The sequence below is a fragment of the Bos mutus genome, chromosome 23 (assembly GCF_027580195.1).
Source record: "Bos mutus isolate GX-2022 chromosome 23, NWIPB_WYAK_1.1, whole genome shotgun sequence".
Lineage (NCBI taxonomy): Eukaryota > Metazoa > Chordata > Mammalia > Artiodactyla > Bovidae > Bos > Bos mutus.
In genome coordinates, this window is record NC_091639.1 from 695,346 (window position 1) to 766,049 (window position 70,704).

At 55.1% G+C, this 70,704-nt stretch overlaps 1 protein-coding gene across 1 annotated transcript; it reads left to right on the forward strand.

Moving 5' to 3' along the window:
- The first annotated feature begins 15,603 nt into the window (after window positions 1-15,603).
- Window positions 15,604-20,576, forward strand: FOXF2 (forkhead box F2). Its single transcript, XM_070360837.1, is given in 3 exon segments — window positions 15,604-15,774; window positions 15,777-16,919; window positions 19,707-20,576. Coding segments are annotated over 3 exon segments (1,335 nt in total). The 5' UTR covers window positions 15,604-15,749; the 3' UTR covers window positions 19,874-20,576.
- Window positions 20,577-70,704: the final 50,128 nt, after the last annotated feature.

Sequence of the window (70,704 nt, forward strand, 5' to 3'; positions counted from 1 at the left end):
CACAGGAAAAAGATCCCGCATGTCACAGCGAAGACCCAGCACAGCCAAATACATACATTAATTAAACCTTTAAAATAAAGCTTTGTGACCCATTAAGCTATACTATACAAAGTCTGGGGGATTCCCGGTGGTTAGGAATCCGTACTTCCGCCACTGAGGGCCAGCTTTAATCACTGCTCAGGGAGCTCAGATCCTGCAAGACAGACGTGTGGCCACAAAGGGAAGGCTGGTGACGTCATGTGACCTAGGAGAGTAGTGAGTGTTGGTGGGCGGAGGGCTGACAGCCTGAACAAAGGAGAGCCCAGAAGGCAGACTCGATGACCACCCACCAGTGATGCCTCACTCACCCCAAACACCTGGCCCTGGTGGGGGCTCATCAGCCCAGGTGTCCTGATCCTGGGTACCCTCAACACCCCGAGATCGCTTCTCAGGGCCTTGTCTCTGCTGCTCCGTCTGCCCTATCTCCCCACACTGCGTCTCTGGACCATCATGTCCAGGTCAATGACACCCCCAGGTCCTCCACGGCTGACCCCTACCCAGCGTCCGTTTCTCCACTGCATCGCCCTGCTCGTTATCACCTCCAGTACAGAATATGCTACCCCCAGGATGATTTTGATTATCTGAGAAAAGGCAGACACAGGAGAAGCTCTGAAACCCTAGAAGTCCTCCAGAAGGATGAGGGAAGCCTACGTTTGTCGTGTTCCCCTCTGCGCCAGGCAGCCGAGGACTCATAGTCACAGGAGACGCTCATCACCTGAGAAGGTGGGGACTGGCTCTGCAGTGGGGACCACTTCCTTGTCCCCGAGCTCTTCCTGGGGACCCCCACCTCAACCTCTTTCATTTTTAGCTTAAGATGGTGTCCAAGCAGAAGGCTTGGCCATTTCAGGGAGTGACTCTGTTTTCCTGGGTCTCTCCCGTGTATTCAGGACATAGAAAAGTTGTTGAATTTATGTTTGCTTCTCTCTTTTTTTTTCTTTTTCTCTTGTTTAGTCATTCAGTCGTGTCCAACTCTTTGTGACCCCATGAACTGTAGCACGCCAGGCTTCCCTGTCCATACCAACTCCCGGAGCTTGCTCAAATTCATGTCCATTGCGTCGGTGACACCATCCAACCATCTCATCCTCTGTCGTCCCCTTCTCCTCCCGCCTTCAATCTTTCCCAGCATCAAGGTCTTTTCCAATGAATCAGCTCTTCATATCAGGTGGCCAAAATATTGGAGCTTCAGCTTTCTATTGTTAATTTACCTTTTATTACAGGGGGTTCAGCCACAGAACCTGAAAAGGGGAAGCCGTTTCCCCTCTCCTGCGTTACCATCAGGAAGTGTTCACAGTCTGCCTTCACTTTTCTCTTATCTGAAAGGTTGTCTTGTACATAATTGTTTGTCGTCTGTTTCCTTGAACTTAAATTTTAAAAGTGGACACCTTTACTGTCCCCTCCCTGAATGTTCCCCAGCACAGCACCTAGAACTGTGCCTTGCACAGAGTGGTAATTAACAACGGTCTGAGAACCAAGGAATGAAATGAGAGCTCCAGGGTCTGGCCAGCCCCCCCAGCAGTGAGGTCAGCACACAGCTGTCCGGCTCCTCTGCTTCCTCCCGGAGTCCTCGTCTACTGTAAGTGGGCTTCTGTCAAGCAGCTGGGGAGGTGACCAGATGGTCACAGGAGTTCCAAGCAGCATCCTTGTTTATTACCTTTACTGAGCACCCCTGGAAGGGCTCCGGGTGCTGCCCACACCTGCACGGGGCCAACCACAGAGAACAAGTGACTGCCCCAGGCCAGCCCCAAGTGGGAGGGGCGTGAGATGCTGTCACTAGTAGGGAGGAGGGGAGACAAGTCACTGGGCAAACAGAGAAACACATCTAGAAATCTCTCTAGATAACACAAAGGTTTTAAAGCACCTTTTTTTTTTCACCGTTCTCCCATGTTCTGCTCTCTTGAAACTCCCAGTTATTAATGAAGTTGTCAACCTGTTTAACCTCAGGGCTTACTCTTCTTGCAATGATTCCTCTTTCCTTGTTTCAAGCGGTGAAGACGTGTTTGCCTCTCTCCCTCTCTAAAGGATTAATGGGAGGTTAATAGACATGTCCTAAGTTGATGAAAGTGAAAGAGGAGAGTGAAAAAGTTGGCTTAAAAACTCAACATTCAGAAAACGAAGATCATGGCATCTGGTCCCATCACTTCATGGGAAATAGATGGGGACACAGTGGAAACAGTGTCAGACTTTATTTTTCTGGGCTCCAAAATCACTGCAGATGGTGATTGCAGCCATGAAATTAAAAGACGCTTACCCCTTGGAAGGAAAGTTATGACCAACCTAGATAGCATATTCAAAAGCAGAGACATTACTTTGTCAACAAAGGTCCGTCTAGTCAAGGCTATGGTTTTTCCAGTAGTCATGTATGGGTGTGAGAGTTGGACTGTGAAGAAGGCTGAACGCCCAAGAATTGATGCTCTTGAACTGTGGTGTTGGAGAAGACTCTTGAGAGTCCCTTGGACTGCAAGGAGATCCAACCAGTCCATTCTGAAGATCAGTCCTGGATGTTCTTTGTAAGGACTGATGTTGAAGCTGAAACTCCAGTACTTTGGCCACCTCATGCAAAGAGCTGACTCATTGGAAAAGACTCTGATGCTGGGAGGGATTGAGGGCAGGAGGAGAAGGGGACGACAGAGGATGAGATGGCTGGATGGCATCACCGACTCAATGGACGTGAGTTTGAGTGAACTCCGGGAGCTGGTGATGGACAGGGAGGCCTGGCGTGCTGCCATTCATGGGGTCACAAAGAGTCGGACACAACTGAGCGACTGGACTGAACTGAAGTTGTTCACTTTCTCTAGAAAAGACAAACTGAGTTACAAGGAAACACAATGCAAGCTATCACATAAAAGGGAAATTTAGAATCTGTTAAAGTCATTTAAATTTTCAAAATTTAAATCTTTTCTTAAAGGTTTTAACTTTTCATGAAGGTCACTTTGATGCTGTGACTGAGCTTCTCAAAATCAGAAGTCAGAGAAATGACCCCTCAGCTGAGAATCTGAAGGATGCTATTTACATTGCCCAGCTCTGATCCTCACCTCATAATGATAGTCAAGCTCCAGACATCAACTGAATTGTGGCCTCCAAAACAATTTCCTGGTTAGAAAGGGATTGTGAATACATTACAATATAAAATGTAATGAATACATTACAATGAAATCAAGAAACCTCAAATTACCTAATATTTTCACATTACTACAGACACACATTTGCTAATATTGAAAAATAAAAGCAAAAAAAACCACAAACAAACAAAAAACCCCAAACCCTTATTTTCCAGTCATACTTACCTGCTGGATGTATCTACATTCTTTTCCTTTTCCTTAAATCCCTGTGTCCGTAAAACACACAGCAAAGCTTTTCTGGTAACTGACTCACAAATGCAAAGGTCTCCAGGCTCAGCCCTTCCCAGGAGCCCCCACCCCCGCTGTGTTCACAGGTAGAAGCCACAGGAGGGAAAGGCTGCTCTTCCATCCCCCCCACCGGGCCCCACTTGGCCCTTCCCTCTGCCCGCCGCCAGGGCACACCCTCCACCCGGCCAGCAGCCGCAGGGACCACAGGCTGAGCCGCTTCCCCTGGAAAGGGCTCCTCATGGAGGCCGCCAGCCCTGACCCCTCCCGGACACCAGCCAGACCCCCAATGCATTCAGGCCAAGACTCAGAGGGGCTCACTGTCCACCAGACCTGCAGAGGCCCCACCGCCAGCCTCCACCCCAAACCCTGTCTGTCCAGTGCCCCTTGACCGCCGCAGACCCTGGTGCTGGGGGATTTGCCGTGTGTTTTCAGATCCCAGTTTCCTTTCAGCGGGGGTGGGGCCGGCACTCAGAGCCCCTTTTGCTGAATGGAAAGTTGATGAAAGGAAACCACTCACAGTTTTTTAGATCCTCAGCGTATTTTAACTCTGAGACTTGAAGATGGAATGAGAGACTGTGGCTCGTCCAGTGTGTCCCTCTCTTTCAAAGCCAAGCACTTCCCACGTCTGGGTCTCCTCTGCCCGGGGCCTCCAGCCCCCAACCCACTCTCTCTCACTAGCTAAACACCAAACAAGAACGGCGTTTCCTTTTTCCAAAAACGCACTATCCTTCCAAAGGAAAAATAAAATTCTGAATGTATCCCGGGTCTGCATTAATGGGCAAAGTTTGGACTTCCCTGGTGGCTCAGACAATAAAGCGTCTGCCTGCAATGCCGGAGACCGAGATTCGATCCCTGGGTCAGGAAGGTCTCCTGGAGAAGGAAATGGCAAGCCACTCCAGTACTCTTGCCTGGAGAATCCCATGGATGAAGGAGTCTGGTGGGCTACAGTCCATGGGGTCGCAAAGAGTCAGACAGGATTGAGCGACTTCACTTTCATGAGTCGTTCACACATGGCTGAGTGGTGTGAAAACACTTTGCAAAGCCACCGACCTGGAGACGAAACTTCAGCTGCGAAAGCGAGCAATGCAAGGAAGGAACGAAATGCCGCCAGTGAAGAAAAGAGGTTCTGGCATTGCCGGATTGTTTTAGGAGTTTATCTGCGCGATTTATTTCCGTGGCCCTTAAGCTGAGAAGGCGTTTCTACAGGTAAAACGCGCTCTCGGACGAGGTGCCTTCGGTCACCCGCAGAGAAGCCAGACACCCCAGAGGCCAGAGGCTGAAAAGGCCGTTGACGCCTCAGGTGAAGCCGCGTCTCTCCATTTCCCCAACCTTCCGCTTTTCTTTTCTTAAGACACTTAAAGAATCTGCATTTGATGAGGCTCAAGAGGGGACTTCCTCTTCTCCCTTCTGCGCCGCTGGGGCGGAGGTTCCGCGCCGAACCGCCGTCCTGCCCGCGCGGCGGATAGGCCACGCCGGCCCGGCGCGCAGCCGACAACCGAAAAGCGGCCGCGTCCGGTCGTCCTTTCCGGGCAGTATCCGGAGACGGCGCAGCGGATCACCCGACGCGGACACGCGGAAGGCGCGCAAACGAAAACTCTCCATCCCCGGCTGCCACACTCGCCGCCCTCTTTGCCCTGCGGGCGTGTGGCGCTCCCGCCCCAGGGGGCACCTCGCCTCGGGGCCGCCGAGGGCTCTGGCCGCCCGGAGCGGCGGGTGTCGAAGCCGAGGCGGGGACGCGCTGTGCCCCGCGAGCCCGACGCGCCTGCGGCCCTGGATCGCCCGTGGAGCTGGGCCCGCCGCACCTGCTCCGTGCGCCAGGCTCTGGCCTGGCGCCCGCAGATACCGCGCCAGCCTCTCCGTCCTCCGGGCTGCGTTTCCAACTCTTCATTCTGACCCTAAATACGAAAACTAACACGAAGCGCCGGACTTGAGGTGGCATTGGGACGGGCCCGGGAGCCCAGTTGTCCCTAGCCGCCCCCGCACCGCTCCGGGCCTCTACGGGAAAGTCACGGGGCCCGCGCCCACCCCGGCCCGAGGGCAGCGGGTCCGCGCCGCCCAATCCATCCCCGAGGTTTGCTGCGCGCCCTCCGCGCGGCGCGCTGTTGGTTCTAGGAGCTCGACTGTCTGAACTCGTTGCTGTTATTACGACCCCGGTGAGAGAAGTGACAAAACGGAAATCCATAAACATGAGTAACTTGCTCGTAGTCGCAAAACAAGTAATGGCAAGGCGTACGGGCTGGGGATACACGGAAATAAATGAGCTATATAACATGTGCGACCTAGTATATATTTATTAGCTTTTCAAACTGCACGTTACATTTTCCCATCAGAGCTTCGAGAGCCTAGCGGGGTGGCCTGGCGTCACCCGCCGCCCGGGCGCTAGGCTACACCGGACGGGAGGGCTCTCGCCTGCCTCGCCGCCCCCGCAGCACCGCCCAGAGCCCGTGCCTCTCGCAAAGGAGAGATGAGACGGGATGGAGGAAATTCCGCTGCGAGACCGCGAACGTGGGCCGCCGCTTGGTGGGAGACCGCCGCCGGCGAGGACCCCTTGCCCAGGCACAGCGCGCAGCTTCGCTTTCTGTCCGCACTTGCGGGCTTCCCCGGGCACTCACGGTGCAGAGCCGCTGTCGGAGGTTCCACCGGCCCCTGGGCCGCGAGCCCACGCGCCACGCCCGGGCCTCCGGCGCGCCGGGCATCGTACGCGGGCGCTTCGATTTTCTGCGGGCACGCTCTCCTAAGGACGATTGGCTCTCTACCCTCCTCGATCGAGTGGGTTCCTCTGCCAGAGCTCACGCACACGCACACGCACACACACACGCACGCCGCGCCCCGGTGTCCGCCTGCGCCAGCCCCCGGGAACCCACCCACCGAGCTGCAAGGGTGCGCGCCGTCCCGGGTGCTGCGAAAGAGTCAGCTCACTCCAGGAGCCGCGAGATCTGGTCCAGGGAAGCCTCCCGCTACCGGGGAGAATTCGCTCTCGGCGGTGAAGCCACGGAGCTCGAACACACCCGGAGAGCCGGAGACCCCAGCTCGCAGAGGCGGGCTTAAACTTGCAGACAAAGGACCCATCTTTTCCTTATTAAAAACCCAACCAAACGTGTAACGTAAGAGATTGACGAGAGAAGGGGAGCAACCAGAGACCTGAGGCTTCAAAGAACCTTTAACCAAACAGTGCTTTTCTGGGTGGGAACACATTTCGAAATGTTAATTTTTTCACAATGTTTATTTCATCTTTATAGTCACTGTGGGAGGAGACACTTTAAAAATTTTTATTATTCCCATTTTACATACATAGAAAAAGAAAGAAATTGAAGCTCACCGACTTAAAAGAGCTCACCTTCACCGGGAGCAGGTGCAATCGTCAAAGGCCACCTATGACGTCACATCTCTCCCCACCCGCTCTGGCTGCATTAAGGGGGAGGCTGAGAACAAAGATACCAGGTACGGTTAGGGGGACTGGGAGAAAATCAGGCAAATTGACTAACATCAGATACACACTAGCCTTTGGGGATACAGGCCAACTAGGGTCTTCTGGTCTACCCCCTGCCCTTCATGGCCCCCTCACCCCAGCCTCCACAGGCGCTTCTGAACAATGTGAAAAAAATTTTTTTCCCAGCTGGCCACTGTCTGAGTAAACGATTGGAAAGCACTGTATGGTCCACTGGGATAAACACACACATACATTGCACACTTATATAAAGTGAAAGGACACTTTATACATAAGTGATCTTGCAGGAAAATGAATTCTGTATGTATGATCTGGTGCACGTGTAGAAGCAGTGTGGAGTAACTCTGGGGACTGCACAAATGAGTGTCCCCGGGACTCACTGCTAAAGGACACACCAGTGACGGGAAAGGCTGTCACCCCTCACCAGCTGGTAGGCAGGGAAGCCCAGAAACTTGGGGCTGGAAGTCACTGGGGGAGAGGGCAGCAGAAGAGAGCATTGTGCTCTTAAAACACACATCTCAGCCGGTCTCCAAGTCCCCAAAGGAAGGTGCCTGTCTGCACCAAAATGCAATGTTAGGTACAAGAGAGCCAGAGCTGGAGGGCGTGGAGAGGACTAATAAGGGGGATTTTTAAAACACAGTGTTTGTATTTGCTCCAAAATATCTTAGCAAGAAATGGAAATCGAGATGATGGGTGTTGAGGGATGGCTTACGATACACCCTCCACTTCTGGAACTTTTAGTAAGAAAAAATAGAATAAAAACACAACCTCTTCATTTAAATGGGTGTGTTTTATTTTGTGTGTGAAAGTCACTCAGTCGTGTCTGACTTTGTGACTCCACGGACAATACAGTCCACAGAATTCTCTAGACCAGAATACTGGTGTGGATACCCTTTCCCTTCTCCAGAGGATCTTCCCAACCAAGGGCCGGAACGCAGGTCTCCCCGCATTGCAGGCGGATTCTTTACCAGCTGAGCCACAAGGGAAGCCCTTATTTTGTGTAAGGTATACCTGAATAAAGTTAATTTTGAGGAATTTTTAAGTAAAAGTCAGACTAGATGGAGAAAGCCTTCTTATCTCCTAAAATGTGAAGCTCGGCCGCAACCCCCACCCCCCCCCCACGGTGTCACAGACAAGGCCGGTGGTGACAGCTTGACTCCCAAGCCCACCACTGCCCTGCCTGTTACCTCCCACCCCACGTATGCAGCTTGCCCCAAAGGATCCCAAAAACTCCCTTCTGCATTTTGCCAGGACAAATGTAGTAAAAAGAAGAAATAATAAACGCAAACTTCTCTTCCTGTCACATAGGCCTAGACAACAAGAGACGCCTTGCAGTCTCTAGCCGCCATCCAGTGCGCAAAGCGCTTTCCCGGGCGCGGGGACGAAGCTACTGGCTTGTCCAGTGTCCGGCCGGCGCTCTGTTGGTCGCTTGTTTTCTGCTAGACCTCGGAGGCCAGAGCTCCAGGCGGGCCGCCCCGGCCCCTTCCTGGCGGCGGGAAACCAGAGGGGCCAACCCGAAGCCTGACTTTCTTCTGCAGACCAAGCTGGGTCGCAAGGCAGAGCGCGTTTCCACGGAGGGTCCCGAGCGTCTGACGGGCCGTCTTCCGCCTTAACGCGTGACGGGTCTGGAGAGCAGGGTGTGTCCTAAGGTGGCCACCGAGTCCGAGTCCGAGGGGGCGAGCGCCGGACTCAGTCGCCTGGGCCCGGCGGGTCGAGGGCGGCGGGCTGGGGGCGGCGGGTCGGGGGCGGTGGGTCGAGGGCGGCAGGCTGAGCGGGAAGATCGGGGGAGGCGGGTCCGGGGCGGTGGGTCCGGGGCGGCGGGAGCGGCGGGGGCGGCGGGCGGGAATGGCGGTGTCGGGGCGCAGCGGGCCCCGCGATTCCCGAGGGCCTGGCGCCACCCGGCGGAAGCTAGAGGAACTTGCGCGCGCCTGGCGGAGGGGCGGCAGCCCGCGACCCCGAGACCCCCGGAACCCCTCTCTCGGAGGGTAGCACTTAGTGACGGCTCCAGAAAACCGTGCCTGCCCTCTGCCGCCCACCTCTCTCACCAGCAAGGACACCGTGACCGCCAGGCCGGGCTCTCCTTTTGCCCTGAACCCCGAGATGGAAAGCGCTTCCCCTAAAATTCGAACCGCCCCGCGGAGACGCGCGCGCGTGGACGCGCCGCGCGCTGGCCTCGCCGCGCGCTGGCCTCGCGCTGCCCGCACAAGAAGGGTCCACGGTCGGGGTCTGGGACCACCGGGCCGCGTAAATCATCCGGAGGGATGTTTGGCCCGAGTCCCTGTTTCCGAAAGGCTGTGGGAGGGTTTGGACGTTGATTTTCTGGCTGTCCTTTTTCAAGTGCGCGCCCCGCCCCACCGCAGCCCGTCTGGTGTGCGAGGATTGTTTGAAAGGGAGGAAGCATTCTTGAAGTGGCGGGTGATGGATCGTCTAAACCCTTCTGGGGCGTTTCGGGCGGGAGTTTCTAGGCAGCTCATCAATAAAGACCCCCCTGGAGAAGGGGGGCTGGAGAACAGCCCCCATCACGCAGCCCGGAGGCCTCCCGGCCGAGGCGGGGAGGGCCCAGGCAGGTGGAGACGCCTTGCCTGGACCAGCGCCTTCAGGCTGCACCTCATGGGCGCTGCAAGGTGATTTACGGGAGGCGGGGTGTGGTTCGGGGGGGCAGCAGAAAGGTTGGAGGGTTCCCAGCACCGGGGTGTCAGGGACACAGGCTGAGGCAGCCCGCGATGCCCTGCTGTTACCCTCCCAGCACCTACCCAGCGCCCTGCTGCCTGATGCTTTCCTTGGTATAGATTTCACTTGGGAGCCCCAGCCAAAAACCTGACACCTCTCCCAAATCGGGAAGGGGGCAGGTAAGGTTGAAGCGGGTCCAACCATTGGAGGTTGGACGGGCTGGGAACCCCTGGGACCAAGCCTCGGAGAGACCGCAGCCCTCGGAGATGTCTGTCTCCACGCCCTCTGGGCCTGCCTGGAAGAGGCGGCGGCCCTGGGGGTGGGAACCGCGCTGGGGAGCCAGCGGCCGCTCCCTTCTAGGGAAGACTCGAACCTCGAAGGCCAGGTGGGCTTGGGGAGGCGGCCTCGGGGCTTGTCTAGCTCGCAAGGCCTCGGGTGCATTCCCGGGCCCCTGTCCCAGAACCAGCTAGCACTCCCTCCCCCTCCAGCAGGCTTCGCGGGTCACCGAGGTCAGGCCGCCTCCGGAAGGGGACCCTCTGCCAGGCTGGGGCGGGGGAGGGCGGGAATGGGGGGACCGTTGGAGGGAAGGCTCTTGAAAGGCAGCTCCTAGGACCTAGACGGCGTCTGGGTGCCCAGAGGTCCCGAGTCGGCGCTGGGCGCCGAGCACGCTTTATTTATCCGTGCAGAGGATGCTGAAGGACAAAAGAAATATTTGGAAGTCAGAGCTGATTTATATTTTTGGAAGAGCTACGTTTCCTTTTTTGAAGAGAAGTGAGAGCGCCCCATATCCTGAGCGCAGCGGGGAGACAGAAGGGCGGTTTTGATGCTCCAGGAAGTTGGTCCATCGCGAACCAGCACGCGGGGTTCGCCGCCCCGGGAGATATTTATTTACTGGGGGGAAGGGAAGGCAGGAGGGGAGGGCAGGAGGGGAGGGCAGGAGGGGAGGGCAGGAGGGGAGGGCATGAGCCAGACGCGGGAAGAAACCCTGATTCGAGTGGGGCTGGGACCGCCAGGGCGCCCCAGGCTCGCGGCCTTGCCGGTTCGGCCTCTCCCGAGCGGTCTTGCGACCTCCCAGCGCGAACGCCTTTGCTCGCTGCCTCCGCAGTCCTGGGCGCGCACCCTCCTTCTTTCTGGGCCTAGCCCGCCCGCCAGCCCGCCAGCCCGCCCCCCCAGCGTGCCTGCTGCCTCCCCCCGGAGCCTGGGGACGCAGAAGCAGGGTGAGAGGGGCCCAGCAGGGTGGGCTCGGGAAGGGATGTAGGGCGTTCAGGGAGCCCTCGGCCCGCTCCCCGGACACAGCCCGGCTCCAGGTCTTCATCTCATCAGCGGGGCTCCCTCCCAGCCCACGAAGCCGACCCTCAATGATCTTGCAGAGGGGCTCCAGCACCCCACTTGTTCCTCCTGTTTTCTCCCAAGACTGGGAATGCCTGGGACAGGCTTCACCACTGGAAGCCTACTGGAGCCGCCCCCGTAGGAGACGGACACCTAGTGTCTGTTCCAGCACTGCCCTTCCTCTCCTTTGGGCGCGTCAGAGCTCCCACCCCTGGGAGGGATGACCACCCCTGCCACGGGAACACTGCTCAAGCCCTGCCCGCCTCCCCAGTGAACACAGCAGGACGACGGGGAGAGACCCAAGGCTGGTCCACTGTGGGGCTGCAGCAAGCGGGGGCCGGTGGGTGTCTGGGCCAGCTCCCAGAAGCACCCGAGAGATGCGTTTCCCAGCGTAGGGGGGCCTAGAAGCACGGCACCGCAGGGATGGAAGATGCGGGACCCCTGCCCTCCTCCCAGGCACCGCCCATCAGCCAAGAGAGTGACCAAGTCTGCCCCCCACCCACTGCCAGGGCTGGGGATCTGGGGCCCACCCATGGATTCAGGAAGGTGGCTGTAAAAGCGTCCTGCCCGCCGGGACACGAGCTTTGGAGAGCGGAAGAATCTATCTAAATAAACATTGGAAATTGGGTGACTGGCTTTCAAACCTGGAGGTCTGGTGCTCTGGGCCGAGGAAGGCCAGCAGACAGGGGTGTAAAATTCCCGATGTTGCCGCTCAGACCCAGGTGCCCTCTCCAAGCCCAGCCGGCGCCTCCTCCTGGCCTTGGGGCCAGACTTTCTATTGTAAATCAGAGTTTTTAGATGGGCCTCTGGGACGCTTCCTCACACAGGCTCATTCCCTGGGCGGCCCTGCCCTCTGGAGCGGCCACCTTAGCTGTGCATCAAAGCACAGGCTGGGCGGGTGGTCACTTTCCATGGGAATCGGGCACCGGTGACTCCCTAGGCGGGGAAGAGAGGGCAGGCCCAGGGCCAGGGTGCTGGTGATGGAGGTCTCAGAGGGCCGCAAGCAGGGCGGTATGGGTGCGTCTCCGGTGGGTAGCTGGTTTAGTCTAAGCCATCTCATGTAAAACCCACGCAGCTGAGAAGCATGCTAAGAACATAAAACTTAAACCACAATAATGAAGAGATTTCCTAGAATAAAATGCCGATTATAGAACAAAATCAGAGAAACACAGGCTTCCCAAAGTTTACATTCCCCTGCGCTGGGGCAGGGGGTGGGACCTTGGGGTTTGCAGCAGAAAGGAACCCACAGCCCAGATGGAGACAGTCAACCTGAGAGGGGTCAGCTTTGGGGATGCGGAGGGGACCCCGGGCACCCCGCTATTTCTGGTTAACTGAGGAGTGCCTGGTTGGATCTGTACTCATTTTAAGGAACCATACCTTTCCTTCCCCTAAGATAGAAGTCAAGACTTTTGTTGTTTATAAGATGGTGAAAGTCTATCAGGAAGAGCTTGGAAACACGGAAGCCTTCTGAGCAAGGCTATTTCAGAAACAAACACAACTTTCCTTTTCAACCCTCTGCCACACAGAAATTCAGGTATTCCTACCGGGGACAGAGAGTTTGACATAACTGGTATTGCATGATGCGCACCCAGGAGATGTGTATAAAACAGTAATTAAAACAAAGTTCCCAGAGGCTTTGCTGCCCGGCAGTGGCAGCAGTGCTGGGCTGAGACCCCGGACCTGAGCTCCGGCTGGGTCTGTCACTTGTCCACGGGTGACTGATTATCTGACCTCTGGGCCCACAGTTTCCTTATCCCTAAAGGGGAAGGTAGAGGACCACCTGAGGGTCACATGAGATGAATGCAGTGAAACCTACGAGGAACACATGGAACGGCTTCCAAAGGCAGAAGGGAGAGCTCCAGGAAAGAGGTTTGACGAGGAGCCCCTTGCTGCTCAGATAACTACGAGGGGCCCCAACCTCCAGAAGGTCCTGGAGCACAGGGCAGCAATGAGACCCTGGGGAGGGGGCCCAGGTCTGCAGACCTGCTGCCCAAAGCCTCCTGCCTCCCCAGCATCTGCCTGGCCTCCTAGGACTCTCCCCAGGCTGCAGGCGTGTGTGTCTTGCAAGTTCAGAGGGTTTAGGTAAAATGGGAAGCACCATCATTTAGATGGCAAAGCAGTTTTAAAAACTGTTGATGACTTAAGCAGGTAAGTTGGTAGAAGCCAAAAAATGTATAGTATTTTTTTTAATGAGTATCCATGAACCCTCTAAAATCCTGGGCAAATTGAGAATATTTTTTCTGGAAGAAGGCTCCATAGCTTCCATCATATTCTCAAAAAGACTCCCAAACTGAGAACTACGGGTATGCAAGGTTATCACTAACTTTGTCCTGGTTTTAGGGTTGGTGCTTTTTCTTCACTCTCTGGATCCTAAAAGCTTTTAGGACCTGAGATCCAAGGGACCCAGAATTCCAGGTGCAGAAATCAGAGAGGGCTGAGAGCCAGTGACACATCAGCTTACTGAATTTTCCCCAAACCCACTGCCTGCCACTCCCAGCTCCAAAGGAGATGACTGCCTTCCTTGTCCCTGTGCTTCTCAGCTGTGCCAGTTGCCACACACACACACACACACACACACAGGGGAGCTCCTTTCAGATATCCTTTTCTCACTCAGTTCCTACTGTATTTCATTATTTTTCAGACATTTAAAGCATTGATTTAGTAAACACACTATTTATTGAATACTTCCACTTTTACTTGTAATTAAGTTATTCCCTGTAAAATGACAAAAGGGGTAAGAGAAAAAACACCGTGAAATTAATGGGCCCCTATCAAAAAGGGGGGAAAAAAAAGACGCTCACCAGTCACTCAGAAAGGAATTCTTAGAAGTGGAAACAACTGCAAAGCCCCTTCCCCATCTCAACCAAAACATCCCATCCGGAAAAGAGCGGCTTGTTTCTTTTTTCTGTTGGAAATGAGCGGTAAACTGAGTTCATTTGGGCCGTGTTTTCTTAGCTGACTCTCGGCTACAATCAAGCCCTTTTCGGACACATTCCCATGTAGGTACCAGGGGTGCTCTGGAGGAAGCTGTCGACGCCTGTTCAGCTAATTTAGGTTTTCTTTGTCTAATTACAGTGGAGCTTAGGGAAAAGGAGCCGGGCTCAGGGCAGTAAACTGACACTCGGCCTCTGTGTGTGGTATCCAGGCAGGGTTTGATGGAAAAAGCCTGCTTCCACTCAACTTCAGGTCACTGTCTGGGGCCAGCCCAGCCCAGCCCCCAGCCTCCCCTCCCGCCCTCCGTCTCCCCTCTCCAGCCCCACCGGCGCGCTCAGCCGGGAGCAGCCCTGGGCTCAGGGCCGCCCGAAGACCTGGGGTAGACCCAGGGCCCGCCTCATGCCTGTTCCAGCCGGGCGGCTCTGGCCGCCACGTTCTTGGGACCCTGCACCACCTCTCTTTCTCTCCGCCCCGCTGAGCCGTCCCTTCTGAGCAGCCCTGCCTCCCCTGCGGTCCGCGGTCTGCAGCACCCGCTCCGGGCACCCCCATCATCCCTCTGTGGCCCCAACGGCTCCCAGTCCTCCGACCCCGGGCCCCCTTCCAGCCCAGTCCCTGCACGTGTAATCCAGAAACTAACGGTCCAGGCTCACTGGGAGGGCGTCCCGGCCTGCCTCTTGCTTAGCTGGAGAGGACCGGCCACGCTGGGTGGAGCTCTGTCCCTGGGGGGCAGCTTCGAGGGGGCTCGCGGGCCGGCGGGGGCGGCGCGGGGGCCCGGGGTGTCAAGCCGGTGACAGCAGCCTCCCCGCCTCGACACAGACAACAAACCCGGCCACCTCAGTCCTGTCACTCCTCAGGGCCTTCTTCCTGCATTTTGTACAAACTCTCAAGTGGGAACGAAAGGAAGTGGGGACAGAAGCAAACAGGCGTCCTCTCCGACCTGAAAGGAGACTCTCCACGGGCCGGGCCTCGGCCTTGGCCGCCGCTGCGGGGGCTGCAGGGCGGGCCCGAGCGGGGACGGCGCGTTACCTCTGGGCGTCGGGCGCCCGGCGCGCGGCGGGGGCTCGGCAGCCTCTGATCGCGGCGGGCGGACGGCGTCGGCGCGGGCGCAGGGGCAGCGGCTACGGAGGTCCGGCGGCCGCACACTCGGCAGAGGACCGGCCCGGGGGAGGGGGGTAAGCGGGGGGAAGGGGTAGCGGGGGAGGGGGGTGGGGGGAGAGGGGAAAGGGAGGGGAGGGGAGGAGCCGGGTGGGCCGCGCCGCCGGGGGCGCTTGGCTCCGGGATGGGCGACAGGGGTGCTGTCGGGGGCAGAGAGAAAGGAGGTTCCCTAAAGTCTAGGTGGTCGGGTTCTGCGGGGCGGGGAGGGCGGTGTCTTCCAAGGCAAATGTGAGCCGGGGTGCGATCCCTAGGCTTGCAAGGGGGTGGGTGGGGGACAGGGCGAGCGCCCGGCAGAGGCATTAAAAGGCCAAGGGGGACCCCGGAGAGCCAGGAGCGAGATAAGCGAGGGAGCGGCGGCGGCGGGGGGAGGAGTGAGCGCCGGCCCCGCGCGCCCTCCGGGGGGGCGGGGAGGAGGGGGCGGGCGGTGGGGGGACGGGGGAGGCGCGGGAGGAGGAAGTCCGAGAGACAGAGCGAGCCGCGCTCCTGAGGGGAGACGTCGGGCTCGTCCCCGGGGTCCCGGCCGCGGTCGCCGCTCGCCCGCGCAGCCGCCCGGCCGCTCCGGCTCCGCGGCCCGGAGGCCGCCGCGCAGGCCGGGCCCGAGGCCCGGGGAGGGATGCGCCGGGCGCCGCCGGCGGCCCGCGGCCTCGGCCAGAAGCGCCGGCAGGGCTGAGGGAGGCGACGGCGAGGCGCTGGCTCGCAGCGGCTGCGGCTGCAGCCCGGGCGGAGGGCTAGGGCGCTCGCCCGGCCTCTGGGCCGCCCGCGCTCCCGCGCCCCCGCGCCCGGCCCCGGGCCCGCCCCCGCCGCCCGGCCCCGCTCCCGGGCGCCCGATGACCTCCGAGGGCGGGCCGCCGCCACCCCGCCGCGCCCGCCGCCGGCCCCGCTCCGCCGCGCCCGCAGCCCGGGCCCCAGCGCGCTGCAGGCCGCCCTGATGAGCCCGCCGCCCGCCGCCGCCGCCCTGGAGGCCGCCTCGTCGTCCTCGTCCTCGTCCTCGGCCGCCTCCTCGGCCGGCGCGGCCCCGAACGCCTGCAAGAGCGCGGGCGGCGGCGCGGGCGCGGGCGCGGGCGGCGGGGGCGCCAAGAAGGCGAGCGCGGGGCTGCGGCGGCCGGAGAAGCCGCCCTACTCGTACATCGCGCTCATCGTCATGGCCATCCAGAGCTCGCCCGCCAAGCGCCTGACGCTCAGCGAGATCTACCAGTTCCTGCAGGCGCGCTTCCCCTTCTTCCGCGGCGCCTACCAGGGCTGGAAGAACTCCGTGCGCCACAACCTCTCGCTCAACGAGTGCTTCATCAAGCTGCCCAAGGGCCTCGGGCGGCCGGGCAAGGGCCACTACTGGACCATCGACCCGGCCAGCGAGTTCATGTTCGAGGAGGGCTCGTTCCGCCGCCGGCCGCGCGGCTTCAGGCGGAAGTGCCAGGCGCTCAAGCCCATGTACCACCGCGTGGTGAGCGGCCTGGGCTTCGGGGCCTCGCTGCTGCCGCAGGGCTTCGACTTCCAGGCGCCCCCGTCGGCGCCGCTCGGCTGCCACGGGCAGGGCGGCTACGGCGGCCTCGACATGATGTCGGCGGGCTACGACGCGGGCGCCGGCGCCCCGGGCCACGCACACCCGCACCACCACCACCACCACCACCACCACGTCCCGCACATGTCGCCCAACCCGGGCTCCACCTACATGGCCAGCTGCCCGGTGCCCGCCGGGCCCGGGGCCGTCGGCGCGGCTGGCGGCGGCGGCGGCGGCGGCGGCGGGGACTACGGCCCGGACAGCAGCAGCAGCCCCGTGCCCTCGTCCCCGGCCGTGGCGAGCGCCATCGAGTGCCACTCGCCCTACACCAGCCCCGCGGCGCACTGGAGCTCGCCCGGCGCCTCGCCTTACCTCAAGCAGCCGCCCGCCCTGACGCCGGGCAGCACCCCTGCGGCCCCCGCAGGCCTGCACAGCAGCATGTCTTCTTACTCGCTGGAGCAGAGTTACCTGCATCAAAACGCCCGCGAGGACCTCCCAGGTAACGTGCTGCCTAGCCGCGGGCCATTGCCTCTGGCCTCCCGGCTCTGGCGGCCGAGGCCTGGGCAACGCCGGCGCCCTTTTGGAGAGGGTAGGGTGACAGGGCCTCCCCCATACCCTTGGCCCCCGCCGGGCCTCCGGAGTTTCCACCCCTCCAGGAGGGAAGGAAGCGCGGGTGTCCAGAGTCTCCGCGGGCTGCAGGGCTCAGGCCTGGCTTGCCCGAGGGAGAAGGCTCGCGCCTTAGGGGACCTTGGCCAGGGCGCCGTGGCTGCTTTCTTTTGTCTTTTAAAGTCGGTTTTGCTGTGCTTTCACCTGAGAGTAAACGCTGTGTCCCCAGGAGGGCACGGGGTAGGCTGCACTGGGCCTTGCTGAGAGGTGTGCGGAGCAGGGAGGCAGGGCCTCCAGGAACAGAGGGGCCGGGGGACCATCACAGGAGGGACATGTGGCCAGGGAGGAGCGGCGCCCCGGCCTCCCCTCAGTGGGCCCAAGTCGATGACACACGGGTGCGGCCCAGGCCCACAGGCCCCAGGGCCCAGGGGGCTCCCCTGAGAAAGGCCTGCCCTTGGGCCCCACTTGCAGTGTTGCTGGTGTAAACCGTGCTGGTTGCAGATTATGAAAATTTATTGACTTGCCTAAGGCGGTGAGAGGTGGGAGGGGCAGACGGGGTGGAGGAGGGAATTTGAATATTTAGCCAGGTTTATGGGGACCGTGGAGATAAACCTCGTATTAACCCCTCTGCGGCACGCTGGTGTGCAGGGCAAGCGGGGCTGGAGCAGACCCATACCCACCGCACCTGGAAGAGGGTTTCCAGGCTGACACGCCTGCACTGTACGTTCGTGCATCGGCGTGGGAGCAGAGCGTCAGGGAGAGAGGAAGCCCAGAAATGGGCAAAAGATGTTGGATCCCTGGACGGTGAAGTTTCCCGAATAGGCCTTTTAACTGCGGGTCTCAGAGGTTAACTAAACAAAGACCGTCTGGGCGGACCACACCGGAGAGGATTCCAGCCTGACTCAACCCACTGAGAGCGGAGTCTTGTTCAGTTTTATGGGAATTTCAACAAGTAACCAACACAGCCGACCCTCCGCTCTTATTTTCTTTAACCCCCTCGGACTGGCTGTCAATCAGCGCCGGGCGCGCGGCGCGCTCTGCGCTCTCCCGCCCAGCGGTTCGCCTGCGGGCGCCGCGGCCTCTCCTCCCGGGTCCCCGCTCCGGCCGCCCGCTAGGCCACCACCTGCACCCCGAGGCCTCGCTGTTGGCCTGAAACACTTCCTTAAACTTTCCAAATCGCGCAGACAGAGCTTTCTGACCATTCTGAGAGGCCACCCTCGTCCCGCCCCGCACACCAGGCGCGCCCAGGTCCCAGAAGCGCGGAGACCGGCGGGCACAGCCCCTCTAGAGGAGAAGGGACTCCGCCTCCCAAGCCCCAGGGCTCGCGCGCCCTTCGGGCCGAGTCTGCGGCCTGAGGAGTCCCTGGCCAGCCTGGACGCTCTGCTTCGCCCTCCTCACCCCCACCGCCCCTCCAGTGCCCTGACCCCCGCCTCCGCCAACGCTCTTCCCCGCGGCCTGGCGGCCGTCTCCCGGGCCAGGTCCCTCAGGAACCCGGGGCTGCGAGTGGAGCAGGGAGGCCGAGAAAGAGTCCGGAGCGCGCACCCAGCTCGCCCCGGAAGACCCAGGCCGGCGTGCTCGAGGAGGCCCCTCGGCCTCGGCCTCATCGAAGCGCCACAGGGGGCCCCGGATTAGAGCCGCGGGAAGCGGCGCCGCCAGGTGCTTTAGCCTGGGGGCGGGAGCACCTGCGCGGCCGCAGGGACTCGCGTCTGGGCGCGCGGTGGGCCGCAGTCGGCGCCGCCCGACGCCGAACATGGGCCGAGCTTCTGGCCACGGGGCTGCCGGGCGGCTCCGCAAGCGCAGGGCGACCCGGCGAGGCGCCGGGCCGCGGGGTAGGGTGTGCGCGCGGAGAACCGCCCGCCGGGCACCGGTGAGGGCTGCGGATTCCCCAGCGCGGGAGGCTGGAGAGGCCTCAGGGAGCAGGCCTAGCCCAGCGGGGCCTGAGAGGCCTGCCCCTGGACCCCCAGCCAACTGCGCCCCCCCGGGCCGGAGGCGCCGAGAAAGCAAAAGCAAAAGTCGGCGACAGGAGGCCGGCCTCAGGTCCGGGAAGAGGCTGCGGGCCGGCCCGGCGCTCCAGGGGCTCCCGGCGCGGCGGAGGGGCCGCGGCCGAGCCCTTGCCCAAGGGCAGGCCCTGTCCTTGGGCTCTCCCCTGTCTAGAGGCACGACCCCGGGACGGGCGCGTTCTCCCGGCCCCTCTCCCCGCCAGTGTTTTCTGCCCCCTCCGCTCCTCCTGCCACTGCCTGGCGATCAGTTGTTTGGGAAATAATGCGGGGCAGGGGCTGGAAACCAGAAGCGAGGGAGCCCGTGGTGTTTCTGGGCTGGGAGCCCTAGGGCCAGTGCCCAGGGCCCGGGCCGGTGGCTGTTAGAGCCCCTCCGGCCTCCAGGATTAATAGGAACTCAGGAACGAGAGCCTGGCTTCTGGGTAAGCGGCCTGTGCTCCGTGTTTGTGGGCCCCTCAAAACCAAATAGCAAACCGGAATTCCAAGAGTCATCCTGTGGCCAAAGCTTGACACTCAGACATTCTGGGGCTGGGTTTCCTCTCCCAGGTTTTCAGCAATAGAAAGACAGGCCCACCCGCTTGTAGTCAAAGAGATGCATGTTAAAGGACAATTTTAAGAATCACAGGCCGTGCCCTAGTGGAACAAACGTTTCTGAAGAGCGTTTCTCTTCTCTCCCCTTTCAGTGGGGCTCCCTCGATACCAGCACCACTCCACGCCTGTGTGCGACAGGAAAGACTTCGTCCTCAACTTCAACGGCATCTCCTCCTTCCACCCCTCTGCCAGCGGCCCCTACTACCACCACCACCACCATCAGAGCGTCTGCCAGGATATTAAGCCCTGTGTCATGTGAACGCAGGGCGGGGGCCGGCCCAGGCCCCCGCTGCCCCCCGGGCGATGACCGAGGTGGACTCCCAGTGTGGCCACGCCAGTCACTTGGAGACCCCAGGTGAGCGTCACGCATTGATGTTTGTCCACTCTTAGTAGGAGGACAACCCCCGGTGAGGTAATGCCCCAAACACACGGAGGCTCCCAGCGACGGGAGATGGTGAAAACTTACCACGCAGAAAACACAGACGTGGAACTCTGGGATCTTCATTGCCTTCAGTAATCAGGGTCTGAAACAGGCAGACGGGCTGTGTGTGTGTGTGTGTTTTTCTTTGTCTATGGAAAATGTGTGTGCTCTTTTTTTAAAAAAGGCAGTGCCCAGCACAAGATTCCAAGAGAGCCTCATCTTGTTGCCTGGCTCAGTGGGAGAGCTGTATTTTGCCAAACACTACCTTTGGATCCAGGTGCCAAAGAACATTATCAAGAAAGTATTTAGCAATGATGTGTCTAGTTTAAGAAACGTGGTCTCCAGTATTGTGACAATACAACGTTTTTACAAGGCTGTTTTCTACCACCATAGTTTAAAGATATTTTTATGATCTTCGTGTATACTCACACTTTGCTTGTATCTTAAAAGGAGGATATATTTGCACTTATGTATACTTTTACAGTTTGCCAAACTATTTTGATGTACAATTTTTTCAATAAAATGTATATAACAAATAGTTGCCGGGGGGACCTCTCTCCTCCATGGGCATCTGATCGCCAGGATGATGCAACTCTACACTGGGCAGGATTTTTTTCTAAGCTGTGTAATTGGCGTGGTGTGGGGTCTGTGCCTTGAGTAACGCAGGCCAGGTTCTGATTGCGGGTCTTCTCAGGAGAGAAAGGGAAGAAGAAACGTTTTCTGTTATTTCTTTGCTTCACCCTCGCTCTTTCTGGCCAAACCGAAACCAGAAAGTGAAAGGAGCTTAAAGGAAAGCCAGGCGCCCCTGCCCTTCGCTGTCCTTCCCAAGTGCCCGGCCTCTGCACCGTGCTTTCGCTTCCCCACCGGCTGGGCTGGGCTGCCCTCCTCCGGCTGCGAGCAGAGGGCAGGTGCCCAGGACACAGGCCCTGCATCCTTAGGTGGCCGTCAGATCCCTGTGTCTGGAGGGGAAGGTGAGGAGGGTGTGGGCAGTCCTGGCATCAGGGACAGAAGCAGGATGAGGCATGTGTCCACCCCCAGTTCGGGGCACAGAGGTCGGCGCCCACGTGCCGCCCCGGTCTGCCTCTCTGCTCCCATCCGTCCTTCTCCAGGGAGCCGTGGTTTCCCTTGGGATTCCCTCTTGGCCATTTCCTTTCTTGCTTGGTTTCCAGGCCTTCCCAGTCACAGATGCTGAAGGCCGGGCTGAGAACTTCTGGACCAAGAGAGGAGACCAGCCTGGGCAGAGGGCCTGGTGCCGGCCAGCCCTAAGGAGCAGCCTGCAGACCCCTGAGCGAGGCAGAGGTTCTCCAGGTGCTGAGTCCACTTTGAGGACTCACCTTGGATTCCCACTTCCTGCAAGCTGTCCCCCGGTCAGTCACCAGGCCCCCGATACCCCAGGGTGGACATCTCCCACCCTGGGACTTTTGCATGCCGAGTGAGTTTTCAGTCCAAAGACAGTCTCAGTTTAACATCTTGTTTTACAAAGTCCTAACTGTCTGCCTAATCCTGAGGCTTCCTTTCTATATTTTCCAAAATCTCGCTGTGATTTAAACATTTTTTTGTGTCTGCTTTATCATCTTTGCAGTTAAATAGGGATTTTTCCCCCTTTTATTCTGAGCTACTCGGGGGCCTGCTATAAATTATGAAGTCAGTTTCAGAGTCTGCTCCGACCACAGTGCTGTGTTTACATTCCTTGCAAGGCAGCCGGCATGGTCGTAATTTATATCCTAAACACTTGCACATAACTTGTTTATACAGAGAATGACGTGCGAGGAGGGCTGCGGCCGGCCCGGCGAGCCCAGCGTGCCCCCTCGTGGTGAGAGCCGGCCGGCGCCTGGGATGCGGGGTCCGCGGTGCCCCAAGTGGCCGTTTTGGTGCTTTTCCTCCGACTCCTCTGACGTGAGGACGCCGGTCCTGTCGCAGATCCGCCCAGACAGACCTCAGAGATACAGTGGGCTCGGCTTAAACTAAACGCTGCAATACAGTGAGTCACATAAACTTCTAGTTTCCCAGGGCAGGCGAAAGTCATGTGTGCACGCTGCTGGGGCCTGTCAAGAGGCCAGTAGCACTGTGTCCAAAAAGCAGTGTGCAGACCTCAATTTTAAAACATTTTATCACTAACAATGCTCGACCCGGCTCTTCCCTGGTGGTCCAGTGGTTGAGAATCCGCCTGCCGATGCAGGGGACGGGAGTCTGATCCCTGGTCCGGGAGCATCCCATGCGCTGTGGGGCAACCACCAAAGCCACATGCAGCACGGAAGACGCAGCACAACCAGAACCAAGTGCAAACGAATAATTGTTAAAAATGCTGAACCTCATCTGAGCCTTCAGTGAGCCATGGTATCCCAGTGACAGACCACCGTGATACACATAAGAATAATAAATACTAATGCTGAAGTTTCACATAGCATAAGAATCACCAAAATGTGACAAAGACACTAAGTGAGCAAATGTCACTGCGAAAATAACACTTTTGCGTGGCTGTATGCAGGGGTGCCACTTTGAAAAAAAGGCTGACCCTGGGAAGCCCACCACGGTGAAGCCCAGTGACAGCGGTGTCACTGACGAGACTCCTTTGTCTGGCGTTGCAGACGCAGGTGCGGTGGCCACGTCGGTCACTCAGGGCTGATGGAGCACAGGCTGCTGGGCCCACCCCGACTCTGATAAGTCCGAGGAGCCCGCATCCCCAGTCAGCTCCCGGGTGATGCTGGCAGAGTGGGTCCAGGAGCACACTTTGAGACCCACAGGCCCAGCAGTGCAGTCTGAGTTACAGAGATTTTACAGGTTCAGACGGTGGGTGTTAAGGCTTGTACGTTAATTTGTTAGGCAAAGATCTGAGAAGGTTTTTTGAAAGCAGGTTGCACACAGAAATGTCTCTGATGGATCACTGGCCCCTGGGAAATGTAAGGCCTAACTTTGAGCTGAGCCCTGCACAAGGAAGCGGAAACCCCCTTTTTATCCAAAGCCACGATATGCCCTATTCCATTCTAGTCACCTCTGCAGAGAGCTCAGGTGGAAGCACTGAGGCCTCTCTACCTCGGTACCGAGAGTCTGGGTTAGTGACGTCACAGCTCTCCAGACAGACAGCAGTGGTGATTAAAGCAGGCAGGAAAAGGAATTCCTTTGTTGGTGATAAAAATCTTTAGAGGGTGGAACAGAGAGAAGGTAAAGGTCCCCTCAGTGACCCCCAGACACAGATGGGTCAGGCAGTAGCAGTGGCAGGGGTGGGAGAGAGGGAGCAGTCTGCAGAGGGGGCTCTGTCTCGCAGGAGCTCCCGTCCTGACAGGAGCGGAGCAGCCTTGAGGCAGGGCTGTGGTCCTCCGAGCCCATGGCGTCCTGCGGCCACCACAGGCCCCACTGTGAAGCCCACGGTCTTCTGCTTTCCTTGACTTCTGCCAGGATTCTGGGCACGTAAGTGGATTCTCCCGTTGTTCATGCTCAAAGCTTCTCAACTGCTGCAGCAACGGTCAGAGCATTTGGGGAGAATCATCTCGACTTACATTTTAGAAAGTGGAAGTCTGATTTCCAGGAAAATCTTCAGGTATTAGACGGAATTAGCACCTCCTTCCCGAAAGAAAACCTCCCTTGTAGATTCCTATCTACCTAGTCACCTAGTGACTGAGCGAGCATAATGGTGATTAATTCAGAACAGGCAGCAGCTTCTTGAGCATGGAAATGTTTTTTAATATATTTTATCAGAGCGGAAATACATTTTACCAAAACTGCCTCCACGAAATCCTATCTGAGCAAGGAAAACACCCCAGATGCAGCCACCGGGCCAGGCTGGGTCACAGCTCACGGATGCCAAGCTCATTTGGGAGAAAATGAAAGTGCTGGAAGTCCTTTCAGAGTTCAGCCCTGAGTGTGCGGCTACTGACTGGCATGTGTTCAGGGCTCCAGTCCCGAGGGTCTCGGCCTGAGTGTGTGAGAGCGAGGAGGGGGTCTGGGAGTGGGTGCTGAAGGAGGTGCCTCAAGTGTCCCCTCCGGAAGGGCCCCCTTCAGCCCAGGAACTGCTGTCTCACAAGAGAGGTGTGGGGGCCTGACCCCCGACAGCTCAGCACCGCCCGGGACGGGCAGAGCTCCCCAGAGTCACAAGCTGCTCCCACTTTGTTGAGTCTGGGAGCCTCTCTCTGCCATAGCCGTCGTTCGCATGGCTGGGACGTGGCCTGGGACCCCCACTCCATTTCCCATGCTTCTCCCCACCGTGGCCCCAGGCCCATCCTGTCACCCCACATTGTCCACCACAGGGGAGGGAGAGGCAGGGCACAGAGACGGGGGTGGGGGCTTGAGCTGCCACAGGGGGCGTCTCTTCGTTGGGGCTCCCCTCCCCCGTGTGACCACACCACCATGGTCTTCCTTACTCCATCCACCCCAGCACTGACAGGTAGAAAGTGTTAGTTGCTCAGTCGTGTCTGACTCTTTGCGACCCCTTGGACTGCAGCCTACAGGCTCCTCTGTCCTTGGGATTCTCCAGGCAAGAATACTGGAGTGGGTTACCGTTTCCTTCTCCAGGGGATCTTCCCAACCCAGGGATCGAACCTGGGTCTTCTGCACTGGAGGCGGATTCTTTACCATCTGAACCACCAGGAGAATGTGGTGGGGGGGTGAGTGGCTGAACCACAGGACAACCCCCACTAATGGCTGTTCTTCAAGAAGAAGAACCTCCATCAGGAACTGCTTTCCTGGGTTGAAATTCGAAGTGACCAGGCTGGCATTCAGTCCAGGGAGAGCGAGTCAATGGCTGTTACTTGGTGACTTGTCCACCACAGTAGTGGGTGGCCTTGGCTCCTGGTGGGGACCTGGGGAGCTCTGAACGCCATGCATGTCACCCCCAGCCAGGGAAGTCGGCTCCCGGGGGGCCTGGCCCCGGCGGTCCTCAGATGGCCCCCAGCTGCCTCTGCGGCTCGGGTGGGATTGACAACCGCTAATGAACACGATCTTGTTTATGTTTTACAGAAACCCTCTAAGGAAGGCCTTATCGTCGTGGGTTTCAGACGGAGACGGCCATCCAGCTGTGTTTAGCTGGTGTCCACACCGGTGCCATGCCTGGCACACTGCCTGCCCCCCGGCAGCTTTGGGTGGGGGCGTGAAGCACCGGGTGGGGGGATGGGAGGCTCTGGCCCCAGCCCACACCGGGAAGGGGTCACCACCCCGTGGCCACAAGGTGTAACCTCACAGGAATCAGTGATCCTGGTTCCTCCTGAGTAGGAGGGGGGCACCAATGGGGGATTGGAGGGACGCAGGGCCCCCAGGCCCTGTGCGCTGACAATACTCCATCCATCAGGGCCAAGTGGGGGACCCAGCACTGACTGGGAGAGCCTGGTGCCTGGGCCAGTGCCAGAGGCCCTGCTTAAGTGGGCAGACACGCACATGCACATACATGTAGGTGGACAGACAGACATGGTCACCCATACACAGATGCGTCCACAGACACACATGGAGACGTGGACACGCGTTCACACGCCGCCCACAGACACACATGGAGACGTGGACACGCGCTCACACGCCGCCCGCAGACACACACGGAGACGTGGACACGCGCTCACACGCCGCCCGCAGACACACACGGAGACGTGGACACGCGCTCACACGCCGCCTCTTGTTCAGTGGGCTTCCAGCCCAAGAGCTGAAGCCCAGCCTTGCATCACACCTGCTGTCGTTCCAAGTCTCCAAATTGACCACAGCAGTTTAATAACTGCCTTCTGAGGCTTCCTTCTCTAAAGACAGGAATTTCCCCTCCTCTGATTCTAGAAGCAGGAAAACAGCCTCTTTTCAATGTCACTTTTGTTTTCAAAGGCTAAACCGACCTGCTGCCAGAGGCAAGGCCACAGCTTGGAACCAGGGTGGGACCCACAGTTGTCCCAGACACACATGGCACTTGGGGTGGGGGCATGGGCTGCTCCTCCAAGGGCCGAGGTCCCCGTGGGCTCTGCACCCCCCACCTCTGAGCGCTCGGTGCTCCCTGCAGAGGGGAGAGCAGCTCTGGGAGGGGCCTGTCGGGCTGACCCTTCACATCAGGACCCGAGCTCGAGAGGCACGAGGCAGCGGCCTGGATTCCACCCGGGTCGGAACCCGCCCAGCAACACCAGGGAACGTCGCTGCCCAGCCTCGAGGGCACGGTTGGCTGGCCCGCGTGCGGACCGTCCCTCTGCTCCAGGCGACAGGGAGGAGCCCGGTGCCTTTGCTTCCCCAGAAATCGCCTGTGGAGGAAGCTCACCTGCTCAGGAGAACGTGCCCCGGAGGTCTTCAGACAGCTTCTCCTCTCGGCGTCCGTGTGTGCGCCCCGAGCAGAGGCAGGCAGAGAGGGCCGCCGGGCTGAGGCAGCAGCACTGGGGTGGTTGGGTCTCAGTGTCCTAAACAGGCAGCAGGGCACAGGTCCGTGTCCCGGGTTTGGGGGCGGCAGGGTGATTGCAGGGGCTTAGCCGGTTCCCGCACAGGGTGGGCGGGTGGGAGACGGATTCCTGGCCTGGTAGAGCTGCAGGGGGCAGACTGCCCCCGAGGATGCTCGGAGCAGGACACGGGGGCCCAGGTGTGGGGCCCGCAGAGGGCAGGTTAGGAGGCTTCTGCCCTCGTCTGCGGGGGCAGCGGTGACAGAGGGCCACAGATCAGGGGGCCTAAGCGGGAGGCGTTAATTTTCTCAGCGTCCTGGGCCGGGAGCCCTGAAGCCAGGTATTTCCAGGGGCTGATTCCTCCTGAAGCTCCTCCACGTGGGTAGACGCCGCCTCCTCTCTGCGTGTTCACGACCTTGTCCTTTTGTCTGCCTCTGGGCCCAGGCGCCCCAGGGCCTTAGGGATCCCGGTCCTGTTGGATCAGGGCCTCCTCTGGGACCTCCCTGCGACTCTCTGACCTCTGTAGCAACCCCACCTCGCAGTCAGTCATCAAGGGTGAGGATTTTACAGGACAGAATTCATCCCGGAACAACTGTAAACCAAGTTCGAGGCTGAACAGAAGCTTGACTTCCTACAGCCTGCCGCCTGCCGCCCGCCGCCCGCCCGCCTCCAGGTTGGGGCCGAGCGGACAACCCTGGTGCGGCCGGGCTGCCTGTCCACATCCGCCTGTCTGCATCCGCCCCTCGGTGACCAGGAGCCAGGTTCGTGCTCCTTCGGGAGCCCCGGCCCCTCCAGCCCACGCTCCAAGCTAGGACCCCGTAACTCCCTGGGGAGACGGGGAGGGGCGCACTCCTGAGGCTGGAGCATCAAACAGGCCCTGCGTGGAGGAGCCCAGGTCCTGAGAGACCTGAGAAGAGGTCCGGGAAGGGGTCCTTTCCCGGGCTGAACTGGGGAAGAGCGGGAGTTACCCGCACAGTGTCATGAAGGTGGAACACTAAGGAAAGCTGGGCCCAGACAGGTCCACCGGGAGCTGGGAGGGCCAGCCCCCACCCCGGGCGCCCCCAGCTCCACACACTGAAGCAGGCGGTCGGCAAAGAATGTGTGTGGTGGGGGGTCACAGCCTCCAGGGAGGGGGCTCCCCGAAGGGTCTCTGGCCATCCGTGAGGGGCCCACGCGTGTCGTGCTGTGGGTCCAGGAAGTCCAGGGACACAGCCCAGGCTGTGGGGACACCCCATTCTCATTGCGCAGGAGTGGACCCCCAAAGGCTGGCAAAGGCAGGGGCCCCTAGGGCTTCCTCCTGCCTGCTCCTGGTCCCAGGAAATCTGGCGCTCTGCCAGCCCCAAACCTCCCACCCCAGAGAGACAGCTCCCTGGGCTGAGAGCAGAGCAGGTTCCGACCCACCTTCCGGCCAGCTCCTCGCCCAGGTGTCGGCAGGAGCCCAGCCCTGGCATGGGGGTGCGGGTAGCTGGCCGCCCTTCTGGGGTCTGGCCCAGGCTCCCTTGTAAGGACCCAAACTCTGCTCCCTCATTTCCTCTGAGAACTGAAACACCCCCATGGGTTGGGGACAAGGGGGGACCCCTGGGAGGGAGCCAGCCAGTAGCCCCCCAGGACCGAGTCCTCCGCTGCCCATCTTTAACCCAAGCCCCGCGGGCCTCCCAGGACCAGAGCAGAGGCTGAGTCACTGAGGGGTTTAATTTGGAAAACAAGATCACAAAACCAAGAAAGAAACCACAACTCTATTAGCAATTACATGCCGTAGGAGGTCAGAGTCACAACTTTCATTTTTCTTCCCCAGATTCTGTGCTGGCATTAGAGGAACGTTTTCTGAATTCCCAGGGGAAGGGCCGGAGCTTTGTTCTGGGACTTTGCTCCCTGCGCTGGCGGAGCCCAGATGAAAACGTTAGATCAGATCTAAGCGCTGCGGACAAGCCAGGTTTTTTAGGACAAATTAGGGCGCAGGACCGCTCCCTGAGGACCGCAGGGCACGAGAGCCGGAAGCAGGCGGGCCCTGGTGGGAAGGAGCCGAAGACAGACACGAAACCTGCAAGGCCGCTCAGCTGGCGACCTGGGCCCGGGGATGGGGCCGGGACCCTCGGAGCCATGCCTCGGAGACCACCCCGGTCCTGGCCCCGGTTTAGAGCAGCCCCTGGCGCCCAGGCGGGAGCCCCGCACGCCTGGCTTTGTTGTCTTGCCCTCCCGCCGGCTGCTTCCGCGAGGCGCCTCTTCTCCGCCTTGTTTGATATTTTCAGATCCGGGCGGCGGGCGCAGGAGGATGCTTCAGGGTGTCTTGTTTGGTTTGGAAATATTTAAATGTCTGCTGCATTTCCTCCAAGAGGGGACGTGTCGGGGCGGTGGGAGAGCCCTGCCCTCTGGCCTCGGCCCTGCAGGGACCCTGCCTCCCTGCCCACCGCCCCCCACCCTCGATGCCATGGGGGAGAGGCGCCCCACGACCCATTTACAGGGAGGGACGGCTCCTCGCTGTCTTTACACCAGCCTAGCTGACGACTGCTCACACTGCGGGCTCCTGGAAGCCTCTCCCACACGGTATGAAGCTCCGTGGGGAGATGCATGCTTTCCATAGGTCTAGACGCTAGGGGCCACCACGGAGGACCAGAGCCTCTGAGAAGGAACAGCATGTAACCAGGCAGCCTCTCCTGCTTTGTGATAGGTCATGAAGCCGTAAGTGGCCACCAGGATGTGGGTGGCCCTCTTGCCCTGCGTGAGCGCCCTCTCGTGTGGGGCCCCTGGGGCCTCGGTGACCGCCTCCTCAGCACAACCAGGCGCTCGCCTCCCCCACTCCTGAGATTGACACGAAGCCCCCCACCTCCACGACTGCCCTCCCAGCCCAGGCAGGGCTGGGCAGACGGGCAGACAGGGCAGAGGATGTGAGGCTGATGAAGCGAGATGGGGTGGACCAGACTGAGGCCAGGGCTGGTGGTGAGGGAGGCCTGACCACGAGCACCCAGCCACCGCCCACTGCCTGCCTGAGCCCAGGCCTGCCTTTGGGGTGGGCTGGGGAAGCCCAGTGTGGTTTTCTCCTGCTCCATTTTCCGAGGTCTGCCTCCAAGGGGGAGCCGCTTTTCCCTCTGTGCTCCTCATCCCCCGCTCCCTGGTACAGAGGGTCCATGCTGGCAGTGGCTGGACGCCAGGTCCCTGGCCCGTCCCCCGGCATGCCGTGCCGAGTCCCTGCCAAGGTCCCTGCCGGAAGCTGCTGAGGGCTTTGCAGAAGCTCGTCTTCAGGGAAAGACACTGAGGAGAGACTTCTGAGTGCGGCTCATTTCCGCGCATGCCTCCCTCCCTGGCCAGCCCGCCCAGGGCCTAGGGCCTGGGAAAGCCACATCCACATGCCAGGAGTCGCCTTGCCAAGTGGAGCATGGGCTGGGCCCTGGCCAAAGGGGATTGAGGGGATGACCGTGAGAGCCCCCCAGCCCGCGCTGGTGGGGGAAACGCTGGGAAGGACTGGACTCCATCCCCCGCCGGGCAGCCTGCCAGCGCCGCTGGGCTGTGAGCCCCTGGGCCTGGGACTGCATGAGGGGTGGGCACGTCCAGCTCCGGCCACTGGAAGACCCCCAGCGCCCCTCCTCCCCACCACCCCCTCCCCCCGCCCCCTCCTGAGCCTGGTCACAGGCCCCCGGGGTCCACCCCCACACTTTCTCTCTTACTAAGTTTATCTCGGCAAGCGGCCCCGGCCTTCCTTTCTTTGTGTTTTCTCCTTATCTTGGAAGACATCTGTTTCGATTTTTAGCTTTTTGATTTGCTGTAGGTTTTAAATAATTGTTTTCTGTTTCTTGATGGACACATGCACATCACAGATGGAGGGGGAGGGTCCACTGTATCGTCTTGTAGCTCTGGGTTTTCTTACAAGAATCAGAGTAAATTTTCTGTGTCTTCGAGTGAAACATGTGTTCCTGTAGGTGCCATCAAGGGAGAGCTTACTGCCAGTCAGACGTGTTCTCAATGAACTCTGCCTACAGGAACAGTCCCTGTTTTGCTAGGATTTGTACAGTGAGAGGGTGAGGCTTCATGTTCACACAGAGGCCAAGGGAAGGCTCTGAACCAGCAGGACGAGGAAGGACCCCTCTCAGAGCTCCCCCAGGAGCGGGTGCTCCAGGTGTGAGCAGCACCTGACTCAGGATGTGTGGGAACCTCAGGGGACGGTGGCCACAGGGACTCTGCAGGGGACGGAACCCGGGGTCCCCGGCTGAGCGGACACGGACGCCCCGTCTCCACCCTGTCTCCGCGGCAGCCAGTCTGTTGTCACCCCACACCTGCCGGCTCCTGGGCAGGCCCACGGGGACTGGAGAGGAGGCCGCTCCGCAGCGGCCAGTCCTCCCACTGCCCCCAGGACAGCACGGCCTCTGCCAGGCCAGGGCCTCAGGGCCGGGGAGGAGGAGCTCCTGAGCTGACAAAGCAAGAGGGACACTGCTGCCTCCTTTCTCTGCTCCTCACTTTGCTGATCTAAAATGTTCACTGCTTCTGGGAGTCCCATGTGACTAAGAAAGATGCACACAGGTGAATTCTTAAGCCCATAACTTGAACCCCTTAAAAGCTATTGTTTCCATTTATCATATCAACATTTTTTAAAACATCAGTTGCAATTTGAAAAAAGAAAACAAATCAGGTGGAACCGCACTTTCAGGGATTTGAACAGCAGGCAGCGAACCAGCGAGAGAGGCTGGAGCGGCTCAGCAGAGCCCTGCCCAAGGCAGCCAGCGTGGGCTAGCCACAAATCCAGCATATTATGCAAAATCTCTTTCTTAAATATTCGCTCATAGTATTTTTTAAAACACTGTACCAGCTCAATAAAACACATCTGCTGGTTAAATTCAAGTGACAGGCCATCTGTCTGCAAACTTTGGTACAGATTTTGCATCCACACCAAGGATGAACAGAAGAAGCTGGTGATTAAGAGTGAGAACATATTTGAAGAAATACTCTTTGTAATATGGATGAGTCTTAGATCTCTGAACTGATGAAGAGGACATGAAATACGATGCATCCAAAGAAAAGGCATGGGTGAAGCTCCTCGTTGTGCGTTGTTGCAGGAAACACCATCATCCCATGCATGTAACTTAGAACTCATCTTTACCAAGAGACGTACCAGCAACTTAGGAGCACGTGGATGGAGGGTGAATTTGAGGCAGTCTTGGACAAACAGCGGAGTCACGAAGACGACTCGGGCCAGGGCTCCTGGGGCCCACCAACTAGAAGGGCAGCTTTGAAGGGTTATTCAATTATTAAGAATAAGGAAAACATCCTGGAAGGAATTAAGCTGAGGCTCATATCATACGTGAATGTTACTAAGCAGTGTCGCAAGGAGACGGCCTTGATCATGAGTGGGGCTGGCTGTCCGGACACGGGGGCAGAGGGGCAGAGACTGTGGAGTTCGCGTATTCACAAGTCAAGTCCACTCAGGTGTTCGAGTCTACCTGTTCACGACTCCGTGAGCAGCGTAGACCCTGGGCTTGTGGAGACAGGGGGACTGCCTGTGGGGTCCCCACCTCACAGAGCATGTGGCCTGCTGGAAAGCGTGAAATAAACCCAGTGTCCAAAAGCCTGCAAAATTGTAAAAGAAATGCTGAGCGCGCATTGAGCAGCCCTTGGAAACTGCGCAGCGGCGGGTCCTGCCTGAAAACAAACGGGAAAAGGCAAGATCAGCAGCGACAGGGAACTGCCTGCACCCGTCCCCGGCCAGGACGCTCACCTGAGGCTGCTAGGGCGCAACAGCCCTCAGGGGAAGCCAAGCTGGAGGGGGGAGGACTGTGCGAACATGTAGATGCTGCCATTAAAAAGCGACTGTTGCCGGTCAGTCACTGTCTGTTTGCAACCCCACAGACTGTAGCCTGCCAGGCTGCTCTGTCCATGGGATTCTCCAGGCAAGAATCCTGGAGTAGGTGGCCATTTCCTCTTCCAGGGGATCTTCCCAACCCAGGGATCGAACCCGCGTCTCCTGAATTGGAAGCAGATTCATTACCACTGAGCCACCAGATAATTATAAGCAATTATAAGCAATTACACGCTTGGAAAGAAGAAACTCATGACCTCAGGACAGGGTTAGGGTGCCCCAATCAGATCATACCAGGGAAGGTCATTGTTCACAGCCGTGATCTTGGGGCAGCACCTGGGGCCACCCGCACCCTCATAAACCCGAGTGGGACCAGATTTCTAACCTGCCCTGGAGACCGTCCTCCCTCAGATGCCCTCCAGGACGAGGAAGCCTCCACCTGCCCCAGACGGTTTATGAAGTACCTGCCTTCCACCCTAAGCTCATCATCTACCGTCACCGGAAACTAACTGCTGTTGAGACAGATGACAACCGTGCAGACTGTGAGAGGGGAGCCAAATAAAGGCTGGAGCAGGCAGGGAGTGCTGAGGAGCGCGAGGCGTCTGGGCGCCCTCGGTGACGCCAGGCCGGGGGGTCGAGGCGCAGAGCCCCCTTGGAATCCCCTTAGCCTGCCTCGCGCCTGGAGGTGAGGGTCTGGCCGTGTGAATTTCCTAAGCAGGGCTGGCTCAGCCCCCGCCTGGCCCTCCCGTTGCCAATCACAATACAGCTCCAGCGAAGCTGCCAGAAAAGGCGTCAGGGAGCGCCTCTCCGAGCTGCTTCTCCAACTCCAGTTCCAGGTCCGACTGCCGGAGCCACCGGACGGCCCCGGCCGAGCCCATCGCCCTGACAGCCACACGTCTGTCCACAAGGACGAGGACGAAGAGCTGGCGGGAGGCAGGAGGTGCAGCATCGAAGCCGCAGACTCAGGTGCCTTCACCCTTGTCTGTGGGAGGAGATGCAGTGAGCTGCGACCACGGGGTCCAGCGGGCGGCTGCAGCCCAGCGCAGCCAGGCCCGAGTGGGCGCCCAGGGAGCTCAGCTGGGCCTGAGTCCCAGAGCCTCGTCTGCTGGCGCATCCTGAGCTTTTCAGGCCTTTTCTCATCAAATGCCAAGGGAGGGGTCAGGCAGTCTCTAGCTTCTTCCTGCTCTAAACCTCTAGGACTAGAAGACAAGAGCCTGTCTCAAGGGTTTTCAGAACAGTAAGAGCTCAGTTTCCAGGATAAAACAGGAGTGTGGCTGCAGCAGCCTCCTTTGACGCCAAGAATTGGCACGGCCCCCGGCCTGGCGCGGGATCGCCAGCACCTCGGCGGATGCAGGGGGCAGGAAGCCGGTCCTCCTCTCGCCAGGACGAAAGCGAGTCGTCACGTTGGTGTAGCAGCAGGTCTCTCTCTAGCAGTCACCACCCTCACATTGCGTGTGCTGCATCCCAGAGCAGATGTTACTGAAAGGTTGTTGTTGAATCACACGAATACACCGGGATTCTTGGCCCCCGGAGGAGAAGAATTCAATCCGGGGCCAGAGACGAGGCTTGATCGCTCGGAACTTTTGTGTAATAAAGTTTTATTAAAGTATAAAGGAGATAGAGAAAGCTTCTGACATAGGCATCAGAAGGGGGCAGAAAGAGTACCCGCTTGCTAGTGTTAACAATGAGGTTATATAATCCAAAGAATGTCTGGAGGTTGTAAAGACCTCCTCCGACCTACTCCCATAATTTACATTTTAAGATAACACTGTCCTCAGGCAAGATACATCCTTGTAAAGACCAGGTATACTCCCATAATTAACATTTTAAAATAACAGAAGGTTGAATCCAAAGACTGTCCTTAGGCAGGATACATTATTGATATATAATCCTAAGGAATGTGGAGAAAGAAAAAAAGTTTGTCCTTTTTTCCTCCTTGAGAATTCCAGACCCCTCTCTCCTTGGGGACCCCTAGACTCCCTATCAACCTGCCTAGGAAATGACTGTCTCATTACGTAGCATTTTCTTTTATCTTCCCAGCTACTCTTCAGGTAGATTTGTAAGGAAATGAGGCTCAGAGTGGGCAAGTAACTTGCCCGAGGACACAGAGCTGTGACCCCACACTCGGTGGTGTGGCTGGAGTCACACCAAGTCTCTGAGCTGCGGAACCTGTCTCCTCCCCATCCTGAGGCCCAGGCGGCTGTCAGGTGGCTCCCAGGACCGATGGAAGTGCAGGGAACAGCAGCACCTTGACCATGGCCCTCGGGCGGGGAGGGATGGCACCGCGGGGGTGGTGGTGGGGAGCCACGTGGGCAGGGTCTGCTCAAACCAGGTCGCCAGGGCTGGGCCAGGATGACGGGACGCTGGGGGTTGCCGCCCACAGGGGTGAACAGAAGAGGCTGCGTGCGGATGCTGGCTGCACAGAGAGAGGCCATGACTCAAATTCCTGCCCTGGTGGTTCCCCCCACCTCCCAGCTGCAGAGCCAAGCCCGCCAGTGTGATCCCCACCATGGGAGGAGCCCGGAGCCCTGGAGGATGGACCACCCAGTGGAAGCCTAATTAGGATCAGGCTTCTCCACCAGGAGGGCCCGGTGCTCTGCTACGAGATAGTCTCTGCCGCGAAACGCCTTCCAGCCCCGCCTCCAGCATCAGCCGCACCAACCTCAGGAGCAGGGGCAGGCGGTCCGGGGGTGCCCAGCCCACGGCACTGCGGGACGCCCATATGCCTGCCCCCACAGGACCTGGTCCTCCTCCTTCCAGGCCCAGCTTCCCCACTGCCCCCCACCTGCACCCCTACCCCTCACCCCCGGCCCCTGTCACTGTCCACCCCACTGCCAGGACCTCAGGCAGTGAGGAGCTCAGGCCCCGTGGCGAACTCTGCATCCCCCCAGATGTGGCGTCAGCAGCTGGTTTGACAGCCCCTGACCTGTCCATGGCCACAGAGTGGCTGAGTGTGGAACTGGGCTTCCAGGCTAGGCCAGGGGCCCCTCCTTGCTGGGGAATCAATGTGAGCGCATGACAAGCCCACCGAGGGAAGGGACTGCCCAACAGCAAGGACAGGCCCGCTCGTGGCCCTGAGCTTCTCTGAAATCCCCATCAGGCCATGCACTCAGCAGGCCATTTGAAGGGTTCGCCGATCCTGTGAGGATAAGAATTTGCAGGTCTTAGCTATCATTTTCTGTCTCGCCCAGACACTAGACACGAAAGTGAACAAAGACGCGGAGTTTATGTGTAAGTGGCAGAGAGGGGTTGGGGGAGGAGGGAGGGGTTGGGGATGAGGGAGGGGTAGGGGAGGAAGGAGGGGTTGGGGGGAGGAGGGAGGTGGGACCCTGCCCGCCCCTTCACATTGAGAAACCGAGGCCAGTGCTGTGCATCCGAGTGGGAAATCCCTCCTCACCTGTGTGTGGTCACACCCAGCTCACGGAAACACCTGCTCTATATGCTCACAGACAGGAGAAACGGGCTTTCATAATTGTAGATTTGAGCCTGGAACATTTAAAAAGGGCGATATTTTACCCCAACTTCACAGAACCCTTGTGGACAAAGCCAGTGGAGTTTATGCTGGCACACCTATTTTAGTAATGCACTGAGATATTTTTATTCTTTAAAAAAAATTGGAATATATTTGCTTTACAGCGTCGTGTTGGCTTCCGCTGCACGATGAAGTGACTCAGCTGTACGTATACCTGCATCTTCTGCTCCCTCTGGAGCCTCCCTCCCCCCGTCCCACTCCCCTAGTCATCACAGCACCGAGCCGAGGTCCCTGTGTTAGCAGCCCCCACCAGCTGTCCGTTTTGCACACGGGAGTGTGTATGATCTCCCAGTTAGTCCCAGCCTCCCGACCCCTGTGTCCACAAGCCTGTTCTCTACATTTGTGTCTCTATTCTTGCCCTGCAGATAGGTTCATCTGTACCATTTTTATTGATTCCACATGCTATTATTTCAAATAATTTAACTCTTATTTTAAAGGATGTGTCACTTGAGGTCCTCTCTGGGTTCTTGTACACGAAGAATCAGATGCCAAGACAGTCTGCTGAGAGCAAGGGCAGCACCCGAGAAGGGCCCCTGCCAGGAACACGGAGGGTCTCCCTCTGGGCACGCCATCCACCCCCGCCCCGGAAGGGGCTTCCTGAATCCCAAGGAGAGCAGCTGGGATCATTCCAGGAACATCTATCATTCAGACACGCTATTTCCCTCCCCTAGAACTATCATAATGGGAGGAAAAATAAAGCTTCAGCAAAACTTGAGGATGGTTGTTGGTAACACAGACAAATCACAATCTGTATCCATCGTCCATGACTCGTGTCTGGTACTCACTGAAATCCAGGAAATGGACGTTTAGGGCAAGCTTGTGCATCTCACCCCCATGGACAGTGGGTGGGGCCTGGAACTTGCCTCCTGCGGTCAGCCCCCCTCTGCTGTCCGCAGCTCGGAAATCTCCTGCCTTCACCTGCTAGACTCCGCCCTCCTCATTCAAAGAATACTAACGCATATATATGGAATTTAGAAAGATGGTAACAATAACCCTGTGTACGAGACAGCAAAAGAGACCCTGATGTATAGATCAGTCTTATGGACTCTGTGGGAGAGGGAGAAGGTGGGGAGATTTGGGAGAATAGCATTGAAACATGTATAGTATCATGTATGAAACGAGTTGCCAGTCCAGGTTCGATGCACGGTACTGGATGCTTGGGGCTGGTGCACTGGGACGACCCAGAGGGAGGGTAGGGGAGGAAGGAGGGAGGAGGGTTCAGGATGGGGAACGCAGGTATACCTGTGGCGGATTCATTTCGATATTTGGCAAAACTAATACAATATTGTAAAGTTTAAAAATAAAATAAAATTAAAAAAAAAAAAAAACAAAGAACCAGAGCTCTGGTCTTCAGTCATCATCTGGCTAGAGAACCCAAAAGTTGACATCCTGAAGGTATTCCTTTCACACACCTCCTCTGCTTTCAAAAATAATTCTAAACCATACTATGATGTTTTTCCAATAAGAAACAGGTTAGTGTAGTTTTTATCTTAAATGACCATCTCAAAAAGGGGGAAGTGAAAGGCGAATTGATTAAAAGAAATAATCTGCACACTGTCTGGGAAAATAGAAGGCAGGCGTCCCGACAGAAACACCCATCAGGAGCTCCGAGCGAGGCACTGGCAGGACACTAACTCTTCCCCGTTAGGTGTGCGTGCCCAGCAGGTTTTAAACGTGGTCTGAACAAGCGCTGGGGGCCGTGTGGAGAAAAGGGAACACCTGTGTGCTGCTGGCGGGGATGCTAACAGGTACATCCCGAGGGGAACTGCACGCAGGTTCCTCAGACACCAAAAGTAGAGCCACCCCGTGACCCGGGAGGCCCCGTTCTGGACGCCTGTCCAAAAGAACTGAAAGCAGAACCTCAAAGATATTTGCATCCCAAGCTCGCGGCAGCACGATTCACAGGAGCCAAGTGGTGCAAGCAAGCAACGTCCATCTGCAGATGATGGACAAACCAAGTGTGGCCTCTCCAAACAGTGGAGTGCCAGTCAGACTTACAAAGAAGGAGATTCTGATACAGCCCCCAGTACAGATAAACCTTGAAGACGTCAGGCCCAGTGAAATAAGCCGGACACAAAGAGCCATGTACCACCCGACCCCACTAATACTAGCCATCAAAGTCATGGAGACAGAGTGTAGCATGGAGGCTGGGGGCAGGGGGCGGGGCGGTTAGAGTTTAACGGGGACTGAGCTTCAGTTTGGGGAGACTAGTTTGGAGGAGGGTGGAGGGATGGGAGCCCAGAGCTGAGAACGCACTGGCTGCCACAGCGCTGCGGACTCCAAAATAGTTCAGATGTCCCACTTCAGACTGTGTGAAAGTGAAAGTCACTCGGTCGTGTCCGACTCTTCATGACCCCATGGACTATACAGTCCACGGAATTCTCCAGGCCAGAATACTGGAGCCAGTAGCCTTTCCCTTCTCCAGGGATCTTTCCAACCCAGGGATCAAACCCAGGTCTCCCGCACTGCAGGCGGATTCTTTACTGGCTGAGCCAGTTGTGCATTTTACCACAATTAAAAAAAAAAAGGAACAATCCATTTTGCAGGAAAGGGAATGGGCCCTCTTCTCAGCCCCCCAGCTCCCAGCCCCCCAGTTCCCAGTCCCTTGTTCCAAGCCCCCAATTTCCCAGCCCCTCAGTTCCCAGCCCCCCATTCCCAGCCCCCCAGTTCCCAGCCCCCCATTCCCAGCCCCCCAGTTCCCAGCCTCCCAGTTCCCAGCCCCCCCAGTTCCCAGCCTCCCAGTTCCCAGCCCCCCAGTTCCCAGCCTCCCAGTTCTCAGACTCCCAGTTCCCTGTCCCGCTGTTCCCAGCCCCCCAGTTCCCAGCCCCTCAGTTCTAAGCCCCCCAGCTCCCAGCCACCCCCCCCTCCCAGCGCCGCTTGACCTGGGGACCACACTGGCGCTGTCAGGGACAAGGGGCAGCTCTCGACACCCGGGTGGGCGAGCCCCATGCACCCCATCCCTCAGGGGTTACTCCCAGGAGGGCAGACAGACAAGATTAGCCTCAGAAACAAAACAGATAAGACATTGAGAAAGGGGCAGGAACACACACTCTGCAAACAGCTGGGTTCAAGAGCGTGTGAAACGTGACCGTGGGAAGAAAAGCGTCGGCCTGCGAGAGACCAGGGCTGGAAGACAGGACGAGCCGCCGGGGCTCAGGGCCGAGCGAGGCGGGGCGGCGAGCTTGCAGGAGGCAGCGCGCGAGCCGGACCCGCGTGCCCCCGATTCGCTCGCTTCTGGTGAGACGCCCACCGCGGCAGCCACGGCACAGCACACGGTGGCCATTTCTTTCCTGTGCTGAGAGCGTGTATCATTACCAGTGTTCAGTCATGTGCTAAATAGCATGGACCACACTCCCCGAACTGCACGTGAGAGCCCCAGAAGTGATTCCTCTTAGCCCTGGGATCTCTTTTTATAGCAGCAGTTCTTGGGGTTTTCAGACCGAGAGGCAGGAAGGACGCCTCCTTCTGTGGCGCAATAGCGCCACCTCATGGACGACGCTCGCATGACACACGCTTCCTAAAGGCCTCGGCGGGGAGCTTCCCGCCTTCCCCAGACCAGACTGTGCAGCGTTTCCAGGGGTCCAGAGAGGACGATGATGCCCTTCTTCCAAGTCAAATATGTGGGCAGAAGTCAGAATCTCATGTCGCCTCTACTTTGCTCTTAAGATTGAAGTCTTTTGGGCACTTGAATTTGAGATGAGGCTCTGATCACTAGCTTAGCAGAATCACTGGAAGCGCCCCGGGAAGAATGTGTGATCCAACTGATGAATGAAAGCAAAGGAAACCTAATCAAAGCCAGCAGAAGTGCAAAGAGAAGTGCCCTGTTTGTTATCACCCTGCTGGGCAGACCTGAGGTTCTAAGATAGCCTGAGAGCACGTTCTGGGGCGGGCTTCCCAGTGGCTCAATGGCCTGACAATGCAGGAGACACAGGTTCCATCCCTGGATGGGGAAGATCCCCTGGAGGAGGGCATGGCAACCCACTCCAGTATTCTTGCTTGGAGAATCCCATGGACAGAGGAGCTTGGTGGGCTACGGTCCACGGGGTTGCAAAGAGTCAGACACGACTGTGGGACTGAGCACATAAGCACCCACGACATCTGCTAGATGTGCGATGGCTTTACATCTTAAAAAAAAGAACAGACTTACTTTAATTAAAGATAGCGTTGCTGGAAAATGAGTGTCAATAAGCTTGTACTAACTTCAGTTAGTACAAAATACAGTATTTCCAAAGCGCAATAAAACAAGGTCTGTGTGTCCTGTAGATTAGACTCGGTCCCCAAAATAGTGCTTCTTAAGCACTGACGTGCACTGAATCCTTTGCGTGTGTGGGCGGGGGGAGTGGGCGGTGTGCCATCTGTTCAGACCCTGACACGGCTTTCCGCGCCCGGCGCCGATTCTGCTGGGCCGCAGACCACATTTCAAGTAGCAAGGTTCTGAGCTGCACCTGCGGGTGGAGAGCAGCCCTGAGGTGGTCCTGCCCCCAGCTTCTGTGTTGTTTCATTATTCGGTGACGGGTGGCTCAGGAAAAGGGGCTCTCTGAGTGCCTCACATTCTTCAACCACTGAGAACTTTTCCTGCAACCACTTCAAGGATCAGAGATTTCAAAGTTAAGTCATTTTGCACTAATTATCTTAACTGTTCAGTTCAGTCGCTCAGTCGTGTCTGACTCTGTGACCCCATGGACTGCAGCACTCCATGCCTCCCTGTCCATCACCAACTCTCAGAGTTTGCTCAAACTCATGTCCATTGAGTTGGTGATGCCATCCAACCATCTCATCCTCTGTCATCCCCTTCTCCTCCCGCCTTCAATCTTTCCCAGCATCAGGGTCTTGTCCAATGAGTCAGTTTTTTGCACCAAGTGGCCAAAGTATTGGAGTTTCAGCTTTAGCGTCAGTCCTTCCAATGAACATTCAGGACTGATTTCGTTTAGGATGGACTGGTTGGATCTCCTCGCTGTCCTAGGGACTCTCAAGAGTCTTCTCCAACACCACAGTTCAAAAGCATCAAGTCTTCAGCGCTCAGCTTTCTTTATGGTCCAACTCTCACATCCATACATGACTACTTGAAAAACCATAGCTTTGACTAGATGGACCTTTGTTGGCAAAATAATGTCTCTGCTTTTCAATATGCTGTCTAGGTTGGTCATAGCTTTTCTTCCAAGGTGCAAATGTCTTTTAATTTCATGGTTGTAGTCACCATCTGCAGTGATTTTGGAGCCCAAGAAAATAAAGTCTGTCACTGTTTCCATTGTTTCCCATCTACTTCCCATGAAGTGATGGGACTGGATGCCACTTTGTATGTTCGTATTTTGAATACTGAGGTTTAAGCGAGCTTTTTCACTCTCCTCTTTGACTTTCATCAAGAGGCTCTTTAGTTCTCTGTTTTCTCCCATAAGGGTGGTATCACCTGCATATCTGAGGTTATTGATATTTCTCCCAGAAATCTTGATTCCAGCTTGAGCTTCATCCAGCCCAGTGTTTCTCATAATGTACTCTGCATATAAGCTAAATAAGTAGGGTGACGATATACAGCCTTAATGTACTCCTTTCCCAATTTGGAACCAGTTTGTTGTTCCATGTCTGGTTCTAATTGTTGCTTCTTGACCTGCATACATATTTCTCAGGAGGCAGGTAAGGTGGTCTGGTATTCCCATCTCTTTAAGAATTTTCCAGTTTCTTGTGACACACACAGTCTAAGGTTTCCATATAGTCAATGAAGCAGAGTAGATGTTTTTCTGAAATTCTCTTGCTTTTTTGATGATCCAACAGATGTTGGCAATTTGATCTCTGGTTCCTCTGCCTTTTCTAAATCCAGCTTGAACATCTGGAGGTTCACATTCTGTTGAAGCCTGGCTTGGAGAATTTTGAGCATTACTTTGCTAGCGTGTGCTGCTGCTGCTGCTAAGTCACTTCTTGTCCGACTCTGTGCGACCGCATAGACGGAAGCCAACCAGGCTCCCCCGTCCCTGGGACTCTCCAGGCAAGAACACTGGAGTGGCTGGCCATTTCCTTCTCCAATGCATGAAAATGAAAAGTAAAAGTGAAGTTGCTCAGCCGTGTCCGACTGTTATTGACCCCATGGACTGCAGCCCACCAGGCTCTGCCGTCCACGGGATTTTCCAGGCAAGAGTAGTGGAAAGGGATGCCATTGCCTTCTCCATGCTAGTGTGTGAGATGAGTGCAATTGTGCAGTAGTCTGAATATTCTTTGGCATTTCCTTTCTTTGGGATTGGAATGAAAACTGACCTTTTCCTGTCCTGTGGCCACTGCTGAGTTTTCCAGATTTGTTGGCATATTGAGTGCAGCACTTTCACAGCATCATCTTTCAGGATTTGAAAGAGCTCAACTGGAATTCCATCACCTCCACTAGCTTTGTTCGTAGTGATGCTTTCTAAGGCCCACTTGACTTCACATACCAGGATGTCTGTCTGGCTCTAGGTGAGTGATCACACCATCATGATTATCTGGGTCATAAAGATCTTTTTTGTACAGTTCTTCTGTGTATTCTTGCCACCTCTTCTTATTATCTTCTGCTTCTGCTAGGTCCATACCATTTCTATCCTTTAGTAAGCCCATCTTTGCATGAAATATTCCCTTGGTATTTCTAATTTCCTTGAAGAGATCTCTAGTCTTTCCCATTCTATTGTTTTCCTTTATTTCTTTGCATGGATCACTGAGGAAGGCTTTCTTATCTCTCCTTGCTATTCTTTGGAACTCTGCATTCAGATGGGTATATCTTTCCTTTTCTCCTTTGCCTTTAGCTTCTCTTTTTCTCAGCTATTTGTAAGGCCTCCTCAGACAACCACTTTGCATTTTTGCATTTCTTCCTCTTGAGGATGGTTTTGATTACCACCTCCTGTACAGTGTCAGGAACCTTGTGAATGAGGCGGGGTGGATCCTGACTCCAGCCTCACAGGTGAGGGAACAGGCCTGAGTTAGGGGGCCACCTGCCAGGCCACACGTGGTGCCACCATGGGGCCTGGTGGTCTCCTCGACCTGGGGGTCCCAGGACCCAGGCTCATGTGCTCCCGCCAGCACCAGGGCTCCTGTCTTTACGTCAAGGTGACTCACAGAGAGGTTGGCTTTGCAGTGAAGTTTTAACTTACTCATCTTTTATAATCACTGGACCTTTTTTCTTCCTTTTGAAAACAGATCCTTTTTTTTTTTTTTAAATCAAAATGGTAAATGTTCATTGCTTACAGAATTCAAGCAACACAGAACAGTACAAAGAAGTCTGTAAAGTTTCACCGAATCCAGGTGGGAGGGCCATTAACATTTAAAGACCATTCTCCCCGTCGCCTTCTTATGACCGAAGGGTGACCCATTGAGGGAAAGAAAGAGCAGGAGTTTCAAATATAATTTTCAGAACTTTCTGTATATCATATCCACCACCTGAAACTCACAGAGAACAAGTATTTTAAAGGCTCACAAAACTGTAGCAGCAAAAACTGTTGACATTATAAGCAGTGCTGCAACAGATATCCTGAATCACACGGAGTCTCTCGATTGTGTTAGTACTTCCTTAGGGGAACAGGCATCCGCATGGCCCGACCCAACAACTAGGGGAGCTTGCACACCCACAGCTTGTTCATGATTTCCCGCTCTCCAAACTGGCCACCGGAAGGTTTTATCAGTCCCTTTGCCCCTTGTTGATCTGATACACAAACAAAACTATTGTTTTTGTTTCTTCCTTTGATCACTAAGGAGGTTTAACGTATTTTCTTGTGTCTATTGGTTAATTTGTAAATTGCTTATTCATGTTCTTTCCAAATTTTTCTTCGGGTTTCTTTTCTTTTTTCTTTTTTGAGTTCACAAAATTAATCTGTTACCATGTGACTTGTAGCTAATTTCACCAATTTAGTTTCCACCACATCTACGTTATTTTATTTTGCTGTCCAGTAGCTTTAAATTCGTATACCATCAAGTATATGGGTTTGGAGATCTCTGACATGCTTATTTGAAAGGCTTCCGCCAACTAAGATTAGAAAACTATTCACCCCTATTTTCTTGTAATATTTTATAATTTCTGTATTTCAACTGAAACCTCAGTCCATCTGGACTTTATTTCTGTGCGGGCTGAGAGAATCACCTACCTCTGTTTTTGTCTAAATCACTAGCTTGGAATCACACCCCATCTACTAGATGATTAACTTTTTACTCCAAGATGACATGATGTCTTTTAAAGTGTATTGTATATTTGACGTTCAGCATCACTGACTTTTGGAGTGTAGCTGTGTGAGTTTTGTAAACGAGTTGTGTAAGCAGCCTCACGAGCATGATACAGGACGGTCCCAACACCCTCCAAATCCCTTCTCACCGCCCCTTTAGAGTCCAGCCCACAGCAGCTCCTGGCCCCAGTCCCCAGGCCACCACCTCTTCCACGACACCACAGGATCACCATAGGCTCAGGATGAGTGTGTCTCCCAGTGGCTCCTCCTCCAGCGGGTGGTCCTGGGAGTGTCCCTCACTCACGCCCTGGTGCTGAGCAAGATCCATCCCATTTGTTTATACATTTGCCGAAGGGCACGTGGGACGTTCTCTGCTTCTAGTGATTTGTGAATAAATTTGCTATGATGGGCTGAATGTCTATGCCCTTTCCCCATATTCATCTGCTGGGATCCTACCTCCCAGTGTGATGGAATTAGGATATGGGGCCTTTGGGGGGCGATCAGGCAGGGTCTGGAGCCCTGGGATGGGATCTCTTAAAGAAGAGGCTGCTCCCGCGTGAGGACACGGTGTGAAAGCCAGCATCTCTGAGGAAGCAGGCTCTCCGCAGACTCGGGACCTGCGGGCCCCACCTCGGACGCCCGGCCTCCTGACCGCAAGGGCGGACATCACAGGGTGGTCCAGGCCCCTCGCCTATGGCTGCTGTTGCCTCCCAGATGCGCTGAGACAGCCGACCGCAGGCCTTGGTGAAACCGTGCGTCCCACTTCTCTTGGCTAAACACCGTCCTGCGAAAGCACCGCTCAAACACCCTGACGCGGAGCAGTGGGTCACGTGCAGCTGTTTCTTGCGGATGAGAAGCTGCCCGTCCGCAAAGGCGCCGCTAGGCTCCCCCGAGCAGGACGAGCGCCCTGGTTTTAGCGGCTCCAGCAGCTAATCACGTGTTTGCATTCTGTGTACCTGTGTATCTTCTTGGGTGAAATGCCTGTTCCGACCTTGGGCCCAATTTTTATTAGGCTGTTTGTTTTCTTATTTTCCAGTTGACATGGAAACCACGTGCTGCGTTTCCTGTCTGTGTTCACCTCCTTCTGGGTCCTCTGTTCCACTTCACTAATCTACCTGCCTATTCCCAGGCCAGGGCCACACAGTTTTATTACTGTAACTGTTTTGTTACTGTCAGGACACGTTTCATTCACATAAGACAAGTCCTTTATTATTCTTTTCAAAATACTCGCAGTTATTTTCAAATTTTTATTGCCAGATGAACTTTAGAATAATTTTGTCAACTTCTCCTCAAATTCTGTTGAGTTGTTTACCTGAAATGATACTGAATTACATAAAATAATTTAGGGAAAATGACCCTTTATACTACTGTCTTCCAACCCAAGAAAAGACGGGTCTTTCCCTTTAGTAAGATCTTCCCTTGTGTCCAATGGCTTGGATTGTTTTTATTTTTTCAGATATTTGTATTTAGTCTGTTTTCACATTCTGCATGACCCGAGTCAGGGATAAAATCAGAAATGAAAACAGGACACTTCTTGGCAGAACTCTGGTTCAGTTCCAAAGTGGACAGGCTGGAGGCTGGACAAGACAATACTGGTTTTTACATCTGTCCTATTTTAGCTATTTGTAAAACCTGCAGCTTTAAATCTCAGGATTAGAAAAGCAAACAGCTGCAGGCAGAGTTAGGCTCCATCTCTCTCTACAGCCCATAACTCTCCACGGTGACTGAAGCGCCTTCAGTTCAGGCCCCACTCAAGGGAGAGCCGACCTGGCCCGAGACTTCTGGAGGAGAGCACGTGGCCACTCAGGCCAGCAGAGGCCCATACCCTGGGCATGTCTGTGACACAAAAAAGGCCACTTTCTTAGTCTTTAGCCTAAGCACAATCCCATACAAACACTTGTCTTTTTCTTTTGAAAGGAGTGATGTAGCCTTTTGTACAAAAGAATTCTTGAGAATAAGGATGCAATTCTCGAGCCTGCCTGCCAAGTGTCTGACCTTGCTCCCTCTCCGTGATCAACTGGTCCTAGTGATCAATGCCATTCCCAGATCTGACATCCCTGGTATAACCTTCACCTCATTTTCGGGGGGCCTATTTCTATCATCGTATCCCCTTTAGTTTTGAGGAATAAAACAGCTCCTGTGCATCTGACTCTTCATCTCTTAATAAATTTTCGGTAACATCAGTGTTCTCAGCTTCCATGAAGGAGCTGGGTCCCAGTGCATGGTGCCTCCCGGAGCTCCCACATCCTACAGAATTCAAGTCATGTTAGAGTCTCAACTTCCTTCTAAGAGGAAGGGAAGGCCTCCCCCCGGGGTCCAGCTGGGACCCCCTGTGTCCCTCCAGCATCTTTGAAGTCTTCTCCATTGCGGGGGGAGGGGTAATTCTACTGTACTGACAGGTAAGCTCAAAATCTCACGCCCTTGTATGATACAACTTTGTCTCTCATTTACTGAAAATCTCAAATGTCACAAAGTAGCCGGTTCTCCCCACAGAGGTGTTCAGAGGCCAGCTAAGGGAGGCCCCATTGCCTCCAGGAGTGACACCCCACCAGTGACGCCCCCACCAGAGACGCCCCCACCAGTGATGCCCCGACCAGTGACGCCCCCACCAGTAATGCCCCACCAGTGATGCCCCCACCAGTGATGCCCCACCATGCTCCCGGATATGCGATCCACACCTGCACCCCCACAAAGATGGGGAGAGAGAACGTGGGAAAAGCTCATGGGCTCCACCAGCCTGCTGGGGTGTCCGTGTACAAGCGGCGCAGGCGGGCAGCTGGAACAACAGGAACGGGCTTTCTCTCAGTCTAGGGGCCGGAAGCCTGGGGTCTGGGTGTGGGCAAGGCTGGTTTCCTCTCCTTCCTTTCCAAGGCTGCTCTCCCTGGCATGTAGACGGCCATCTCCTCGCCGGTCCTCTTAGGGCCTTCCCTCCGTCTGTGCGTGCAGGCCCTAATTTCCCTTCTTGTAAGAACTCAGTCCCGTTAGTTTAGAGCCCACCCACACGGCCTCATTTAACCTTAATCATGTCTCTGCAGACTCTGTCTCCAAACACAATCACATTCTGAGGTCCTGGGCATCACCCTTCAGCCCATGACACATTCTGAGTCACTTTAGACCAAGTTGTGGTCTTGGCTAAGTCACTGTCCAGAACTGATAACACAGCCCCCGCTAAGCCAAGGTGGCCAGGGAGCACCCTCACATGCAGCCACGTCCACCAGGGGTCGTGGGGAGCAGGGGTCGTGGGACAGTGAGCCCGCTCTGCCAGGCAGGGCTCTTTGCCCTGGGGACTCTCCTCCTACCTGCCCCAAACCGTCATGTTCAGACTGTCAAGAGCCGTGACTTAAAGGCTCCAGAGGCTCCACTGTGAGTCCGCTCACTGCTACAGTTCTGCACTTGGTGTCGCGTTGAAGAGCAAACACCGCTCCCGGTGCTCTGTGTCGCGTGCTGAACGCAGAGTCGACTTAGAATTCTAGCGGCAGCCTAAGACAAGAGCTGCGGTCCTCACCGCCACCGTCTGCAAGAGTAAACAGCGCAGATGGCACAGACCTGGAGGAGCAGAGACGCCGAGGAGGACCACCAGGGCCCGCAGGGGGGCTGGGGTAAGCGTGTCCCCCGTACCTGCTGCAACCCCAGCCTTTACACCCAACCCACAGAAACATCAGTCCCCCCGGAGCTCTGACTTTCCAGAGGTCCATGAAGCTCTAGCTGGAGCCAGGATCCGCCCCGATGAACTGCAGCTTAAACACCAGTTGATGGGGCTCAAACATGCCTAAGCATCTCTGTGAGCTGATGGCTAATTCTTGGAGAACAAGCCCCAGCGAATTCATGAAAGCACATTTCTGCAATGAGACCAGCTTCCTAACTGTTGGTTCACCCTGAACGCAGGTCATTAGATATTCCTGCCTGGGCCCTGAGCGTCACTGTCAGTCCTAAACCGTAGCACGGAGGAGAGGGGCGTCCATGGGGGCAAGGGGTCGCCTCCCACGACGAGCCCCTGACGAGCTCCGAGGGACTGTTTCACCCCCAGGCCTCAGGGTCTCCTGCGGCAGCCTCGTGCAGGGCAGACGGTCGGATAGTGGGCGTCTCCAAGGCTTCTGGTCAGAAGACGGAGGTGCAGCAAGGGGACGGAGGCACAACCCCTGCACACCCGACACAGGCGTGTCCACGCTCTCCTCCTCGTGGACAGACAGCGGAGGGCAGTCTTCATTTTCATGCACTGGGCTCGCCATGCTCACACAGGGGTCTTAGGACTCACGCTCACCCTCCCTCCCCCAAGAGTCACTCCTGGCTCAGGGACCGAGTCGTGGTTCCGTGTTTTAGTGGCTACACAGTCCTCCACGCCTCACCGTTTACAGAAGCTTTCTTCTGCTGACGGGCGTCTACATTGTCTACAACTTTGCCAGCCACAGGGAACAGCGCTCCGGAGTTATCTTTGGGAGCTCCAGCCTCCACGTGGCCGCCCCGCCCCGCCTTCCCCGCCCTCTCCCCTGCACGTCCTCAGGTTTGCTGGCTCTAAGCTTCCCAGTGAAAATCTTTTTCACTCCTCTGATCCCAAATATTTCCATTACAGTACTGTAACAGAGTTATTGGGCTCCAGACAGCATATGGAGCAGCAATTCTGAAGGTGCCTGGGGCACCCTGCGGAGGCTCATGACCCTCATGAACCCGGCGGGTGAGGAGGGGGTGGGGTTTCAGCAGAGCCGAAGAGGGGCGGGGGCAGTCAAGGGGTCCTGATGGTGACCAACGCACACGGCTAGGGGACAGGAACACCTGACTTGGGGGAAAGCAAGAGCCCACCCAGGAGCACGACACTGCTGTCCGATCCCACTTATGCAGCACTGAGGAAACAGCAGGATCCTAGAGATGGAGACGAACCGTGGTTTCTTGGGAGCAGTGAGGGGAGGGGAGGTGACTCTAAAGAGAGTAGGATGAGTAGACAGAACAGTTCGGAACTCGCCGGGGGTCACAGGCATCTGCATAGGGGATAAGATGGCAAAGAATTACACACACACACAAACACACACACGAGTGCCGCTGAGAGCCAGGGACACCTGCTGAGGCCTGAAGTCCAGTTACCAGTGAGAGGCTGATGTCCCGGCTGCGACACCACTGCAGGGATGGGTGGAGGATGGGATCAGGGCTCTGTACGAGTCATGCCATTTCTTGTGGGTCTATAATTATCTCAAAGTAAAAAGCTAAATATTTTTCTGAAAAAATTCCAGAAGCTAATTGCTAGGTAATCAAAAATCTGCAAAGTATACCTGGATCCCCTGAGTCAACGACTATCTTGTGAAGGAGCAACATCCAGGACTCCAGGCCCCTCGAGGGGGCCCCATCAACCCCTGCTGAGGCTAAAGCTTCAGGCTCACAATGCTCTCTGAGCTGGCAAAGTCCTCCCACTGGAGTGGGAGCTTTCTACTCCCTGGGCCTTATATTGACAGGGGTCCTGGAGACAGACCTGGGGATCCAGGACAGAGGAGGGGCAAGACTGGAGATGTGTGCACGGGCCCTGGGCCTAGTAAATGTGTGCGCACATGTGTGTGTGCATGTGTGCACGTGTGAATGCGTGTCGTCGTGTGCACGTGTGCACGTGTGTGCCGAGTGCACACATGTGGGTGCACACATGTGTGCTAAGTGTGGTGTATGTGTGGACATGTGTGCCAAGTGTATGCATGTGTGTGCCTGTATGCACATGTGTGCTGAGTGAATGTGTGTAGATAGGTGTGCACATGTGTGCTAAGCATGTGTGCATGTGTGTGGACACGTGTGCAAGTGTTTGCATGTTGTGTGCATGTGTACTAAGCATGTGTATATATGCGAGGACACGTGCTGAGTAAGTGTGTACATGTGTGCACGCATGTGCTGAGTGCCTGCATATGTGCACACATGTGTACTAAGTATGTTGTGCGTGTGCACGCGCATGTGCTAAGTATGTGCACACACATATGGGGGTTACAGGGGAGAGCTAGCTGAGAAGGGAGTCACCAGCTACTTGTCTCCTCAGAACTGACTCAAGCAGACAGCTGTGTGATTTGCACTCATCCACAGGTCCCAGTTCAGTCCCCTGGGGCCACCTGAGCTTAGCTCCAAAGCCATGAGATGTGCTCTTTCCCCACTGGTCCCAAAGGGGTCTAGGACAAGGGAATGGAACCCTGGTCCTTTGAGAACCCACAACCTGGGTGTTCGATCCCACGTACTTGCTGTTCTGTGTCCTGAAGACACTCAAAGGATGAAGTGCTCCCTTAGCATTAGCGACTTAGGAGACAGAGCTATTTTCTTTTGTCTAATTATGCAATGACAAATCAACCAAAGTGTATGTCCCAGATGGCTCAGACGGTAAAGTGTCTGCCTACAATGCGGGAGACCAGGGTTCTATCTCTGGGTTGGGAAGATCCCCTGGAGAAGGAAATGGCACCCCACTCCAGTACTCTTACGTGGAGAATCCCATGGATGGAGGAATGTGGTGGGCTACAGTCCACGGGATCGCAGAGAGTCGGACACGACTGAGTGACTTCACTTTCTTTTCTTCTTATTAACCAAAGCAAATACAAAGAATGCAGTTAGGTAAAACTGTGAGGCACTTCAATGGGATGGAGACTTGAGATAAGTTAAATAGCTTCAGTATGGGTTTGGCTGAATTGTGGGAGAAACGCCAAATAACATCTGACTCGATGCATAATCTCTGACATAGAAGAAGAGCTGGTTTAGAGAAGTTTTGTAACAAATGGCTGTTAAAGTAGGATTTCAGTCCTTTTACGCAGTCTTGGTAAATGTAAATCCAGGGTAAGCTGGCCTCTGCATGCTAACGCTTTATCCTTGACTTTAGCCTGGGGTGTCTGCCTTCAAACACTGGGGGTGGTGTGGGTGTCAGGGAGGGTGGTGGCGGCGATGTGTGTGTGTATTGGTTACAATCGGCACCTTAGAGTAAGAAGAGGAACACGCCCAGCCCTCAGACCGAGGACTCAGCAGACGCCTGCAGAAGCCAAATGCCAAGTTAGACAAGAGTCAGAGGTTTTCCGAGTAGGTTCCCCCTCAAATGTTCTTTTCCTCCTCTGCCTCTTCTACCCTCTTCGTCCTTGGAGCTCAATGAAAACTTTGGGTTTCCAAGTTTAATTTTGCGTTGTGCTTTTATGGAACCTAGCATCTGCTTTCAAAGGCCACTTGTGACCACCATGACTTGGGTTTGCCCGATTCTCCATCTGGAGGGAAGTAAGATAAAGGAGCGATCACATGGGACCCTGCTCTCTGCCTCAGTGGGTGTCACTTCACCCCGTGGAGGCGCAGGCGTGATCTTTCAGGGAATGTTAGAAATCAAACACATCTGCTTGAATTTATCGTGAACACAGAGGTTCCAAGCCTGAAGTAAAACGGAAAAACGATTTTGTGTGGTTTCCAAAGCCAGTAAAATGGCCAGAGTCACTCACATCTCCGATCCCCGGGATGACCGCGAGGACCCTCCGCCTCCCTGTGAGCTGTTTGCTGATCAGCTGCGTCTTTAATGTTCTCCCTCGACTTCCCTTCAGGGAACTTGCAGAGTCTCAGGTCTCTGATCCAACCTAAGGCGATTACAAGTGCATGCCTCCCAGTTTTTTTTTAAATTACATTTCAGACCCTTAGGCCCAAAGAGAAGACACCTGGAAAACAGACAGTCTTAGAAACTCATTGAGCAGCTTAAAAACAATTCAAATGAGCTTCACTCTTGAGCTGAGGTGTTTATTAGCTGTATGTTCCTGCAGTCCAGAGAGCAGGTACATGGGGGCTTTCATATCAAATCATGAGAGAAACTTTGAACTGCCTCACACTTTTAAGAAAGACCTCAGAATAAATTAGCTAATCGCAATTTTGTGAGAGAAATTAGCAATACAAAAGGAAATAGCTTTCCACAGAGTTTTCCTAGAAGCCATACATGGTAAGTCCAACCTCCTGTTTCATTTGCTCAGACCCAGAGTCACTGAGATATCACAGAGTCTTTGACCATGAAACAGAAGTCTGGTGCTCTGTAGCAGACCGACCCTCCTTCTTATGGAAAGTATGGGTGTTGGATGGCTACCGTGTCCCGGGACAAGGGCTGGGTGCTCGGGGTGGAGACGAAATTGGTTCCTCAAGTGGGGCTGGTCTCTTGTGTCATGAAGGCTTTTGTCTGCCCTGAGGCTCCACCTGCTCTCAGCCTGTTTACAGCTAAAATCATCACCCTCTTCCTTTGCCTTGCAAGTAACAGAAATGCATTAAAAGTAAACTGTAGAAAATTGGGTTACAGAGATAGAGGGAGCCTTGTCACACCCAAGGACAAGAAGAACAGTCAAGCCTCAAGAGGGAAGAGAGCCAGAACGTGGAAATCACGCGAAACCAGGGCGGCCCAGCCCCTCTGCCACCGGCATCGCTCTACAGTCTCTCTGGAGACCCACGGCTGTTCATCCCTGGTCCTCTTCACTTCCCGTCTCTGTCTCTCTGTCTCCCCGTCTCTGTCTCTCTGTTTCTGTCTCCCCCTCTGTCTCTCTCACTGCCGTTTTGCTCAGCTTCTCAACCATGGGGCAGGAGATGGTTGCTCCTTTGTTCCCAAAGTTTTCTGTCCTCCCAGTTCAAGTTCTAACTGAATCTGTTCAGTGACTTCAGCTTCAATTCCAAAGTCCCAGCAGAAAATGTCTTACTGATACAGTCCAGCTGTGAATTGAATATAAACAGAAGCATCTCCTGTGACGCCGAGCCCTGGCTCCACCGGCAATGTAGCAGATCACTGGGGGTGCTGACCAGCTGTAGGACCTTGATCATGTAACCTGCCTCTGTGACTCCTTTTCTTTATCTATAGTTGCCTTCAGTTCAGTTGCTCAGTCGTGTCTGACTCTCTGCGATCCCATGAATTGCAGCATGCCAGGCTGCCCTGTCCATCACTAACTCCCGGAGTTTACTCAAACTCACGTCCATTGAGTCAGTGACACCATCCAACCATCTCATCCTCTGTCGTCCCCTTCTCCTTCTGCCCCCAATCCTCCCAGCATCAGGGTCTTTTCCAATGAGTGAGTTCTTCGCATCAGGTGGCCAAAGTATTGGATTTCAGCTTCAGGATCAGTCCTTCCAATGAACACTCAGGACTGATCTCCTTCAGAATGGACTGGTTGGATCTCCTTGCAGTCCAAGGGACTCTCAAGAGTCTTCTCCAACACCACAGTTCAAAAGCATCCATTCTTCAGCACTCAACTCCCTTCATAATCCAACTCTCACATCCATACATGACCACTGGAAAAACCATAGCTTTGACTAGACGGACCTTTTTGGCAAAGTAATATCTCTGCTTTTTAATATGCTGTCTAGGTAGGTCATAGCTTTTCTTCCAAGGAGCAAGGGTCTTTTAATTTCAAGGCTGCAGTCACTATCTGCAATGATTTTGGAGCCCCCCCAAAATAAAATCTGTCACTGTTTCCATTGTTTCCCCATCTATTTGCCATGAAGTGATGGGACCAGATGCCATGATCTTAACTTTCTGAATGTTGAGTTTTAAGCCAACTTTTTCACTCTCCTCTTTCACTTTCATCAAGAGGCTTTTTAGTTCCTCTTCACTTTCTGCCATAAGGGTGGTGTCATCTGCATATCTGAGATTATTGATATTTCTCCCAGCAATCTTGATTCCAGTTTGTGCTTCTTCCAGCCCAGCGTTTCTCATGATGTACTCTGCATAGAAGTTAAGTAAGCAGGGTGACAATATACAGCCTTGACGTACTCCTTTCCCAATTTGGAACCAGTCCGTTGTTCCGTGTCTGGTTCTAACTGTTGCTTCTTGACCTGCATACAGTATCTCAGGAGGCAGGTCAGGTGGTCTGAGATGGGTAAAGAATCTGCCTGCAATGTAGGAGATGCAGGAGACTTGGGTTCAACCCCTGGGTCAGGAAGATCACTTGGAGGAGGGCATGGCCACCCACTCCAGTATTCTTGCCTGGAAAATCCCATGGACAGAGGAGCCTGGTGGGCTACAGTCCACTGGATGCAGAGTCGGACGTGACTGAAGCGACGAGCACACACACACACTCACATTATGACAGATTCTCTTTGCTGCACACTGAGCACACACACACACTCACATGTGTGACAGATTTGCTTTGCACACCAGAAACTAACTCAACATGGTCCGTCAACTACACTCCAAGAAAAACTCAAAAAACAAAAAATCATAGCAATTCTCCCAGAGTTTCTGTGAGCATTAAATGAGATGATGCAGATAAGAAATTTTCACAGCCTGGGCACAGAATACGCCTCGATAAGCTATTCCTATTCCTGCCATCCTCAGGTTATTTCGAGTCCAGCTGCCTGAGCAGGTTTTCTCAAGGAAGCATGGGTGCAGCTGTTGGGTCCCCGGGTACAGCGGGTCAGACCCTGGAAACCCAGCAGCCCATTTGTGTCAATATTCTGTCCAGCGCAGGGTCCCACCTGCACACCTGCGGCCTCATATGTTCTCTAAACTCTCCTGCAGCAAATCTTCTTGGAAGTTTCCAGAAAACAGCCTCGCCAACACCACTCTCTCGCCCATCCACCGGGGTGGATCTGAGGCCTCCTCGCTGTCGATGCACTTGTGACCCTGAAGCTGGTGCCATCGCCCTGCAGGAGCACCCTGGGGAAGAGCACTGCCCCTCGAGGAGGACAGCTGGCCACGTGCCCGCAGGACCGCTGTGCCCCCCAGGTGCTCCTGGCGCTCGGGGACACCCCCGCCGGGCTCCCTGCTCTGGAGACACCCCAGTGTCCACACCGCACAGACAGATGCCCACAGTGACCACGTCCCTGCTGTGGAATCTGGTGTCCAGCTAGAGTCCTTCCACCACTGACTCGCTGCTGACCAGCTGGTAAGTTAGTTAAACTCCTTGAGCTCCAGCACCTTCTGCAAAAGAATACTGACCCCCTTAGAGACATGGTGAAGAGTCACTGAGCTGGTGTACCCAGTCTTAGAGATTTCTGATTTCTGGAAATGGCAAAGCAGTTTACAGCAGACTGACCTGCCTGCCAGCATCGGTTATGAGCTTCAGACACAAGACAGGATGGGCTATTCTGAGGCACCAGAGCGCAGAGGCAGACGCAGAGAAGACTCAGCTCTTGAAGAGAAGAGACGCCCCGGACGGAGTGAGGAGCCACCTTTACCTAGTCTGTCCCCCTCTTCACAGGCCCTTCTTCACAGGTCCAGGGACTGGAGGCCGAGCAAGAGCAGGGGCAGTGGGGGCATCCCTGCAGAGGGCAGAGCTTGGGGTGGGCAGTGCAGGACCCGGAGGAGGAGGGAAGCCCAGGCAGAGCAGGATCACAGGGCGGGTTGGTTTCCTGCCAGGAGTTCCACTTTCATTCTTCACATCAACATTTTCAACAGGAACACAAGCCAACCTAGAATTTCTACAGCACGTCATCCACAGTGCCCTATCTAAGACGGTAAGTACTTTACATGAAAAGAACCAGGAAAATGTGACCTAGTCAACAAGGCATATTCACTCATGACCCCAAATGAAAAAGTAACAGATATGAGTGTGTGTGAGTGAGTGTGAAAGTCACTCAGTTGTGTCTGACTCTTTGCAACCCCATGGACTGTCCATGGGATTCTCCAAGCCAGAATACTGGAGTGGGTAGCCTTTCCCTTCTCCAGGGGATCTCCCCAACCCAGAGATCAAAGCCAGGTCTCCTAATTGCAGGCGGATTCTTTACCAGCTGAGCCACCAGGGAAATAGCAGATACATTAAAACAATTTGCAGGAAAAGATATACAGATAAAAAGAAGTTTAGGAGAGAAATAGAAATTCTAAATAAATAAATATATCTCCTAGAACTGAATGTTCAATATCTGAAATTTTAAAGAAACCTCCGCAATGTGGAACATTTCAGTATCAATGACCTTGAAGACAGATAATCTCAACAGAAATTATCCAAAATGAAGAACTGGAGAAAATAATTCAAGAAAGAAAAAGATGAAAGCAATGAATAGAGTCGCAGTTACATGTGAGAGCTTCAAACAATCTAATCTGTATGTGATCTGTCTGGAGACTCTGTTTAGAGTCCTAGCAGCAAAGAAAAGAGAAAATGGGACGGAAAAAAAGTTTGAAAAAATGTTGTTCAAAATTAGTCCTAATTTGATTAAAAACCTCAGTCTCCAGATATTTAAGATGATCAAGTCCCAAGAGGGTTAAATATAATAAAACCACACCTTAGCACCTCATTCTCAAGTTGTTAAAAACTAATAAGGACGAGAAAAATAAAATAACCGGAGGAGAAAAAGTCCTAATATGCTGCGTTCTCATCACTAACATTGGAGGCCAGAATAAAATGGAATGACATCAGTGAAGTGCTGAGAGAAAAATGTAAATTCTGAAAGTCTCAGCCCCATGAAAACACTTTCAAAAATGGAGGCAAAATAAAGATTCCATCCCACGGGCACAAGATTGTCACGCTGCATGCACATGCTAGAGAAACCCACTGGCGATTGTGCCGACCACGAGGAGGGGCCCCAGTAAGGAAGGAGACCCTCCCCACAGGCGGGTCGGAAAGAAGGGGCAGACACATCCAGGGACCTCGAGCACAGAGCCTGCCGCCAGAGGGGCAGGGGCCTGCAGCCGCTCACCGAGAGAGGCAGGGGTTTCACAGAAGTGCGGTTTCGCTTTAATCTTATTTTTGTTCTAAGAAGATGAACTGAAAGCACTGGGTTACATTTGAGTCCACTTGAAAGGATAAAGAGAAATGACATTTCTTTCCTGTTTGTGTTTACATTGTTAGATTCACATTTTTATTGGAATATAGTTGCCTTACGATTTGCCGCATTAGATCCCGCTGTGCAACAGCATGAATCAGCTGCAAGCATACAAGTATCCCCTCCCTGTGAGCCTCCCTTCCCCCAACCCCACCGCTCTAGGTCTCAGAGCGGCGAGCTGAGCTCCCCGTGCTATGCTGAGGCATATTGTACACACAGGCGTGTCTGCCTGTGTGTCAAAGCCGCCCTGGCAGTGTGTCTGCCCCATCGCTCCCTGCCGTGTCCAGAGCCCTCGCTCTGCATCTCCGCCTCCGTGCCTGCCCTGCAAATAGGCGCGTCAGAGCTGCTCCTCTCGAGTCCGTATGTCAGAAAGTGAAGTCGCTCAGTCATGTCTGACTCTTTGCCACCCCATGGACTGTAGCTCCAGGCTCTTCCATCCCCGGGACTCTCCAGGCAGGAATGCTGGAGTGGACTGCTATTTCCTTGTCCATCCGCATATATTAATATATGTTAATATATGATGTTTGTTTTTCTCTTTGACTTCACTCTGTATGATAGGCTCTAGATACAATGGAATATTACTTAGCCATAAAAAGGAACAAAATTGAGTCAGTTGAAGTGATGTGGGTGAACCTAGACTCACTCTTGTTACAAAAATAAAGCTGATCTGGTCCCTCTGCATCCAGGACCCCCACCCCACCCCGTCTGAACCTCTCTCACCCGTCCTCCCCAGGAGGGGGCAGGGCAGGGTGACAAGCAGGCAGGGAGGAAGATACCTTTTCACTCATTACATTGTGTTCATCTCTTTTTGAAGCTAAAAGCTTAGTGATCTGCCTTCTCCATCATCACTGGGTCAGGCTCATAAAAGTCTCTCCTCCTACACAGTGTGTTCAGTCCCCAGGGCTGCTCTAACAAGATGAACAGAAGGTGCTTAAACAGCAGAAAAGTCCTTTCTCAAAGCCCTTCCAGCTGTCGGCAGGGCCGCTTTCTGCTGAGGCCTCTCCTTGGCTGGCAGAGGCCGCCTTCTCCCTGCGTGTCTGTGTCCTGATCTTCCCTCATGAGGACACCAGGCTCGTTGGATTAGGATCCACCCTAAAGACCTCCTTTTAGCTTCATCACCTCTGTGAAAATCCTCTACCAAACAGAAGCACACGTGAGGCCGAGTGTTAGGACGGCATCCCTACGGAAGGTGGGCGTGGAGCACGGTCCCACCCAAAGCACCGAGAGCAGGGCAGCTCCGCCGGACCCAGAGAGTCTGTCCATCCTCGCGAGACACGGCCCACGCCACTGGCTCAGGCCAACTCCATCTTTCAAGTTCAAGGCTCCCGATCGTACTCTCCAGACTTCTGCACGACGCAGGGGCCGCTTCAAAACTCCCAGCGTATTCGGAACGGCTCTTCTAGTTTTCCCTGTGAAAAGCCTGTGGCTCAGAGGCTGATCTTATCGAAAGACTGTGTCAGCACAAACCTCCTGGATTTGCCCAGTGAGGTGGGGGGCGGGGGGGCTCTGGAGGAAGCCATGCGGTGTTGAGAAGAAGCTGGGCTGCAGCTCCTCTTTTTGGTACCAGGAGGATACCCAACACCCTTTATAGTCTTGTTTTGCAGCTTAAATTGTATACTCCCCAAGTCCCCAGCTGAATAAATGCATAGAATTAGGGATGGGGGTGTGTGACTTTGAATAAGGCTGGCTCTGCTCTGTGAAATTCTATATGGCTTTGTCAGGGACCTAGACAGTTGTTCTTGCCCCAAACGATGGTTTGATTCTCACGTTAAACTTTTAGTTTGATAGAGGGCCAAAGAGCGCAGACTCAGGAATCTGAAATGACCCATCTCCCAGGCAGGCCCCCAGTGAAGTCAGTGGCCCGTGGGAGGTGGACAGGGCCGGGCTGCAGCATCTGGGGTCTCCTTGGGGAGCAGGCATGGTTCTCACATACGCTGTGATGCGGAAATAGGAGAGAGCCTGGAAACCACTGATGCTTTCGCGGGGGCATCACAGGGGGGCTTCTGCCCAGGTGTCCTCAGGCCTGGGACGCCTCACGGCTCAGGGAGAAAGGGCCTAGCACAAGCAGGCACTTCCGTCAGAGGCCGAGCCCCTGGGCAGCTGTTCCCAGACTGGACTCCTGCCCTGCGTGCTCAGAGCACAGAGCCTGCGGGGGGACCCTCCAGAAAACAGGAAGGACGTCCTCCCTGTGACCACAGGCCTGAGACTCCTCGGCATCCCCACAGGTGCATTCCCGTGAATTAAGATGGTACCTCGGGGAAGGGACAGAGACACTGCTCCAGCCAAGGGCCAAGACGGAGTGAGCACCTCTTGTTTGCAGGGGAGCCGTCTGTGTGCCCGCTGGGGACAGAGGGAGCGGGGTGCAGGGAGGGGGGTCTCAGGCCTTCCCCATCACCAGCCCTCCCGGGGGCCCACTCCCCCCAGTTCCTCCCTCCCTGGGAACCACAGGCGGCCTCAGGCTCCCTCCTCTGCCGGTTATGGGATGTGGGCTTCCAGGCAGCTGCACGTCCTCCGCCCGTCTGCAGGGGGCTCCCCCTCTATGGCCACACAGACTGTATGAGCCAGCCTGCTGTTTCCACTGATGTCCTCCTGCCCTGGGGTGGGGGCGGCCCTGCAGGGGTTCCCCCGGATGAAGCAGAGGGTCTCCAGGCCAGGGTGGTGGCCGCTGCAGTGTGGGCAGAACGTGTGGGATGCACTTGCTTTATCTCACTGCAGAGGTTTCACCTAAAGGACAAGTTTCTAAGTGAAAATCCCAGACCCACGCAAGCCTGATGTTTGCTATTTGAAGGCAAAGAAACCACAGTGAGGGCTAAATTGGCCTCTTCTCATGGGACGCACGCACACGTGCACCAGGACCTTTCAGAAGGAGCGGCAGGTGGGCCCGTGGGCCCCACATGAAGTCCTGGATTTAACGTCTACTTTAGGAGGAGGAAATCTGAGGCTTGGAATTCCAGACTCACGGACTCTTGCAGCAAGAAAGGACCTGAAGTCAAGGGACCAGCGGGCAACTCAAGGGTCCCAGGTCCCCAGTCCTGGGCTCTAGCAGCCCCGTCACTTTCCATCAGAGCCCAGGGAAAGCAGGCGGTTGCTTCTCCAGGCGTGCAGAGCTCCTGCTGGCATCGTGGGCCCGCCTAAGGGCCCCTAGGGGCTCGGTGATGGTGCTAAGGAGGATGAACTGGTTTACCCAGCACAGGGAGTCATCACCTCTCTCCTGTCTCAGAGGCCACACCCATGCCCTTGGCATCTCCTTGCCCACCCTGCAGCCTGAAGGGAACCAGGTCACCGCCCACGACTTGCTCAGGGCCTCGGTCTGGCCCCTGCACTGGGTCTGGCGCCCAGACATCTGACAGTGGTGGGACGGGTCGGTCTCTTATGCACAAGGGCTCCCAGGGCACCAGACAGCAGAACCCGCCTGGAACCCAGTCCGTGCCCCTCCTTCATGCACAAACGCAAGCTCCCTCAGGAGGTATCGAGCGTAGGGGAGACCAGGGCCTGCCTCCCAGGATGCCAGGGTGAGACAGGAGCCTCGGAGCCCAGGAGGCCAGGGCATCCCTGTCCCCCGCTCCTCTGTGGGTGCCTTGTGGTGAGGGGAGGGCCGAGCCTGCCCGGCTTTCCAGGTCCTGACACCAGGACCTTCGGGTGTGCTGGGGCCCCGCATTCTGTCCCCTGACACATGTGGGGCCATAGAGAGGTAGGAACAGGCAGGTCTCTGGCCCCCTGCCCCTCGGTAGAGCGAGAGGCGGGCCCCCAGCTCACAGGCAAACGGGCGCCTGGCACTCGAAGCCTGGATCCAGAAGCCTGAGGAGGTGGCCACTGCGGCAGTTGGATGTGGGACATCCTCCCCGGAGCGGGAACGTGGGGCCAACAGCACCCCCACCCTGCCCCCACGGCACCCCCCCTGCTGTGCTCAGGAGCCCACCCCCAGGGAGGGGCTGCTCGTGTCTCCCCGGCAGGCAGCATTGCATGACCCTCCCCTGGACAGGGCGCGAGCTGGCCGGCCCTGGGCTCGGCTCCATCCCCGAGGCCCAGCCTTAATCCAGTGCTCCTGCCACTTGGCTGGGCCCCCTCGGAGCAGAGACCCTGCGGCGGTTGGGATTGGGGCTCCGGGTGCACCCTCCTCCAGGTCCAGGATCTGCCCACAGGGGTCTCCTGTCCCCGCGCAGACCCTGGGGCCGGTTACGCCAGGGCAGGTGCGAGGCAGTCCACCCTGGAGCGGACGCCTGCACCGCCGCCTTCTTGCTCCCCCAAGCCCACGGTTCCCTGGACTTGGCCACACAAACACGCTCTTCACTTTACAGCGTCCATGGCACCGGGCGTGGGGCAGCCGGCGCGGCCCCCACGGCCCCGTCTCCCGGGCAGCCGTGCATCCTGCTCCTTCGAGGTGGAATCTGCGACCCCGCCCTAAAGGCATTCACGGCCCACCCTGCTCGGGACACAGCCTCGGCAGAAAGCGGGGTGTCGTCAGGCAGGAGCTCACCGGGCCCCTGTGAACCCACTCATGGCTCCCAGCTCTCCTCCCCCAGGAGTGGCTGGTGACCGGAAGGCTGGGACACACGCATCCCCCCCCACCCCGCCACCGCCGCCGCCACCAGCACAGCTCAGGCTGCGGGGGGAGGGCCCTGGAGAGACGGCCAGGAGGAAGGCCTTCCTGCCCAGGGCGCTCCTGCCCTCTCTACCCATCTCTCCCACCGCAGGTGGGGCAGCCGCCTGGGCAGAGACCCCTGGGCTGAGCCCGGCGGGGCGGGTCCCTCTGCAGTGGCTGTCGGCTGCTCTGTGCCGGCTCCACCGCGCAGGGGCCTGCGGCAACCCTCCTGACAAAGGCGGCCCCCACAGCGGGGCCAGGACCCCCTTCTTGGGTTCTGTGTCTCAGCCAGGAGCCACCGCTCCTTAGAGTTCTCTTCACTTTAAGACTCCAATCCCCTTAGTAATCCTTTACATTAAGTTTCCCTGTTCACTTTGTTAAGTGGTTTCTGCCTCCTGGTTGCATCCTGGCTGATACGTGGGCCAAATAGCTACCATTTTCCCCAGAGAAACAGCGCTGGCTTTTGTCTGGACCCCAAAGTCAGACAGAGAAGGACATGGCAGCCCACTCCAGTGTTTTTGCCTGGAAACTCCCACAGACAGAGGAGCCTGGCAGGCTACAGTCCATGGGGCTTCAAAGAGTCAGATGTGACTGACCTCAGAAGTCAGACAGAAAAGAGCAGGCAAGTGCTCCGGGGAGGAGAGGCGCTTACTCCAACTCAGCCTGCGTGAAGGGCCTTCTGGTTCCTCAGCTGCTTGGACGGACATTCAGCTTCCACTGGCCTGAGTGAGGCCGGCAGACTGGACAGGCCGGGGGAGGAGTCCCAGGGTGCTGGGGCACAACAGAGAGGACATCTAAGAATTTCTGAGTGATTTAAACCAACAGAATGCAGAGCAGAGCCTTGCAAAGACAAAACTGCTGCTGCGAAGTTGCTTCAGTCGTGTCCAACTCTGTGCGCTGTGCGACCCCATAGACGGCCGCCCATCAGGCTCCCCCATCCCTGGGGTTCTCCAGGCAAGAACACTGGAGTGGGTTGCCATTTCCTTCTCCAATGCATGAAAGTGAAAAGTGAAAGTGAAGTCGCCCAGTCGTGCCCGACTCTTAGCGACCCCATGGACTGCAGCCCACCAGGCTCCTCTGTCCATGGGATTTTCCAAGCAAGAGTACCGGAGTGGGTCGCCAGTGCCTTCTCCAAGACAAAACTAGCCCCAGGTAAATAGCAGGGAGGGAACACAGCCCCACCCATCAACAGAAAATTGGATTAAACGCCCATCAGAACAAGACCCAGTTTCCCCCTCAGTCAGTCTCTCCCATCAGGAAGCTTCCATAAGCCTCTTTTCCTTCTCCATCAGAGGGCAGAGTGACTGAAAACCACAATCACAGAAAACTAACCAATCTGATCACATGGACCACAGCCTTGTCTAACTCAATGAAACTATGAGCCATGCCATGCAGGGCCACCCAAGACCGATGGGTCATGGTGGAGAGATCTGACAAAATGTGGTCCACTGGAGAAGGGAATGGCAAACCACTTCAGTATTCTTGCCTTGAGAACCCCATAAACAGCATGAAAAGGCAAAAAGATAGGACACTGAAAGATGAACTCCCCAGGTCAGAAGGTGCCCAAAATGCTACTGGAAATCAGTGGAGAAATAACTCCAGAAAGAATGAAGAGGCGGAGCCAAAGCAAAAACAATACCCAGTTGTGGATGTGACTGGTGATAGAAGCAAGGTCCGATGCTGTAAAGAGCAATATTGCATAGGAACCTGGAATGTTAGATCCATGAATCAAGGCAAATTGGAAGTGGTCAAACAGGAGATGGCAAGAGTGAATGTCGACATTCTAGGAATCAGCGAACTAAAATGGACTGGAATGGGTGAATTTAACTCAGATGACAATTATATCTACTATTGTGGGGAGGAATCCCTTAGAAGAAATGGAGTAGCCATCATAGTCAACAAAAAGTCTGAAATGCAGTACTAGGATGCAATCTCAAAAATGACAAAATGATCTCTGTTTCCAAGCAAACCGTTCAGTCTCACGGTAATCCAAGTCTGTGTCCCGACCAGTAACGCTGAAGAAGCTGAAGTTGAACGGTTCTATGAAGACCTACAAGACCTTCTAGAACTAACACCCAAGAAAGATGTCCTTTTCATTATAGGGGACTGGAAAGCAATAGTAGGAAGTCAAGAAACACCTGGAGTAACTGGTAAATTTGGCCTTGGAGTACAGAATGAAGCAAGGCAAAGGCTAATAGAGTTCTGCCAAGAGAACGCACTGGTCAGAGCAAACACCCTCATACAACAACACAAGAGAAGATTCTACACATGGACATCACCAAATGGTCAACACCGAAATCAGATTGATTATATTCTTTGCAGTCAAAGATGGAGAAGCTCTATATAGTCAGCAAAAACAAGACTGGGAGCTGACTGTAGCTCAGATCATGAACTCCTTATTGCCAAATTCAGACTTAAATTGAAGAAAGTAGGGAAAAAAACCAGACCATCCAGGTAAGACCTAAATCAAATCTCTTATGATTATACAGTGGAAGTAAAGAATAGATTCAAGAGATCAGATCTGACAGACAGAGTGCCTGATGAACTATGGACAGAGGTTCGTGACATTGTACAGGAGACAGGGAGCAAGACCATCCTCAAGAAAAAGAAATGCAAAAAAGCAAAAGGACTGTCTGAAGAGGCCTTACAAATAGCTACGAAAGGAAGAGAAGTGAAAAGCAAAGGAGAAAAGGAAAGATAAACCCATTTGAATGCAGAGTTCCAAAGAATAGCAAGGGGAGATAAGAAAGCCTTCCTCAGTGATCAGTGCAAAGAAATAGTGGAAAACAACAGAATGGGAAAGGCTAGAGATCCCTTCAAGAAAATAGAAATACCAAGGGAACATTTCATGCAAAGATGGGCTCAATAAAGGACCTAACAGAAGCTGAAGATAGGAGTTTGTCGGGCGTTTGGCGGGAGCAATTGTTAGTGGGTGTCGCTGTCATGTCTGGTCGTGGCAAGCAAGGCGGCAAGGCCCGCGCCAAGGCCAAGTCGCGCTCGTCTTAAAAAAAAAAAAAAAAAAAGAAGCTGAAGATATTAAGAAGAGGTGGCAAGAATACACAGAAGAACTGTACAAAAAAGATCTTCACAACAAGTGGTGCTGGGAAATCTGGTCAACCACTTGTAAAAGAATGAAACTAGACCACTTTCTAACACCATACACAAAAATAAACTCAAAATGGATTAAAGATCTAAACGTAAGACCAGAAACTATAAAACTCCTAGAGGAGAACATAGGCAAAACACTCTCCGACATACATCACAGCAGGATCCTCTATGACCCACCTCCCAGAATATTGGAAATAAAAGCAAAAATAAACAAATGGGACCTAATTAACCTTAAAAGCTTCTGCACATCAAAGGAAACTATTAGCAAGGTGAAAAGACAGCCTTCAGAATGGGAGAAAATAATAGCAAATGAAACAACCGACAAACAACTAATCTCAAAAATATACAAGCAACTCCTACAGCTCAACTCCAGAAAAATAAACAACCCAATCAAAAAATGGGCCAAAGAACTAAATAGACATTTCTCCAAAAAGACATACAGATGGCTAACAAACACATGAAAAGATGCTCAACATCACTCATGATCAGAGAAATGCAAATCAAAACCACTATGAGGTACCATTTCACACCAGTCAGAATGGCTGTGATCCAAAAGTCTACAAGCAATAAATGCTGGAGAGGGTGTGGAGAAAGGGAACCCTCTTACACTGTTGGTGGGAATGCAAACTAGTACAGCCACTATGGAGAACAGTGTGGAGATTCCTTAAAAACTGGAAATAGAACTGCCTTATGTTTCATACATGACATTTCACATGTTTCAATGACATTCTCCCAAATCTTCCACCCTCTCCCACAGAGTCCATAAGACTGTTCTATACATCAGTGTCTCTTTTGCTGTCTCATTACACAGGGTTATCGTTACCATCTTTCTAAATTCCATATACATGCGTTAGTATACTGTATTTATGTTTTTCCTTCTGGCTTACTTCACTCTGTATAATAGTCTCAGTTTCATCCACCTCATTAGAACTGATTCAAATGTATTCTTTTTAATGGCTGAGTAATACTCCATTGTGTATATGTACCACAGCTTTCTTATCCATTCATCTGCTGATGGACATCTAGGTTGCTTCCATGTCCTGGCTATTATAAACAGTGCTGCTACGATGAACATTGGGGTACACGTGTCTCTTTCCCTTCTGGTTTCCTCAGTGTGTATGCCCAGCAGTGGGATTGCTGGATCATAAGGCAGGGGATGGTATGGGGAGGTTGGGAGGGAGGAGGGTTCAGGATGGGGAGCATGATTTTTTTTTTTTTAAATAAAAAAAAAAAAAAAAAAAAAAAAAAAAAAAATAAATTAAATAATATGAGATCCTTAAAGGAAGTGTGTGGTAAAAAAAAAGAAAAAGTATTCTATCAAAAAAAAAAAAAAAAAAAAAAAAAAAAAAAAGAACTGCCTTATGATCCAGCAACCCCACTGCTGGGCATACACACTGAGAAACCAGAAGGGAAAGAGACACGTGTACCCCAATGTTCATCGCAGCACTGTTTGTAATAGCCAGGACATGGAAGCAACCTAGATGTCCATCAGCAGATGAATGGATAAGAAAGCTGTGGTACATATACACAATGGAGTATTACTCAGCCATTAAAAAGAATACATTTGAATCAGTCCTAATGAGGTGGATGAAACTGGAGCCTATTATACAGAGTGAAGTAAGCCAGAAGGAAAAACACCAATACAGTATACTAACGCATATATATGGAATTTAGAAAGATGGTAACAATAACCCGATTATGCGAGACAGCAAAGAGACACTGATGTATAGAACAGTCTTATGGACTCTGTGGGAGAGGGAGAGGGTGGGAAGATTTGGGAGAATGGCATTGAAACATGTAAAATATCATGTAAGAAACGACTTGCCAGTCCAGGTTCGATGCACGATACTGGATGCTTGGGGCTAGCGCGCTGGGACGACCCAGAGGGATGGTATGGGGAGGGAGGAGGGAGGAGGGTTCAGGATGGGGAACACATGTATACCTGTGGCGGATTCATTTTGATATTTGGCAAAACTAATACAATTATGTAAAGTTTAAAAATAAAATAAAATTAGAAAAAAAAAAAAAAAGATCTTCACGACCCAGATAATTAACAATGGTATAAAGACCTAGTGCAACCAAAAATTAATTAATTAACAAAAATAAAAGCATGGTTATGCTGGGACTCTACCTACGTTCACCCAAATGAGCAAAGCAGACTTTCAACTAAAGTGAAAATACTATTGCTAGCATGGATATGTCGCATAGTTCTATATTTAATTTTTATTTGATTATAGAATTTCATTTACCGTTTTTTATCTTAGGAACCCAAGGGCTGTTTAACATAGACATTTATGGGGTCTCACAGAGTCGGACACAACTGAAGCAACTTAGCAGCAGCTGCAGCAAAGTTACTCTGAAACCATTTAAGTAGTTGGTGTTAAGTGAGCATGAATTTACAGTTTCATAAACATCCTCTGGAACTGCTTAGGACACAGTGCCGCAAAGCAAGCTGAGAAATTCAAGCCTCGTCGCGTCATTTTTTCCTGATCAAGAAAGAGTGCTTTTCTCTTTGCCAACCTAAGTTAGCAAGCCTGACCATTATATTAAAAAGTTCTGACGGATCAGTCTGCATCTTTTGCCAGAGACTCTGAAATGGCTTCCCTGGTGACTTGGTTGGTAAAGAATCTGCCTGCAATGCAGGAGACCCCGGTTCAATTCCTGGGTCAGTAAGATCCTCTGGAGAAGGGATGGGCTGCACACTCCAGTATTCTTGGGCTTCCCTGGTGGCTCAGCTGATAAAAAAACCCATGGACTTGGGGTCACAAAGAGCCAGACACGACTGAGCGACGTGCGCTTTCACTGCAGCAGGAGAAAGATAAACATGGCCCCCGCCCTCACCGAGTGAGGGAAGCACGTCCGTTATTTGAGCAGCACGGACTCTGAGAGTTGCTGGGGTGCAGGGAGGCCTGAGCTGAGGCCTGGGCTTTTTGGGTCGGGAGAAGTCTCCTTGAGGAAGGGATACTCAGGCTGAGCTTCAAGGTTGGGCAGGAGGCGAGGGGTGGACAGAGGAGAAAGGGGCTGACCCGGGGGTTCCCAGGCTCCAGCTGGGGTCACTGCTCTGCGGTGACACCAGCACTTCCATCAGGGGACACGGGGAAGGAAAGGCGGGATGGCTACCCCAAAGCGTGGTTGGGGCAGCCTGGTGATGGGAGGAGGCAGGGGGCGGGGTTCTGAAGCCTCCATCATCAGGGAAACCAGAACAGTGGGGTTTCACTTCCAGCGTCTTCCAGGGATGAGAGGGGCTGACAGGGGTGTGACAGTTAAGCTCAGTTTCAGGACCGAGAGGACCAGTGTTAGTCACTCACCCGTGTCAGAGTATCACGGATGCCAGCCCTCTGTCAGCAGGTTAATGGAAGGAGTCAGACGTAAGTGGTGAAACCTGCTGAAGTGCCCTTCCCCCATAACCCGTGTCTGACTCTGGGGAACATTTCTGAACATGGATTCTCAGATGCACAAAACACTCTGCGAAAATGCAAAGAAAAGCACTTGTCGGCCACAGTCTTCAGATCTCAGCCAGGAAGTTCTCCTGTGTTTGGGAGCATCAGCCTTCTGAGACGCTCTGAGCTCACCCTGCAAGACCAGAGCAACATTAAACCTGGAAGAAGCATGTTTCTTGGAACATTTGTTAAAATAAGAAAATCATGTGTATTCTTTTTTATTAATCTGTAATGCTTCAACCTAATTCAAAGCAAATGTATGAAAACCCAGAGCTCGTGTGTAAGGGAAAGGTCATCTCAAGGAGTCTTAGAGATGATCCTGTATTTAAGCCAGTGGCCAGGGCGAGGATTCTTGAAAGCCTTGTAGGACCGGTGGGTGTGGAGCAGGCGGCCGCCGTCCTCAGCTTCCCAGGACAGCGTCGTTTCACCCTGTGGTCACCAGGTGATCGTCAGTATCACCCTTTCAGTCTGAAATGTGCCTGAGTTTAGACAGCAAAGCACGTCTTGATCTAGAGCTGGGGATTGATCTTGGGGATCTTCAAGCAACGGTTGCTCGGGGTGGCTGCAGGGAGAGCCGGGGGCCAGGTGGGCACATGCCAGCCAGCTGCCCTCTCGTCCCCCGGGCCATCCCCGTCACAGGGGCCAGGCGAGGCCAAGGGTCTGTGGGCGGCACTGAGGGTTCACGGCCCCAGAGGGGCCCCGGCGCCCCGTCCCAAGTGAGAAGCAGCGGAAGTCCGGCACACGTGGGGACGCAGCTCCCGGGCCCCACGTCCCCTCAGGCCAGCACCACAGGCTCTGAGCCTCAGGCTCCCCCATCGCGGCCCCTCTGAGCCTCAGCCTGGCCCAGCCTGCAGGCGTGGAACAGAGCAGAGAGGGAGGCAGGGGAGAGCCAAATCCTCGAGATTCAGGAAGGGCGCGGGGTCCGGAGAACGCTCCTCGTGCGGAGCACCGCACTCTCCCGGGAGGAGACTTAGGGAGCAGTGGATCCGCCTGCCCCATCTGGTCCAAGTTCAGACCCTGGTCCGGGCTCCTCTGGCTGTGGCCTGCCCTGTCCTTACTCTCCTGGGGACCTGGCCCAGTGGGGCTGCGCTCGAGCTCAGCCCCAGGCCACCGTGCCTGCAGCAGCACGAGGAGGGCGTTTCCTCGGCCCAGAACCGTGCAGGCGGCCATTCTGAGGGCTCCCTCCAGCCCTGCCACGCTCAGAGCCATGGGCTCGCGGCCCTCGTGGGGACTGGGATCGTGGGCGTGAACAGCACACGCACGTGCAGGCAGGGACGCCTGTGCCCGTGGCCCAGGCTCAGGGGCGGCAGGGCTTTCCAGGGTGCCCTGTGCACATGTAAAATCCAGCCTTGAGCGCGTGCAGATTCAGTGTTCCTGGGCCCGTGGGGTTTGAGCAGCAGCCACTCGGGGCCACGTGGCCTCTGCCACGTGGAGAGGGGATGCTCTTCTCCTGCGGCCCCTCCCCAGGTGCCTTCTCCAGCAAATCCCAAGCGGGGCCTTTCCCAGAAGGCAGGCCAGCCCCCCATCCTCAGGAGCCCCTGCTCAGCTCCAGGGCCCAGCCCTGAAACCCAGGTGGCTCACGGGACCCCTGAACTGTGACCCCGAGTCCCAGGGTGCACACTGTCGGTGCCCCATCTTTAAGCCCAGAGGCACCTGGTCTGACCTGCAGAGCCGCCGTCCAGGCGCCGGTCCCGGCCTAGAGTCCCCAGGTCCCAGGCTCTCCTCCCCAGGCGTGTCCTCAGCCTCCCCCGGGCTCCTGTCTGGGGAAGATGTGATCATCAGTGAGTGATGACCACTTCGACCCAGGGGCCCAGGAGGAGGGGACGAGCGCACCCTCTCTGCAGGAGAAGACCGCCCCCGGGGGCCCAGGCGGAGGCGGATCGGTTCTCATGCTGTGACCTGGCGCTGGACGCGGGCCAGGCCCGTGTCTTCTCCAGGGCACCGCGGGCTGCGGTCCTCAAACACAGCTTTTCAGTCGTCGTTTCCACCGTGAAACTTCACATCGTGTGTAACCCAGAACACGACTGTCGACCCTGTGATTCTCGGTCGCTGGCGTTTTCCAGTCCTGCCTCTATGAACGTGCACTGGACCAAGCTTTAAGGGGCACCAGCATTTTCATCACCCACTCCAGTGTTCTTGCCTGGAGAATCCCAGGGACGGGGGAGCCTGGTGGCCTGCCGTCTGTGGGGTTGCACAGAGTCAGACACGACTGAAGCGACTTAGCAGCAGCAGCGGCATTTTCATCTGATCTGTTGTTTTCAGCCACCTCTGCTGTGGCGGAGTCCCCACCTTGTGACGCTCTGGCTCGGACCCTGTCCCATTCAGGGGGTGCGCGGGGTTCACTCCCCTGTCACTGGACAGTCAGACACAACTGCTTTCTTCCACAGAATTACTTCCTCGAGTTGAATTTCCACAAGTGACTCGAGTCTGCCCATAGGTATAACCGTTTTCCAACTTGGTTTTGAAAAAGCTTTTAACAATATACAACTAACGTGAGCATTTTTTACAAAAACTACAACCTTGCTAGGAGTTAAATTAGCTTTTGCTGACTTTTTTAGTAGCTAAAAAAATAACAAAAAAGATAAACTCAAAGGTCTTTCCATTTCTTTGATGATGAGTGAAGTTTTTGTTTCCCTTAAACTTCATGTGGGCTTCCCTGGTGGCTCAGAGGAAGTGTCTGCCTACAATGCAGGAAACCCAGGTTCAATCCCTGGGCAGGAACATCCTTTGGAGAAGGAAATGGCAACCCACTCCAGTATTCTTGCCTGGAGAATCCCATGGACAGAGGAGCCTGGTGGGCTACAGTCCATGGGGTTGCAAAGAGTCGGACACGACTGAGCAACTTCAGTTTCTTTCAAACTTCATGCATTTTTAAAATAGCCCATGGCTACACCTTCATGCACTTTCTCTAGGTTCTGCTTCTTCAAAGCAAAGAATTCCAGTGAGGCCCGAGGGGGTGGAGAGAATGGGGATCCCATGCACAGCCTGTGGCTAACTTCCCAGGGCCGGTGGGCACACTGCGA